Here is a 72,089-nt window from a genome sequence, read left to right as displayed (position 1 = left end):
TCTTGGTTAGTTCATAGGCTGCCATAGGGTACGCATATGTGATCAAAGGCCCGGCAGCGCAGTTTCCTATTTCTAAGCACAGCACTCCAAATCTAATTCCTATTATACTCAAGTATACCTGGCAATATAAAGCAATATTATTTATATACACCGAACAGATAGCTGTCAGTTCACCAACAGTACCGGTTTTGCTCACCCTTAGTGTATTATGTTAAAGGAAAATATGTGACAGTGATTATTTTTATTTATTAATTTATTTATTAACAGCTATTATGTAGCGCACTTAACCCACGGCGCTTTGCGGGGAGTGGTGTAGCATTCACACCAGCCCTGAGCCAGTGTAGCTTGCAATCTACACACACACATTCATTCTAGGGTTAATATTGTTGGCATCGATTTTGCCTAATGTGTAGTTTTGCAGTGTGGGTGGAGTACCTGATTGCAAGGAGGTGGTACAGGCTTTGTACATTGGAGCATTGTTTGTGGTCGGGCCCGTGATCTCAGTGCAATCAGTGTGATCTCAGAGCTCGGTTCCCTCTCTATATCTGCCATTCCTTTGTTCTGGGAACAGTAATCCATATTTATTTACTAGGGTACGCAATTATACCTGACAATTTGTAGCTGATTCTTATTGGTATTCATTTATATTTACTGTACAGTTATGTTTCAATAGAACAACAGTGCCTATTTTGCCCACTATTAGTACAGTTAGTGTTGGGTGACCAATTTCTATTAGTTAATTTCTTAGCAAATCTTAGAGCGCACTTTACTCACAACTTTACTTTGCAAGGATGCTTGTAACATTCACGCAGTCCCTGTGCAAAGGTAGCTGGCACTCTACACACATATATTAGATTTAGGGTTAATATTTTTGAGATTGAACATATTTTGTACCGTGGGTTTCGTCATATGTAATCATATGTAATGACATCTGTCTGGTTCAAAGGCCTCGCAGCGCATTTCCCTCTTTAGATCGGCCCAGTCCCTAGTTTTCTAAGCACAGCAATCCAAACCTTTTTCCAAGTATACACAGGTATACCCATTCGAATTAACTGATTTTTATTATTAGTATTTGTTGTCAGTTAATTTTATAGTGCACACATGGTCCGCGCACTTTGCATAGATATGTTTGGGCATTCTTGTTGGGCCCTGCCCCAGTGGGGCCTGTAGGCTGTGTTCTCTGCCGTATGTCTACGCACACGTATTTCATTTGGGGTTTAGATTTGTTGGAAGCCAATTAACCTATCAGTGTATTTTAAAGCTGCATATATTTGCAAGGCACTAAATCCTTTAATTATTGTTATGGCCTTTTCAGCTATTTAGTTTTATTTATAAATTATATAATTATTTATAAATTATTGTTATCAGACAGGATATTTAGTTAATCACAGGCATTTTACAACCGTGCTCTTGGGTTCTTCGATGTATAGGTGGGGCCACGCTGTATGCAATTCGTGGGCATAGCTTCGCCGCACGTCAGCATTTCATAGAAAGGGTTGTTGCCAGGACTGTTCATTTTTTGGAAGGAAGTGCCTGTTTTTGTGTCCCCTGTTTTTTTTTTCAGATGCTGTACACATGATGAAGAATAACAGACATTGGTGGTCGAGGTGATGGTCGCGGTCCGGATGGATGTATCAGCTTATGATCTCGATGGTTCTTCTCTTACTGCTAGGATGAAGGCAGAGTCCACGAATTGTAGATTCCCATTTGTTACCGATCCTGGTACCCAGTGAGGGGGAAATTTACACTGAGAATTTGTACGCTGTTTTGATTTATATTTCGGTTTTGGCACTCAAGGCGGCTAGTTACGTATAAGCATGTCAACTAATTATAATTTGTTTAATGAACAGGCTCAGTTACTTCTGCGGGCACAGAGTACGTAGCCCATAGTCGATAGAATGGCAGCGAGTCTTAAGCGGCTTCATTATAGTTGCCATATAGTCCTGGCAGATGTTTTCTTGGCATGCATGGTTGGGAGACATAACTCCTTCTTGGTCCTAATTTGAAACTATGTAGTTATGTCTGGCCTATATATATATATATATATATATATCTGCGGGTTAGGAGGCACTCGCTAATCCAATCCACTTTTGCTGGGGTGTACACTCAGAAATTCATTGATGGAAACTATTATATACATGAGTACCGTAAGAGGCCTCCAGCCTGAAGATAATAAATCTGGGCTTTATTCAATCACGCTGCCACATCATAGGTCAACATTTCGGCTAGTATCAGAGCCTTTATTAAGACTTTTAGACAGCCAAAAGCATGTACATTAGTGCCATAACACCTCATGATGTCCATATGAAGTGCACGCCATACTATATATATGTATTTCCGATCCTAAGTTTAATTAATAAGCTAAGACAAGTTGTCTAATAGGCTCGATTATCACTATCACCTTGTGAGCCGAGTGTGTGGCATTTGCATTTTAGCGCATATGATGTTTGCGCGATAGTCTGCCGATGTTCTTTGCATGCATGGTCAAGAGGCATACCCTAGCTACGCAGTTATCTCTGGATTGCATATTGCGAGACTCTGCATGTTCACCGCTGGCGTACTGCAGCAATTGCCCTTAATAGTATCTTTGGAAATTGTTAAATAGATGCACCCTCTCCAAAGGAGCAATACACGTGGCGGGTTTATCATCCGTGTATATATGTGGGCGCATAGGTACATAGAGCCTGCTAGTGGGGTAGCATTCGGTCTTGCAGGAATTTTAGGCTCAGTTTCCCATTTGGAAAAAGCAAGCAGAGATAGTGGTGAGACTTACTTAATTCTGCTCTTGGGTGATACCCTTAACCCCTTCCCGACATTTGACGTACATTTACGTCATGGTCGGGAAGTACTTCCCGACACATGGCATAAATGTACGTCATGGTTTCCCGACCGAAGACGTATATATACGTCATGGTTTTAAACTGTCACCGCGTCTATAGACGCGGTGACAGTTTGGAGATGTCTGCTGTCCCTGACAGCAGACATCCCCCCTCGCGGCGATCGCTGCGATTGGCTGTTCAAATGTGAACAGCCAATTGCAGCGTTTTCTGTGTTACCGGCGGCTAAGCCGCTCGGTAACACAGTGATCGGTGGTGATCGGTGCTGTTAAGTACAGCACCGATCACCACCGATCGCCAGCCCCCCCATCCCACCCGGCAGCCCCCCCTCCCTCCCACCCACCCGGCTGCCACAGCGCCAGCACCCCTCCCAACCCCCCACCAGCCGCAGCGCCAGCCCCCCTCCCAAAGCTGGTGACCAAAATGGGGTCACATGTGGGGGGGTTCCACTGTATTGGTGCTTCGGGGGTCTTGCTAATGCGACATAGCACCCACCATTCATTCCACCACCAAATATCACTCCTTCCCTTCTGAGTCCTGCCATGCACCCAACTGGTATTTTTTGGTCACATGTGAGGCATTGCCATACTCGGGAGAAATTGGGGCACAGATTTTGGGGTGCTTTGTCTCCTTCATTCCTTGTGAAAATGAAAAATTTTGAGCCAGATCTGCATTTTTGTGTAAAAAATTACATTTTTTTACACAAAAATGCAGATCTGGCTCAAAATTTTTCATTTTCACAAGGAATGAAGGAGACAAAGCACCCCAAAATCTGTGCCCCAATTTCTCCCGAGTACGGCAATGCCTCACATGTGACCAAAAAATACCATTTGGGTGCATGGCAGGACTCAGAAGGGAAGGAGTGATTTTTGGATTTTGCAGCACAGATTCTGGTTGAATGACCCCTGAAGCACCCATACAGTGGAACCCCCCCACAAGTGACCCCATTTTGAAAACTACACCCTTCAGGGAATTCATCAGGGGGTATAGTGTACATTTCAAACCCCCAGGGGTTTCACCAATTTTGATACAACTGAGCTGTGAAAATGAAAAATTAAATTTTTTCATTTTCACAGTCCAGTTGTATCAAAATTGGTGAAACCCCTGGGGGTTTGAAATGTACACTATACCCCTAAATGAATTCCCTGAAGGGTGTAGTTTGCAAAATGGGGTGACTTGTGGGGGAGGTTCCTAACTTTTAGCACTTATGGTGCCTAGAAACCTACATGGTGCCTAAAAAAAAATCTCATAAAAAGGAGGCTCCAAAATCAAGTAGGTGCTCCTTCTATTATGAAGCCTGTGGTTTGGTCACCGTGCACACTAGGGCCACATATAGGATATTTATGAAAACAAAAGAATTGGGGGAATCAATTTTTAGTCACATTTCTCTAGTAAAATCTACTGTATTCGTTAGAAAAATGTATTAAAATTGAAACTCTGCAAAAAAAAAGAAATTTAGAAATTTCACCGACACTTTGTTTTAATTCCTGTGAAACACATAAAGGGTTAACAAACTTCCAAAATGCTGTTTTGAATACTGTGAGGGGTGCAGTTTTTGAAATGGCATCATTTATGGGGGTGTCTCACATACAAGTCCCTCAAAGTCACATCAGAACTGAACTGGTCCCTAAAAAAATCAGTGTTTGAAATTTTCTTGAAAATTTGAGAATTTGCTATTCATATTTGAAGCCTCCTAGTGTCCAAAAAAATGAAAAGGAAGTTGAAATAATGATTGCAACATAAAGTAGACATATGGTCTTTGTTAGTTATTAACTATTTTGAGTGGTATGTTTATTTGTCTCACAAGCAGAAAATGTGACATTTTGCAAATTGCAAAATTTTCCATTTTTTCACGACATTTTGGTATTTTTCACAAAAAAACACAGACTGTATCGACCCAAATTTACCACTAATTTGAAGTACAATGTGTCACGAGAAAACAATCTCAAAATCACTGGGATAAGTAAAAGCAAAAAAAAGTTATCCCCACTTAAGTGAAACATGTCAGATTTGAAAAAAATGGCTCTGTCAGGAACGCAAAAACTGGCTCTGTCAGGAAGGGGTTAATGCTGCTGGGAAATAGCACTCCTGCTTCTGACAGCTGTGGGTGCGCTTATCCTGATTATCAGTATTCACATGACAAAGAGCATTACCATGTCTTTCTTTTTCAGGATATCTACAGGGCTCTCCAAGATAGCTCCATCTTGCCTGGAGTAGGACTACCTGATGTCAGCCTTGTTGCTAAAATATATATTCCAAGGAGCATTTACTTTTTAGCCAGGCGTAGTTCGTCTTTTTGAGTGAACTCCGTTTTGGCTTTATATGGTACACTCAGGATGGGTGAGCTGCTGTCTAATTCTAGTACAGCAGCGTTGCCCATGTGGGCGTGCTTTGTCGTCGTTTGCCCCGTCGAATTGTTATGATGTTGGATGCAGCGTCCCAGGACTGGCATAGTTGGCGGGGGGGCATTGGGTCTGGAGGGGTCCCTGTCATGGGCGCCGAGTTTGTCTGGTGGTGATGGCTGGGGCTCATTTGGATTTGGTGTCCTTGTTTGCCATGGTAAACTCATTTCTTTAAATGGTTCACGTTTTGGTTACTAGTTCAATCAGGTTGGTTTCGGAGCGCGGCATCCGGCATCTGGGTCTTATACCGGATGACTGCTGGGCACACCCGTTTGTATTGTTGCTGTCTAGGTGACCGTGGCACGGGTTGGCCTTAAGTCGTAATCCGGTCACTGAGTAGCCGGAGGTCTGGTGCGTTTCTACGTTTCAGCGGACCTCCGTCTGTTAGTGTACCCCCTTGAGGAGTTATCCGCTCGTCGCAAACGCCTTTTGCCTTTGCGGGGGCCTTGAGGAATTTTTGGGTTACCGTCAGTTTTAAGTTTGGCTGGCGGAGCCTTTTTTGCCTCAAGTCAAGCTGGGTGACCCCCCCCCCCTCATTCATCATGCAGGTTATAATTTTTACAATCCCCTTTTTATAAATGTTATCGTCAATACAAAATTCTAGCATGAGCGCGGTTATGGCCGCTAACATTTTTGGGCTCATAGACCATCTATACATTGGTTGTTTATGGCCCTGGTATGCTCAATGTAACATCCTTAACAGAATTATGGCTTTTACGTGGATGGGTTGGTAGACCCTTCGTTTGCAATGAACTGCGGAACATTATGTATGCTTTATGGGAAATTTGAGTTCCCGTATTTTTGAATTTTCAATTACTGGGCAACGATACTATTGTTCAAATATTAGTTTAGGAGCAGTGATAGGTGAGGACAATACGTTTGATGGCCTATCTTGCTTTTTGATTGTATTTTCAATAGCTACGTTTAGGAGTTGCTGTTCTTTTTAAGTTAAGGTTTGGTTGTGGTGGCGGTGCAGGTTTTGAGGAACCTGGCAGTTGGCCGGTTCAGAATGGTTATATGTTTTGCTTATATTTAAAATATTGGTTGAAGGACAGTTTAGTCATATAAGTGGCTAGGCATGTATATCAGCTCACGAAGGTGGGCATCACCGGTCCAGGTGGGTCCACGCACCACTTTATGATTGACTGTCGTAATTATATGAATAGGGCAGTTGGCCCAATTATTATTCCCGTAGGCGGCAGAGTAATCAGCTTTGCCATTTGTGCCGTGGTCAGGGATAGTGGCAGATGGTCGATCCCTGACCATTGACGGGTAGTTGGCCCAATTATTGGGGTGGAGTAATCAGCTCTGCCATTACCGATTGGGTCATGGTCAGGGATAGTGGCAGATGGTTGATCCCTGACCATTGTGGGGCAGTTGGCCCATTAGTAGATTGAATTTAATGTTGGTGTTATTTTCTCGTTTGAAAAGGATAGTGGCAGAAGGCCGATCCTTAATTTTAGGGTGGCCAAGGATAGTGGCAGATGGTCAATCCTTGGCCATCAGGGCAGTTGGCCCCCCTTTTTCTTATTTGAATTATATAATCTTTTGCATAAATTTTTGTCCATATTTTAACCATTCTTCTCACCGCCACCTTAGTTTAGAGGAAGGGACCTTTTATTAAGAGTTAGTTATAAATAGGCCTTCCTCTTCAAATAAATAAAAAGCTGACCCCTTTCATGCCAAATGCAGTTGTCCGAGTCTTTATTTTTAGATAAGTGGGTATGAATGACGCGTGCATGCATCTGACTGTGTAACGCTTAAGATTGCAGAGGATAACTAGTTTATCTGAAGCAACATAAGCTTACCAGCATGGGCATGTAACAAGGAATCATATACACTGGCATGTGGGGGTTGAGCTTTTAAGGGGAGGAACGTTGTGTGAAGGGAGTACTGATTTGATTGGTTGATGGAATATCAGGGGAGTGTCTCTACATCTGATATATGCCTATGATCTAGAAGGTTCCATCTCTTTTCAGTCAGATTCGTTGCCCACCCTCCCGCCCTAAGTGGTTGGGTTTTTTACATTGGAATCATTGTGTCGGCTTTATTGGTGGCCGGTTCAGAATGGTTATATGTTTTGCTTATATTTAAAATATTGGTTGAAGGACAGTTTAGTCATATAAGTGGCTAGGCATGTATATCAGCTCACGAAGGTGGGCATCACCGGTCCAGGTGGGTCCACGCACCACTTTATGATTGACTGTCGTAATTATATGAATAGGGCAGTTGGCCCAATTATTATTCCCGTAGGCGGCAGAGTAATCAGCTTTGCCATTTGTGCCGTGGTCAGGGATAGTGGCAGATGGTCGATCCCTGACCATTGACGGGTAGTTGGCCCAATTATTGGGGTGGAGTAATCAGCTCTGCCATTACCGATTGGGTCATGGTCAGGGATAGTGGCAGATGGTCGATCCCTGACCATTGTGGGGCAGTTGGCCCATTAGTAGATTGAATTTAATGTTGGTGTTATTTTCTCGTTTGAAAAGGATAGTGGCAGAAGGCCGATCCTTAATTTTAGGGTGGCCAAGGATAGTGGCAGATGGTCAATCCTTGGCCATCAGGGCAGTTGGCCCCCCTTTTTCTTATTTGAATTATATAATCTTTTGCATAAATTTTTGTCCATATTTTAACCATTCTTCTCACCGCCACCTTAGTTTAGAGGAAGGGACCTTTTATTAAGAGTTAGTTATAAATAGGCCTTCCTCTTCAAATAAATAAAAAGCTGACCCCTTTCATGCCAAATGCAGTTGTCCGAGTCTTTATTTTTAGATAAGTGGGTATGAATGACGCGTGCATGCATCTGACTGTGTAACGCTTATTAGCCCTTTTATTTGCAGCCCTGTGGTACTCCTGTATTGAGTGCTATAGGAGCAGAACCGGTCTGCCCTAACCTAACGTTCTGAGGTCTATTAGTTAAAAAGTCCATAATCCAATTGCAGATGCGGCCAAGTCCCTTACTTTGATGATTAGTTTGGCAGGATTACGGTTGTTTTTATCCAGATGCATAGGCACAGAGTGCAACATCATAGAAATTGCATCTTCTGTGTTTCTTTTGCTATCATGGTCATAACTAGGTGTGTGCCAATGGTACCTTGCCCACAGCGCATCTATGTGGTGGGCACACTGCTGGCACAAACCTAGTTTGCAGAGCAGGGAAGCACCGGGCAGGAGAGGCACGCTCCTTGCTGTGCATTATGCTGCTGCAGGGAACTCGGCAGGGGGGTGGAGCATCACGGGACTCGTGTGGGCAGAGCTACATTGGACCTGATGGGGGCAGAGCTACGGGGACTCTCCGAAGTGGAGCTAATGGGCCTCAGGCTGCTGCTGCAGTTCCAAGACTGCCCAGACTGCGAGACTGCTGTTGTTTGTAAGGTAAGAGGAGTGGTGCATGTCAAGAGATCTCAGGGTATGGTTAGAGTTAGGCTTTTGGGTGGTAGGTTAGGGTTAGAATGCGGGTTTAGGCGACAGGGTAAGCGGGTTAGGCAATAGCGGTGATGATCAGGCTGTGGGGAGCGAGGGTCAAGGAGCACATCAGTATGAAAGAACACAGGCCTCGGGGTGAGGGAGCTCGTCAGTGTGATAAAGCATAGGCCGCAAAGTTTGGGAACTCGTTGGTGTGATAGAATGCAGGCTGAGGGGTTAGGGAGAGCGCATCAGTGTGATCAGTGCTTAAAGTGGTCCTGGTGAGGTGGAGGAACTCACTTCTCCCACCCCCCCACCCCCCCTTCCCCATGTCACAGCCAGGGTTGGTGCTGGGCAGGGGCGGATTGGGTTGGAAATCCAGCCCGGGAAATTTTTGGAGCAGCCCTAATAGGGGGCGTGGTCTGCTGAGGGGCGGGGTCTGCTGATCCGGCCCCCACCCAAATATATATATATATATATATGAGCTGGGCAGCCATGAGGCTGGCAGTAGGCACCCGTGGACACCATGTCGATTGTCTGAAGGGTCCTCTGCTAGACAAGACTCAGTCAAATAGACATAAGAAAACAGGGGGGAGATCAAAGTGCGCTAATGAACAATGAATGTCACTTAGAAAATTGTATATTTAATATAAAATATAAAAAGTACACATATACATTATGTACAATAAAATAAACCTTCTTGGGGTATCACAAATACACAATTGGTGAACATCCGTGGAATTTGCTCAATTCAAAGATTTCTTGATCACAGATAGAAGGCCCAACGCGCTTCGTCAAATCATGACTTCATCAGGGGCAAAATATTGCAATCAGCAGTAACTATGAATGTTCTATGCAAAAAATACTTAGGAGTCAGGTGTCTCAGAAATAATCCGGTACGCAATCAGAAAAAAATAAGGGATATTCCTAGTTTGGCATAACCAATCAAAGATATTTGCCAGATTTAAAAGAGTCCTCAAAGTAAATTGGCAGAGATAAGAGCAGTCACATACAGCAGGGGTTCACCACTGGTGAACCCCTGCTGTATGTGACTGCTCTTATCTCTGCCAATTTACTTTGAAGACTCTATCGAATCTGGCAAATATCTTTGATTGGTTATGCCAAACTAGGAATATCCCTGTGATGTCCAGCCCCTGCAGACTATGGGCACCACTGCCGTCATTTCCTGCTAGTTGCACTGCAGACAGGAAAATACATACAGTACATGAATACATCCATCCACACTCTGCCTCCCTCATACATACACTGCCTCCCACACCTGCATACATACATACAGTGGTCGAAGTGAAAATTTTGAAGTGGGGGTATGGAAAAGGAATGGCCTTAATTATGCGCGCCTTAGGCGTGCATGCTCCAGAAAAGGGGTGTGGTCACTCAAAAAAGTGCGTGTTCTTAAGTGTAGTGTTCCACACCATATTCCCCTTATACACATTATGCACCACAATAGTTGGATCCCTTATACTATCTAGTTCTAATGGCCCTTACACATTATGCCACACTGAATGAGTAAAAATTCACAATATGCCACACGGTATAAGCAAAAATTCACATTATGCTACACAGAACGATGCAAAATTCCCATGTAATGAGCCAAAAATAACATTATGCCACACTATGGGGTAGATGTATGAAGCAGTGATACGGGAGGAGAAGTGATAAAGTGCCTGGTACTTTATCACCGGCCAATCGGCTGCTAACTGTCCCTTTTTAAACCCAGCAACATAGTGCTTGTACCCCCCTATGTTGTTCAAGGCTCTGTTTATATCAACCCCCCCACAAACACACACAATGTCGGGGGAGAGAAAGAATAAGGGATAGTGATAGGTAGAAAGAGAGTGAGGGGCAGCAATGGCAAGAGAGGGTGAGAGCATAGGTGTGCGCACATTGAGGGTTAGGGGTGCACAGGCACCCCTTAATGCTGTGCCCACCCTTTTGAACACCTCCCTACCAGCAATACCTTTTACCAAAGATTTTTGCTTTTTAGAACTCTATTCCAGTGAAAGAAGCGCCCATCAATCATTTATGTGTGTTTGCATTGTTACTTGTACCAGAACATTGTCATATCACTACATATCATCCATATGTTTTTTACTTTATTTGCATGTATTATTATACTGAGAGCCATTTTATATTGTAGCGAGTACCAATAGATGATGGTAGACACGCCTGATTGGCGCTGTTAGACACACCCAATGGGCGGTGTTATACATGCCCAATATGTGGTGCTAGGCACACCCCTTTCACAGTGCACCCCCTAATAAAATGTGCTGCGCACGCCTATGGGTGAGAGCAATGGGGAGAGATATTACTAAATGATATAAAAACGGCAGACAGATTTGAGTAAAAAAAAAAAAACCCTGTTTGCTTTAATATCAATGCAGCAGCAGCATGGACAGGACTTCAGCGCTCAGTGTTAGGCCCCTTTCAAACGCTCCGGTTCCTGCCGGGCAGCGAAACCCAGCATGGCCAAGAAGCCGTGCCGCACTCAGGAGTTTACAATGGTGGGGATGGCCACAGCCCAGCAGTATTCCTTTCCAGTGGTGGGATCCGGCTGTAACCAGGCGCCCGGGCGGTGGCCATCTCGTGTGAATGGACACAATCATGTCCTTTATTAACTACTGTGTGCGGCACGGCTTTTGCCCATGCGGGGTTTCGTCGGCCGGTGGGAGCCGGAGCATGTGAAATAGCCCTTAGAGGCCCTGTCCACTGACTGCAGGTCCTGTGGTGTGGTCAATGGACGGGGCCTCTAAATCTGAGCACTAAAGTCCCGTCCGCGCTGCTGCTGCACTAACTGCTCCAGGCTTCATCTCCTCCTGCTCGCCTGCCCCACTCCTCTGACCCATATATCTTGTGGCTGTGGGGGAGAATGCGGCGCAGCCTATGCGCCGCTCATTGTAATATACCCTGGCTGCAGGGAGTGAGCAGCGGTGGTGCGCGGGGGGCATACGGCACAGCCTATGTGCCACTCGTTATCTTCCAATAGCTCAATATTTCTTTAACAGCTGCAACCTGGGAATGAGTGGAGGGGGGAGTGGAGAGGGGGTGGGGGAGCCACCGGACAGCTCATCATTTCTTAATGGAGGGGGTTGCGGCTGCTACGGCTCCGGACATGGAGGAGCTGTGCTGTTGTTGGTGGGTGGGTTGGCAGTGGGCGGATGGAGGCGGATGGAGGCGGAACCGTTCCACCTCAGATTTGAACTGACGGAACGCAGTACCGCCCCGTTCCAGCCCACTTTAACGCATCAGTGTACCTAAGGGGCTCTACCTGGTACAATGTGTATAAGTGCACTACTGTGTGATGTAACGTTAATTGGTACTATTATGTGACCATGCCCCTTCCCCATCAAGCCAGACCCCTAATTTTGGGGGCACACCTTCGTCGTGCATTGAGCTTGTTTTAAGTATGGGGGGGGTCACGCAAATTCCCTTTCTGGTAGAGGGCACCAAAATGTCTAGTTATGGCATTGATTGCTACAGTAAGCAAACTTATATGGATCCAGATTGGACGGAAGACTTTTTCAAGTTTACCAATGCCAGCCGTTCAAAACATTTCATGACAATGACGATAAAAATTCAGGCCAGATGGACTAGATATTTTTGGCACAGGATCAGTGGCGGGGTGAGCCTGGTGGCAGGGTGCCATTGCCCCCTGGGCTAGTACAGTTATGTAGCACTAGGGCCACTGCATATACCTGACAGCCAGGAAGTACACTCTGCCTGCCTCCCAGCTGTCAGGGTCAGGCTGCAGCTGCTGCACGGGGCTGATTGCACTGTCCAACAGTTAGGCTTTATGAGGGCTGATGTCATGTGACGTTAAAAATACCACTTGGAGGTGATTGATAGCATAATAGTGGCACCAGTGGCGTAGCTACGTTTTGGGCACCCCCCCGCCGTTAGGGGGGCCGCCCCCCCACCCCCGTCGCCGCCCCACCAAGCACCCATACCCCGCCGCCCATGCAAACCACCCCTCAATCCCCCACAGCCTTACCTATCGCGCTGGTCCCGGCGGCTCCGTTCTTCTGCTGAGGACCACCAGAAAATGGCCGCCCCCATACAGCAGACAGTTTCAGAGAACTGTGTGCTATATGGGGGCGGCCATTTTTTGGTGGTCCTCAGCAGAAGAACGGAGCCGCCGGGAACCAGCGCGATAGGTAAGTCTGCGGGGGAATGAGGGGGGGTTTAACTATAGCACCGCAGCCCCTGGCGCCCCCACATGCACAGCGCCCCCCCCCCCCCGCGGTGGCGGGGGCTGCGGTGCTATAGTTACGCCGCTGAGTGGCACCTTTATTTAAACTCATCTCGTCCCCAGTGTCCATGGTGGCCATTAGACTCCTCTTCAGTGGCATGCTCTGTCCCAAGGATGCATTACGTGGGTGCGACGGTGACGTCATCGGCGCACCCACGTAATCCTTGGGACCAGGGATGGAGCTGAAGAGAAATCCAATGGACACCAGGGAACACCGTGGACATTGGGAGACTGTTGGCGGACCACCAGGGTACCAGGTGAGTATGTTAAAAAAAAATCCAAAATCTGGAATAATGCCTTATCCAAAATGCTTGTGGTACCAAGCATTTCGGATAAGGGATAATCAATCTGTAGTTTATTTTTATCAATTAACAAAATACAAAGTGAATAAACAAGAAAAATCTACCTTAAATAAATATTTGGTGTGACCACCATTTGCCTTCAAAATAGCAATAATTTGTCTAGGTACACTTGCACACGGTTTTTGAAGGAACGTAAAGGAGGGGGTGTTCCAAATGGGATGCAGTCAGCATCCCAGCAGTGTTCAGTATACAGGAGTCGGCATCCCGACTGCTGTCACAAGACCAGTGCCGGGCATCTAAACCAGGGGCAGAGCTGCAAGTTTGGCGGTACGGGGTGGTACGGCGTACCGTTAAAAGAAATACTGCCGGTACCCCGTACCGCCATAACAAATCTGCCCCCAAAGTGTTTATTGCGCATGCGCACATATGTAAGTGGCGGGGGGCATGGTTTTCGCCGCCCCGCCACAGCTGATTGCTAGCGGAGGGGAGCGCATTGCGATTCTCTCCCTCCCCTCAGTGTGTCACTCAGACTAGGCTGTCAGGCGACAGCCAATCAGAGCTCGCGGGCTGGCAGCCAATCAGGAGCCAGCCCGCGAGATAGAGAGAGCCAGGCAGAAGGGACGGGAGATGCGCTCCCTCCCCCTCCCCTCCCCAGGGAAGCAGAACAGCGGGGGACTGTAGGGGGGAGAGGACCTGACTGGACCGGACACAGCCAGCACTGGTGAGTTGTGCTGCTGTGGGGACATTTATGTGTGGCACTGTGGGGGCATATTATATCTGGCACTGGGGGCATATGTGTGGCACTATATCTGGCACTGGGGGCATATGTGTGGCACTGTGGGGGCATATGTGTGGCACTGGGGGCATATGTGTGGCACTGGGGGCATATGTGTGGCACTGTGGGGGCATATCTGGCACTGGGGGCATATGTGTGGCACTGTGGGGTCATATCTGGCACTGGGGGCATATGTGTGGCACTGTGGGGGCATATCTGGCACTGGGGGCATATGTGTGGCACTGTGGGGGCATCTGGCACTGGGGGCATAGGTGTGGCACTGTGGGGGCATATCTGGCACTGGAGGCAAATGTGTGGCATTGTGGGGGCATATGTGTGGCACTGGGGGCATATCTGGCACTGGAGGCATATGTGTGGCACTGTGGGGGCATATCTGGCACTGGAGGCATATGTGTGGCACTGTGGGGGCATATCTGGCACTGGAGGCATATGTGTGGCACTGTGGGCATATGTGTGGCACTGTGGGGGCATATCTGGCACTGGGGGCATATGTGTGGCATTGTGGGGGCATATATATGGCACTGGGTCACTGTGGGGGCATATCTGGCACTGTGTGGGCATATTAGTAATGGGCATCAGTTGTGCGGTGTAATGAGCATTATGGTGTGGGGAATAATGTGTAACGGGCATTATGGCATGGGTCATATGTATTGGGTGTGTGACGCGTAACAGGCATTACTGTGTAAACTTTGGCCAAGTGCCTTCGGCATGCAATATTCCAGCCACTCCCCCTAGTGTCATATGACCACGCCCCTGGTCACACCCCCTGACCACGCCCACGCGGCACAGTACCACTAAGAACTTTTTCCTACTTGCACCACTGACCAGGGGTGGCCAAACCCCTGCAATTAGATGTTGCCATGGTTTATGACCTGTGACATGAAATTGTCTTCCACAGCATCGCCTTTGTAGGAGAGTTTGGCTGTTCCTCATGCAGCTTTAAGCCTCCTACACAGATGTTCTGGTTTCAGTTAATAACTGTGTTTCAACCTACATATAAAAATGATTATCATTATCACCTGTTTGGTATGATTGATTAATCATACACCTGACTAAAAGACTAAAAACCTACAAAATCCCTGACTTTGTCCAAGTTTACCTAGAAGAATTGATGCTGTTTTGAAGGGAGGTTGCACCAAATATTGATTTGATTTAGATTTCTTCTCTGTTCACTCATTTTGTTTAAAAAATTAAAATAAACTACTAACACTTCTATTTGTGGAAGCATTCTTACTTCTTTGCAGCACATTTTCCACACCTGTCTAAAACTTTTGCCAATTATTGTATAAGAGAAGGCGTTTTCTCCCTGTTTATCAGACTTGGACAATTGTCAGGTATAAAATAGTGCTGTACAGTGACATATTTTTCTACTTAATTCAAACTGCAGTTTAATTCCCTTCTATACACTACAGATAATGATTTTTTTCATTTTGTAGCATCACCAGTGACTAGAAGGTTCTTTTGGGTTGTAGATAAGTTAAAATCTGCAAGGTACGTGCCCAAGCAGTGCAATTTATTTTGCAGAAAAGCACTGATTTATCAGCCTCACACATACATCGGTGTATGCCCACATTCAGCTTATGAGTGCCAGGGCTTTCCAGGTCTAGTAGCACCACATGCCAAAATCCTATTTTTATATTTATATTTATATTTCACATAATATTACTCCATCATCCATATTTTTATTTTTTATGTTGGCCATATTATACTGAACAGGTTAGTTTGTGTCATCACATGATAACTTGTATGGTTAGATCCAGAAAGTCCATATAATCAAACTGATGTGGTTTTACTTTGATGTAATTAGTAGAATTGCAACATGCAAAAGGTGTTATCAGCATACCATCAGAGTGAGTTATATAAGTTGCCTTGCCAGACAGATTTTGATACTCTGCACTGAGGAATCTTCAGTAATCAGGAGAAATGGAGATAATTACGTCCAGATTGCTTAGCGCTGGTCTTTCTTTCGCATACCATATACCTTTGGAGACGTATGCGATGCGACGCGATATCGTACGATAGTGCACGATGGCATACAATTTTCAAATTGTATGCCATTGTACATGGCATACAATGCCATACGATGCGATGCGATTAAACATTGTATAAGCACCCTAATGGGTGCTTATACAATGTTAAGCACCCTAATGGGTGCTTACAATGTTAAATGCACCCCCACGCCACCCCCCCACTATAAACGTGAACCTGAAGCGTGGCAAGGGGCGGCGGTACACGTCCTTCGACCTTTTCATACCCCCACTATCCACGTCGGCGTGGAGATGAGAATAGAATAGTGTGGCGAGCGCAGCTAGCCACCGAGCCCGAAGCGTGGCGAGCGCAGCGCACCCCGCGAGGGGACGCGGATACCTGTGAAGCCCGCGAAGGGACGCGTTTACATGTGAAGGTATCCGTGTCCCCTCGCGGGGCTCGCTGCGCTCTTCATGCTTCGGGCTCGGTGGCTTGCTGCGCTCGCCACACTATTCTATTCTCAACTCCACGCCGACGTGGATAGTGGGGGTATGAAAAGGTCGTAGGACGCGTACCGCCGCCCCTCGCGGGCTCGCTGCGCTCGCCATGCTTCGGGTTCACGTTTATAGTGGGGGGGTGGCGTGGGGGTGCATTTAACATTGTAAGCACCCATTAGGGTGCTCAAAAGCACCCTTTAGGGTGCTTATACGATTTTTCATAGTATAGGGGGTCAAAATCGCGTCGCATCGCATCGCATGCCATCGGGTACATGGCATGCGATGCGATGCGATACGTTCATCGTACGATGGGATTTGGGGGCGCCGCTATAATACACAAGTACCTTATTATCATCAGTGGTGCTGAGGGGAGGGCACAATGGTGTAACTACCATACGTGAAGAAGGTCCAGAGCTGAGAGGGGCCCACTTTGCCTGTCAAAGTATCATGTGCTGTATACATTTTTCAGCATTAGGCGATAAATAGGGGCCCTTGAAAACTTTTGCTATGGGGCCCCCATGTATCTAGTTACGCCACTGGGGGACCCCACTTCAGCTAGCTAGGCAGTATGAGTAGAGAGGACAGGCTGCTGCTGCACAGCCTCTATTCCTAGACCAGCACATGCAGCTCAGTGCCGTGTGTTGAGCGGGGGCAATGAGCAGCTTGTCCTCTCTCTCCCTGAGCTGGTTTCCCACCCACCGGTTGGCCGGCCACCCATCCGCACCCCATATAAGGTTTTTTTTTATTTTAGAACAGGTATGTGGCCATACCCCCTACCATATGCCACACCCCCTTTTACACCGGGGCCTGGACGACCAGCCCAGTTTACAGCCTGCAGCTTTCACATTTAGACCTTGCTATTCCATCGATGTGACCGATGTTGGTGCCCAGTGGCGTAACTAGATATCCATAGGCCCCATAGCAAAAGTTTGTAAGGGCCCCCTATTTAGCAACTGATTGTGACAAATGTATGTAAATCATATTGCTTAGACAGTAAAGATGGGCCCCCTTCAGCTCTGGGCCCCATAGCAGCTGCACCCCTTGCACCTATGGTAGTTATGCCCTTGTTTGTGCCTAATGATGCACCAATGGATGATTTCAGCGTGTACCGATGAGTCAGTCCTTACACATTCACAAGGGAAGAACTTTTTATTGATGTTTGCATAAAGCTGAACACAGGCGACCGCCAGTAAATGCAGCTGCAGGAGCTTCTGCATCCTCCACCATTTCAACCCACTTTTTATAAAATCTGGCTTGATTTGCTATAATTTGACATGGGTGCATTCCTTCATGGAGCTCCCTTTAATTGTATAGCAGTAGGGAAGTGCTATTCATCCCACTAAAATGAATACAATATACAATGGGGTCGATCCTATTAACTACGAAGGGTGCAAAGTGCCGTTCCCATGGCGTTTAAACGCTGCCATCCCTATTTTGCACCCTTCGCAGGCTATTATTCGCTCAAATTTGCTTGCTATCCTATGGGGATGGAAAATAAGTAAGGCCATAACATCCTGCGGTAAATAAAGTAAGATCTCACTGGTCAACCTCTGGTTTAATGTTCCTTGTATGTTATCTGGCCATCTTTTTCTCCCAATCTGTGTATGGCACCTGCTGCCAATAGCCACGAGTTTAAAGCTGGGTACACACATCGCCTAGTGTGTGTACCTGGCGATATTGGTGGTGAGAGTGGAATCAGAAAGGGGATTATGGCACCAGAGCAATGGAAGATGGGCTACATTGTCATTCCCCCACTTGGTGCTTATTCCAAAAAAATTATATTTATTGCATGCAGCAGGGGAAATACCTCCTACATATCAGCATAAATAGCATTTCAAGGATCAAAACAGGACTGTCTAAAATAAATCAGTTGGAAGGTATAATAATAACATGTATGGAATCCCTTCAATTGACTTTGTGGTCAGGCTGATTTGCTGGTTCCCATCATAGAAGCCCATGTTAAACTCTTAACATGAGCATCTATGGTGAGAAACTCCAAAGGAGCCCATGTTAATACATACCTCCCAACTTTAGTAGCCTAGCAGGCGGGACGCTGCTGCTGCGCGCCGGAGGCGTGTCAAAATTCTTGGGGGACGTGGCCTATACTCGCGGCTCCCCCCCCCCGCGAGGCCACGCCCCCATTTTGCCACTATGGGGGCATGACCCAGAGGCTCTGTGAGCCTCTAGCCATGCCCCCAGCCCCCTGGCTGCGGGAATAGACGCACAGCGTTTATTCCCCGCTGCTTGGCAGCTGACAGGGGGGACTCCCAACAGCCCCCCCACACCGCGGGACACTGCCGCCCGCGGGTGGGACAGCGGGACAGGCCCTGACAATCGGGACTGTCCCGATAAAATCGGGACTGTTGGGAGGTATGTTAATATCCTTATAGAGGCATCTATGGGACGCGAACAGCCTGTGGATCTTGGCCCTTATAGGCTGAGGGGAGTCCCACTGACTAACGTCATTGCGATTCCCTTTATTCTCGGGGAGGAGCTGCATGTGTAAATCACACATGCGGCTCCTTAGGCCCACTAGTTCAGGTGAAGGGTATGTTTTTTTTAACCCCTGGATGCCTACATAGACCCAAAAGGAGGTGATCTACACTGGGAGGACGGGAGTACCACATAAATTCTATTGGACAAGGGGACCAGCCTACACATCAAGATAGGTAAGTATGTATGTATGTACAGTATGTATAGTTTCTCTGTGTATTGTGCCTATGTGCATTTATTTTAGTATTGTTCCTGCTGTAGAACTACAAGTCCCAGCAGGCCCTTTAATGTCCTACATGCAGGTAATTTGGTTCTCCAAGTACCTGCACGCGGGGGAGGCTCGCTGGGACTTATTCCCCAGGCTTCAGCCTTGGTCGAGGTTGACCTGGGGGGGGGGGGTGCTTAATTGGGGTTCCCATTCCCCCAGGGACCCCATACAGGGCTGACCAGTGGGATAATGCTTTAGCCGGGGGACCCCTGGCTGTGGCATTACCCTGCTGGCTGTTGGAGCCCAGTGCTGGTTACAACAATACTGTAGACCCGTTTTTTTTTGTCCCCGAAATTTTTTGAAGCAGGACTGGTCCAAGAGCCCAGTGTTGGTTTTTTAAATATGGGGAACCCCTATTTATTCCCCCCCCCATACCTCCGGAACCAGGACTGTCTCAAAGAGCATGGGCTGGTCATGCTTGTGGGTGGGGGACCCCACACCTTATTTTCTACATTTTACAGTTTTCTAAAAAAATTTACACAGAGAAGCATGGCAAGGATGCATGCTTCATCAAATACGCATGGAAAATGATTTGTATTTTCCATTATTATTTTCAGCTGAATTCGCTGACAAATTTTATCAATCGATTGTAAATTAGACAATCTGATAGAACTCTATGGCCAAACAACAACTCGGCTGAATTCGGCACTTTGTAAAGTGCTCGCTGCACTCGCCATGCTTCGGGCTGACGTGGATAGTGGGGTGTGCTAAATCCCATCGTGGATCGAATCGTATGCAAACCGTATGCAAACTGTATGCAAATTGCATGCAATATTTGCATACGATGCAATCCGCAGGGAAATGCCGCCGTGAAACTACACAAGTACCAGGGATTTTTTCGAATTTTGGAATATATATATTTTCCCATACTTACCTGGTCCCCTGGTGGTTCCCCCGATGGTCCATCTATGTCCACAGTGTCCCCCGATGTCCACGGTGGCCTTCAGAATCCTCTTCAGCTGCATTTCTGGTCCCAGGGTTGCATTGCGCTCTGGTGACATCACCGACATGCCCGTGCAATGCACCCCTGGGCCCGGAAATTCCGCTGAAGACGATTCCAGAGGCCATCGGGAACATATGGGGAATGAGGTAAGTATGAAAAAAAGGGCAGAGGGAAAAAAAAAATTCTGAAAAACCATGGATTTCCGAAAATTTTCGTTTTTGGAATACACTGAGAAGGGAGACCCGACCGTACTGACTTCAGGGTTAATTGGATAGCCGTAAGTATTTAGCCATGGCAATTTAATGCAGCTAAAAGGATACCACCCTATGTGTTACAATATGATGCCCCAAAGCAGCCCAGCCACGTAATAATCAATGTATGCCTAGGAGGTACAGTACTTAATTTAGCGGTGGCTTTCCAAAGCTTGAATATTTCTGCAGTTCAAGCCATAGGATTTTAAAGAGCAATTATATTAAATTAGTAATTTATTATTTAAAATCTGTGGGCAGAATTGCAGAAAAAAATCATGGTGTGTGTTCAACAGACCAATTACTCATAAAGCGCTTGAGATCACGTCACAGTGTTCACTTTCTTGAGTCTTTAAAACGCTGAAGACCATATAGTGAGGTCTTAGAGTCTTCATATGAGGTGATGGCACTTGTGAAATAATATGTTTACCTAATGCAACACTGGCTGCCAGTATGTCTGCACTGTATGTAAGACCAGTCTGTGCTGAGCCAGCAAGAGTCACAGTTCATACTTTCAAAGCAGTAGTTGCAGCAGCTGATTGATGGAGGCTGAATCACTACAAAAGTATTTCTACATGCTTGCAAAAGCTTTCAGATATGAACAAATATGCAAAAATGCCCTGGCGTCAGTGCATCACAGCAAACACAGTTTTTTTTTTCAAGCCTGTGCTCAAGGGCATAGAGGGTTGAAAGGTGTGTACACACGATACGCTTACACATTCGCTCGCATGCGCTCGAACAGAGGAGAAAGGTTTCGATGGTTTCTCACCATCAAATGATTTTTCCTCTGTTCACTCTAAAATGTAAGCCAGGGCTTCCTTTTTAGATGAACGAATTCTGACGATTACAGGTTGGGCGTCATCCGTCTGCCCTGAGCAGGCATGGTAATGCCTGCGTTCCGACGTACCCACCCAGCGTTTCTGTGGGTGTGCCCATCATTTTTATGGGCTTGCTCATGAAACACTGGGTGCCCACCCTGGAACGCCCTCTATCTGTTAATCAGGCAACGAGCGCCCCGGCAAATGTAAAATAAGCCGATGCGGGAGTTTGCACATGCGCATTACAGGTCTGAATTGACCCCTATGTTAGAAATAGACTGTGCAGCAGTCTATTTCTACTAGAACAAAAGAAGGGCCATGCTGCTAAATGCAGCATGGGCCCTGCTCTTCCCCACAGCACCATCCCTCCCTCCATGCCAGCACACTGCTAAGTCCTGTGTGTACACATTCTAAGAAAGGGCACCTGAAATCAAAACAATACTTTACAATGTTAAAGAAAAAAATACACATCACCTATACAACAGGTAAAATTTAGCTCCAAAAAACATAAAATAGCCAACATGCCATACCGCACACGCAGTGGCAATAAAAGGCTCAGGGTTCTGCCTTTATTTGAAATTGGTAGTTCTAGAACAGCCATCTTCTGTAACATCACATGGTTTAAGGTGTATTAAGCCCTGAAAAGTGATCAAGTGGAAAGTTAAAATCCTCAAACCAACCAGCTGCTGTCATTTTTCAAACCCAGACTTTGACATGGCAGGTAGTGGGCGGGTGCTGATTGGCTTGTACATTACTTTATCACTCTCAATTTTAGCACTGTTCAAACTAGAGAGCTGATTTATTAACATTATTTTTCCTATATTTATTTTTAGTATCCTCTGAATGCACTAAAGGTGAAGTTTAAAAAAAAAAAAAAAAACTGTTCCTAACACCTTTAATTCAATTTTTTTTTTAGTAACCATAAATTATAATGGGACATGCGATCTGGGCAACTTTATAACAAAACAAAAAAATGTAAAAAAAAACCCCATGGTGAGCCCTGAGATAATAAAGCCAGCTTCAGTTGGTTTATATCACAGGGCTCCCTGCGATTCCCTTCCTGAACACAGCTTTTATTCTGTGTAAAAAATATACAATACAAAACTTATGCACAATGATATGAATAATACCAAGGTATTGGACTCGAAGAACACAAGAAATCATTATGTTATTCAACGGTGAGAGACTGGAGGTGGGGTAGTAATACTCTAAAGGCCCATACACACTTGACGATTTTCAGCTGAAAATCGGTCAAAACAGACGTTTTGATCGATTTTCGTGTGAAAATCGCCCAGTGTGTATGCCCAATAGATTGCCGACTAGCGATGATGCGTGCTCCCGCATCATCACTAGGAAAGTTTTACCAGCAGATGTGGCGATGATGGATGGTTTTTCATCCATCATCGCCGTGTGTGTACGCCTGCCGGGCTGAAAGATTAACCACTTTCAGACCGGCGGACCACCCCGCATGTGCCAGCAATGTATATATTAATGGCACCACTGGGCACCAATGACATTCTTAAGCCAGTAATATATAGATTGCTGGTACATGCCAGCAATCGATATATTACTGGCATCACTGCCCACCAATGATTATTTACTGAGTTTATTAGGCAGTAATATATACCCGGCTGTCTCAGACCAATTCCATCCGTCCGTGGCACGGCTATTTCAAATGACGCACCGGCTCGCGACTCCTGAGCCAATCGGAGCTAGCGGCCCGGCAACCAATCAGGCGCTACCCGGCCGCAAGCTTCTATTGGCTTGCGAGTCACGAGCCGGCACATCATTTCAAATAGCCGCACCACGGACAGATAGACCTGTTCTGAGACATCTGGGTTTTCCACCACTCTGCCCCAGCTGTCTCCTTTAACACGGAGTGCAGTGCACAGCGTAACTTCCCCTGGCAAAGAGCATGAAGCCCCTGGCAAAGAGCATGTAACCCCTGGCAAAGATCAAGTAAGCCCTAGCTGGCAGCGTAGGGTGGGGTTTACCTTATTGCTGTAGTTCTGAATCAGGCCCCAAGAACAGAAATGCACTAAATACAATGGCCTCTGCTCCCACCCTTGGAATTGAAACCCTGCCCATTATGTAAATAACCTTTTAATGAAAGATTTTCAGCAAAGTCCTCAAAATCTTTTGCTCTTTTGGGAAAGTAGCTCAGTGTGTACGCACTACTTTGGTGAAAGATATATCTATCAAAGATTTTGCCAAAGTCTTTTGAACTGAAAATCTTCTAGTGTGTATGGGCCAAAAGGAGAAATAATGGGCTTTGTTTTGAACATGTTGATCTTTAGGTAGCATAAGGACATCTAGATGGACATGGCAGAGCAGCATTTGTACACACAGGATATAATAAGTTAGAGCAGAAGAGAGTAATCTGCATAGAGTTAATAATGGAAGAAATATTAGGTCACTGAAGGTAGGTTCAATAATACTATGCATTAATGCAGAAACATTCCAGGGTCTCTTCTCTCTTCTTTGGTAGAGCTGTGAACCACTTTCAATGTTGTGTGTATACTTTCCATTCATTTCCATACTTTTAACACATAAAGTAAATTATGTGTAGTTTGCTTCAGAGCTATTTACTCCACCCGAAGTATCATATTACTGTGGGCTTGTCTGGAATATAATTATTGAGGTTTTCCAAAGGTAGTAATTTTATAATTATTTTTTTTATAATTTATGCATTTATTTATTTATTTATTTACAGTTTCTTATATAGCGCAGCAGATTCTGTTGCACTTTACAATGTAAACAGAGATAAAACAAACTGGGTAACAACAGACAGAATTGGAGGTAAGAGGGCCCTGCTGCAAGCTTACAATCTATAGGGACATAGGAGTGAAACACAAGGACAGGCACCAGTAATAGCATAGCTTGTAGGTCCAGAAGGGAAGCTATATAATACATAAGTGCCTTAGAGGGTTATGCATATGGAACATAAATATGATAGGCTTGCCTGAAGAGGTGAGTTTTCAGGGAACGCTTGAAAGTTTGTAGGCTAGTGGAGAGTCTTATTTTGCATGGAAGGGCATTCCATAGGGTGGGAGCAGCCTGATAAAAGTCCTGTAATAGTTAATGGGAGCTGGTGATCCATGCAAAAGAGAGAGAGACGCAGATCTTGTGCAGAGCAGAGTGGTCGAGATGGGAGATATTTTGTGATAAGTAAAGAGATATAAGCTGGTGCAGTATGGTTAATTGCTTTATATGCGAGCAGAAGGGTTTTATATTGAATACAGTAAAACACAGGTAACCAATGAAGGGACTGGCAGAGCGGATCAGCAGAAAATGAGCGTCTTGCTAGGAAGATCCACCTAGCAGCAGTATTTAGAATGGATTGCAGTGGCGAGAGTCTGTTCTTAGGAAGACCAGTTAGGAGACTATTGCAATAATCAATGCGGGATAAAATGAGTGCATGGATTTAGTAGTGTCTTGTGTGAAATAGGGTCATATTTTGGATATTTTTTTAGATGCATGTAACATAATTTGGAAACAGATTGAATGTGGGGAACAAAGGACAGTTCAGAGTCGAGGATGTCCCCTAGGCAACGAGTGTCACAACTGAAGGGCTGGATGAAGTCGTGTGGTGTTTAGCAACCGGAGGTGGACCAGAGGAAGAAGGATTAAATCGTGCAGGTTTAATAATAGATTTCATAAATGGAAAACAATACACACTCAAATACGTTATTTAAGTGGCAGTTAGTGGTAAATAATATTTGGGCCAGCACGGCACTTTGGAAGAAGAAAGTCAGTTTTGGGATAATGTCAGTTCAATGGGGCTGAGGACGGCAGGCTGGGATTGAAGAATAAGAGGATCCGGAAAGAGAATGCACTTGATGGTAGATGAACTGGATCCTTGAAGACAGGAAGATGATGAATGATAAATGATGAATGATGAATGGCTGGAAGAAGAAGACTTGTGAAGGGCAATGCCAGGAAGCTCAGGGATACAGGCAGAGGCCAGAATGCAGGCAGGACTGGCAGCGATGGGGTCCAGCAGTAACCTTAGACCTGCAACAGGGCACAGAGAGCAAGGCACCAAAGTCAGGATAGGTGATTAAGAGAGCAGGAGTCAGCTGGGAGCTGTGAACGCCTCTGGAGACTCTTTGTACTGACCACTGAACAGCCCTAGGCAGATCCCCTATATCCCCAGAGGGCGGCTGCCATTGGCTGTCAGGACAGTATAGGCGGAAACCTCAGACCTGGGCCAATCTGCTATTTTGCCCTTAACCAAGATGGCGGCGCCGGCCTCCCGGTGCCACTAATGGCACACACTGCTACACCTCCCGGCGTCCCACGCTGCCCGCTGCTCAACAGACTGCCGCTGCCGCTGCCCCGGAGACCACTACACGCTAGCCGACGGCGGGCGCGAACGGGTGAGTAATATGCCCGCCCCGCCGCGGCTGCGTGTGACAACGAGCTTGTGGGGTAGGGTAGATTATCAAGTTGTCAACAGTGATGGTAATGTCAGGATGGTAACTGTTCTTAGCTGGTGGGAATATAAGTAATTCCGTTTTGGAAATATTGAGTTTGAGGTGGCGAGAAGACATCCAAGATGAGATGGCAGAACGGCATTCAGAGACTCAGGCCAAAACCACTGGTGACAACTCTGGGGTTGATAGATAGCATTGAGTATCATCTGCATATAATTTAGATTGAGAAAAGCAGAGGACCTAAGACTGAGCCTTGCGGAACTCCGACTGACAGAGGTAGTGAAGAGGAGGTAGAGTCAGAGAAGCGAACACTCAAAGAGCGATCAGATAGGTAACGTGAACCAGGAAAGGGTTGTATCATTAAGACCTAGGGAGTGCAGTGTTTGTATGAGAAGAGTATGATCAACAGTGTCAAATGCAGCAGACAGATCTAGAAGAATAAGTAGTGAGTAATGGCCTTTAGACTTGGCAGTTACCATATCATTCACCACTTTAGTCGGTGCTGTCTCAGTGGAGTGTTGGGAACAAAAGCCTAATTGAAGCGGGTCTAATAGGGTGTGAGAGTTGAGAAAGTGTGTGAGGCAAGAGTAGGCAAGTCTCTCCAGTAGCTTGGAGAGGCATGGGAGCTGAGAGATAGGATGATAGTTCCAGAGAGATTTAGGGTCAGAATTGTGTTTTTTCAGAATGGGAGTAATCACTGCATGTTTGTGCAAAGAAGGGAAAGTACCAGTAGCAAGAGAGTGATTGCAGATTTTAGTTAAGGTTGGGACAAGCACAGGAGACAGAGTTGTAATGACTTGTGTATAGGATCAAGAGGAGGGGTAGTAGAGTAGGAGGATAAGAAGAGTGTGGAAACTTACTTTTCATTTGTGGGCTCAAATGAAGAGAAAGTGCCAGAGGCTTCAGGTGGAGAAGAAAGAGGGTTAGAGGTTGTGGAAGAGCATACCATTTCATCTCGGATGTTAACTATCTTGTCATTAAAGTAGGAGGCAAGTTCTTGTTCACTGATGGTAGCCGGTGGGGGAAGAGAGGGAGGTTACAGAAGAGACTTAAATGTGTTAAAAAGTCGCTTAGGGTTGGTGGAATGAGAAGAAATGAGAGATTGGAAGTACAGTATGCTTGTTTGGCAGTGTCCAAAGCATTGCAGTAGGAGTGGTAGATAGACTTATGTGTAAGGAAATCAGTCAGATTACGAGATTTATGCCATTGGCGTTCTACTTTATGTGACTGAGTTCGTAGTTGTCTTGTTATTTTGGTGTGCCACGGCTATATGCATAATATATTATAGTTCTAGACATATTCTACTATATACTCTTACTAGCTTACAGCTTTGTAATTAATGTGCAATGAATCTCTGGTTGTTTTCTTTGCTTCCAAATCCTCCCACTCTTGATAAATCCAAAGGTCAGGTGTTAAGTATCCAAGGTCCATTGCACAAGAACCATTGCATAATTATACACATGGAACAAGAAAAGACCTTGTAGCTGGAACATAGACATGATCAAGTGAAAATCACTGGATACATTACATGTCATGCTAGAGGACGGTGTGTTGCAGTCAGGGTAATTTTGTGATGGTTACTTATGAGGGAAACAATGACTCATTCAGGATAGCCGCAAATATTTGTAATGTTTCCCAAAGGCCTTCAGAAGTGTATGAACTAGATACAATAACTAGGACAGTTTGGAATTAGATACCTTTTCAGGGTTTTCAAATGAAAGATAAAAATTTCAACAGCATCCAAGACACATGTAGAATAGAATGACCCTTATGGGGCATACAGACAGTGTGAGCGCCACAAAGACTGTGCAGGTCGGCGAATGTGCCTGCATAGAAGCCCTGCACATGCACATATGAGAATATGGGCATGCGCAGTACTTCACCATCGGTCCCCAGTGCAAGCACACCGGGGATCAAAGGAATTAGAATAAGGGCCTGTGTGTATACCTCCCGGCGATAGGGATGCGCAGTCCTTATTTGGGTGTTTTATTGTTCCTGTGCAGAGTAAATACTGGCTGTTTTATTTTTACACTGCAATATATATTTTGAAGTAAAACCCCACCCAAACTCTGCACATGTTACATCAGCCCCACCTGCAGTGCATATGGTTTTGTCCATTAGAGAGTGATTGTGCCTTTCCGAGTGAATCAGAATAACCCCCATAGTGGAGATGAGCATACAGTAGGTGCCGATTCTGTGGGTGCTCAAGGGCCCGAGCACTCACGGAAATTGATGAGCACCCACGGGTCTGAGTCCTGCTGCTGGGCCACCGTATTAACTTGCTAATTTGCGGCTGCAGTACCCGCATCGCCGGACCCACCACCTGGCAAATAGTATGCCAGGAAGTATGTATTCCGTCTGCGGAGTAATATGCGGACGTGGGCCGGCCAGCATGCGCGTGCTCAGGGCGTGCTGTGCGACTGAGTAGCATTTATGTACATGCACTGAGGGGGGCATTTATGTACTTGGCATTGTGGGGGCATTTATGTACTTGCCACTGTGGGGGCATTTATGTATTTGGCCGTAATGTGTAAAAAGGGGGACTCTGCCGCTGTAATGTGTAAAAAAGGGAACTCTGCTGCCGTAATTTGAATATTGGAGACAACTGTGCTGTGTAATATAAATTGGTATTATTTTGAAGTCACGCCCCTTCCCCATGAAGCCACTCCCCTATATTTTTGGCTTGAGCACCCACCAGCAAAAACATAAATCGGCACCAATGGAGATGAGTATGGTTAAAACCCCTTAGGAAGTACTTCCTCTTTGAGTCTGGTTCCCCACCCTCCCTATCCCCTTTCAATCTCTTGTGCTGCCTGGCCTTCAGGCCATCACCCAATTCGGCTTCTATAACTTTAAAATCAGCGAGAAGGCGCTCTCGACCAGCAGTCAAGTGAGGTGGCAGGTGGTCGCTGTGCGGTACTGCCCCCCTTTGCCAGGATGGCTGGTGAGTCCCGGGGGGACGTTGGACACTTCCTGGAAGTGTCCTCGTCATGCCATAGAAGGGGCGGTAAGTCCGTCACAGCGCGGGCTGTACCTTACGGTAGGGGGTGTTATCGGATTGGGGCGTTTCCAGTCGCTCCCATGATTGACACCCCTGACTGGGGCTGGTCTCAAGTGCTTTCTTTGCCATCCCATAGACAAAGAAGGGTCATACCATTTTCAATAAATATATATGACCAGTTTAAACTTACGCAGTTGTTGTCCGTGTTGTTATTTATAGAATAAGTTGTCTGTGTGAGTTATTTCTAGGCAATTACAGGTTAAGTAAAGGTATAAGCCAAGCAGCATAATTCATTAGGCGCCTTACAGTATGTCATAAATCATTTACTGCATTTGTGAGGTGAACATTCAGTCTAGACTCCGAGCTTGATTCAGAGATGTACGCTTATTCAACTGCAGCTGCAGATTTGTACACAGCAGCTGTGCAAAAATATGCAAATATCGCTGATGTTTGACTGATGCCTACTAGCATCAATCTCCCGAGTAAAATATTGGCCCATATCATAGCCAATGGCAGTAAGATGCCGTACCCATTGTAACTGTGTATGGGATCGCAGTTGCACGCTGTGACACCCACCCACACCCCCCCCCCCCCCCCATAAAAGAAAAAACATGATACGCAGGTGAATCTTAAGTGAGGAGGGACCAGGCCCCTTCTTCAACAGCTGGCAATGCTGTAGAGTCTGAGCACTAGGTGCTCTGACTCTAATACGCATGCACAGATCTCTGGAAAAATTGTGGGGCAGCCATTTTCCTATAGATTTATCTAATGCACATGAGCAAAACACTCAGAAAATGGCCACCATGCATTTTTCATTTCGACAATTTGTGCTCTTTCTGCTGCTGACGAGGACTATGAAGAGGTGAGTGCACCATGTACAGTGTGTACCACACACACTGCTCCCATTATAAATATGCCAGTGACAAAATGCTTGCATTTAAGTCCCTACTCCCCGACCACCTCTCACAAACAGCCTCTTACTGTCGATCACCCACTGAGACCGCCATCGCAAGACCAATGTGGCACATGCATATGCAATGGAGTGCTAAGGGGTTGTGTTCACCAAATAGCGCTATTTAGGGATGTTTCCCAATAACTGACAATCACACCAATGAGTTATAAATCATAAATAACATAACTTTCCTGGAGATAATTCCCAGCAGATTGTTCACTCTGAAATGAAAATACCCCTAGTGTGTCCAGCCATGAAAATGGGGACTTGCATAAGGGGTAGAAATCAGAAAAACATCATTGTGTAGTGTTAACAACAAATGAAAGTTTTAATAGAATGAAACACTCACAAAGGTAGACGATATAAAAGCAAGATATGGTAACCCAAGGCTAACATCCCTAAATAGCGCTATTTGGTGAACACAACCCCTTAGCACTCCATTGTCTAAATTCTGTGTTTCGACAAAAAACACAGTTCACCAATTGCTGCATGTTTTTGCTTGGTGCGCTATATTTCAAACCACCCTGTCTCTCTTGTACATGCAATGGCAACAAATCACTCCACAGCGTGTAACAGTGCATCCATCTCTGAATCAGGCCTTCTATTCCTGCTTGTATTTGACTGGAGCAAGTGGTTCAGTGCTTGTTGTCTGTGAAATGACTCACACATGTCATTTGGAATTGCCAAACAACCAGGGCCGGCGCCACCACTAGGCAGTGCTAGGCAGTGCTAGGGCGCCGGCCACTTGGGGGCAGGAGTTGGGAGCAGGGACCCCCGGAAGGTAGTTGGGAGCAGCCACCCTCCCCCCCTGGATCAGCGCGCCGGCCGGGATTGGGAGGCACATGTTAATGCTGGGCAGCGCTGAGCACTTGGCTCACCCTCAGACGCTGCCCGGCTGTACGCGGAAGATATCTGCGCTGGGAGTGAACACACAGTGCAGCAAGCCCTCCCTCCTGCCCGGTAAGCGAGACCTCCTCACTCCCGCCCGCTGAGCCAGCTCGCCCTGCACTCTGAGCTAGCCAGCTCGCCCGCAGAGCCCCCCCCACCCGTGGTGCCTGGGGCGCTCCGGTGCCTGGCACCGGCACTGCAAACAACAATATATATATTGCTAGTGTTCAGAAAACATTAGCTACACTTGAATGGCTCCTTTTAGATGCATGCAGTGACTGCTGCACACACACTGCATGCGTAATACAGTACATCCAGCACATACTGTATATCACATTCAACATTACACAACAATTAATCCTACTCCACAAGCTCGCTGCCTAGGGGTCATCCTCGACTCTGAACTGTCCTTCATTCCTCACATTCAATCTGTCTCTAAGGGGCAGATTTATTAAGCTTGGGGAAGTGATAAACTGGAGATAAAGCGGAGAAAGGGTAAAAGGAGATAAAGCACCAGCCAATCAACTCAAAACTGTCTTTTTTAAACACAGCAGATTGACTGGTGCTTTATCTCCTTTTACCTTTTCTCCACTTTATCTCCAGTTTATCTCTTCTCCAAGCTTAATAAATCTGCCCCTAAATCATGTTACATGCATCTAAAAAACGTATCTAAAATCCGTCCGTATCTTACACAAGACACTGCAAAAACTTTAATCCATGCACTCATTATATCACGCATTGACTATTACAATGGCCTTCTTACTTCCTAAGAACGGACTCTCACCACTGCAATCCATTGTGAATGCAGCTGCGAGGCTGATCTTCCTGGCTAGATGTTCATTATCTGCTGATCCACTCTGCCAGTCTCTCCATTGGTTGCCTGTATATTACCGCATTCAATATAAATTACTACTACTTACATACAAAGCCATCACTCTGACTACACCGACTTATATCACTTTGCTTATCTCAAAATATATCCCCACCGACCTCTCCGCTCTGCACAAGATCTGCGTCTCTCATCCTCACTCATTACTTGCTCCCACTGACACTTGCAGGACTTTTGTCAGGCAGCACCCACCTTATGGAATGCCCTTCCACGCACAATAAGACTCTCCTTTAGTCTCCAAACTTTCAAGCGTTCCCTGAAAACTCACCTCTTCAGGCTAGCTTATCATATTCAGGAACCCCCACACAACCACCAATAGCATTCAGATCTAATTGCATCCCATCAGGACTGTCTAGTAATCTGGTAGGACTGCCATGCTATGGAATTCTATCCTTATGTATCCCTCCTATTATCCCTATAGATTGTAAACTTGCGAGCAGGGCCCTCCTCCTACCTCTATGTCAGTTTGTATCTACCCAGTTTGTTCAATCACTGTTGTTTCCAATTGTAAAGCGCAACGGAATATGCTGTGCTATATAAGAAATTGGGTGTAACTACCATAGTTGCAATGGGTGCAGCTGCTATGGGGCTCAGAGCTGCAGGGGGCCCATCTTTGCTGTTTAAGTAATATGTTTTACATACATTTATCACCATCAGTTGCTAAATAGGGGGCCCTTACAAACGTTTGCTATGGGGCCTATGAATAGCTAGTTACGCCCCTGACTGCAGACCATGGGCAACAGCCATCATTGGATAGCACTTTTTAATCTAGAAGGAATTGTTTTTTTGACAACAGTTCACAATTGTCCGTTTGCCCATTACCTATGCCAAATTAATTTCCAAAGAGAGAGCTTTGTTATGGCTTATCTATTTTTTAATATATACCCAATCCAACCTCTAACCGTGCTCATGGAACCAAAGTTCACATTAGCATTACCTTAGTGTGATTACGCTGCAATGTGAAAACGCTAGAATTAAATATTAATGCCACATATTAAAGATTTACAGCAAAATAACAATTATAAAGTAGACATTTGAATAATAATTACAGGACATTCACCGCCGAACAAAGGAGTTTTATTCTTGCACTTAACATATTGTATTTGTAGGTCAAAAATGTGTTACAGTCAAGGGTTATTTAAACACATTTACATGGTAACTGTTTATTCCTCAATCACTACTGAAAGCTGTTCTCGAAAAAACATCACTTTGATTGGGTACGCGAAACAACAGTGTCCAAGTGTTCCACAAACGATCCCCCATAAAGGACAAATAACCTTATTTGACATCAGCTACTGAATGAGTTCAGTGGCGGAACACGTGGGTGTAGACTGTTGAGCCAGGTTCAAAAATATAATTTGGGCTCCTCCATCCCAACCCAGTGGGTGACAGGGAGAGGCAGAGGGTGGCAGAGTGTGACAGGGAAAAACAATGTGTGAGAAGAAGAGGATGACAGGGGCAGCAGTGGGCCCCTTAGTCATCAGTGGCCCCGATGCCCCAGTGCAGCAGCAAGTAGCTGGCAGGGTCTGATTAAGGGTTCTGGGTAGGGATGCCAATCCCGGGGCATTTTTTCAATCCCGAGATTCGGGATTGAAAAATGCTCAATCCCGGGATTCCCGGGATTGGCCTCCCTATTAAAAAAAAAACGGCCCCTCCCCCTGATGTCATTATAAATTACTTCTAAGCCTGCACCTCCGCACATCCTCTCTGCCTGTCACTTAAGGCGGCGGTGACAAGTTACAGGCAGCAGCAGAACCGTCTATCTCTGCCGGGTGGGCAGGAGGCTGGGGGCATAACAGTGGGCATCTGTCCGGGTTTGGGACAGTGTGTGCTGTGTCGACAGGCATAGCAGCATCTGGGCTGCGCAGCGTGACGTGATGTCAGGGGTCACGCTGCGCAGACTGGGCGCCGCCATGCTTGTCAGCACAGCACACTGTCCCGACTCCCGAACAGCAGCACCTGGGGGTATGGAGCAGTCATCCGGGCAGCGTCTGAGCCATATTCTAAGGTGCTCAGCGCTGCCCGGCTATAAACAAAAAGTACATTTTTGCATGGGAATCCCAGGATTGGAAGCTTCAATCCCAGGATTCAAATCCCGACGATTTTAGGCCAAAATCCTGGGATCCTGCCGATCCCGATCCTGGGATTGGCCTCCCTAGTTCTGGGTGTGCAATTATCTTTAGACTCTTCCTTGCTCTCCCCAGAAGCCAAAGTCTACACTCCACAAACATCATTAGATATGAACCACACATCCCAGCAACAGTTTTAGCATGGCCAAATAGCAAAACTGTTGTAGGGCATGCTGGGATGTGTAGTTCAACAACAGCAGGTTCTCCATCACTGCCCTAGGCTAATACACATGTAGCACCCCCTGTAATGATGAAAAATGCTGCAACAAATATGATATTGTACAGCTGACATATCTGACCTTGGTGTCTTATGATCTAATGATGTTTGTGGAGTGTAGGCTTCTGGGGAGAGCGAGGAAGATAATTGCATGCAGCTCATCAGGCTAACCAGATGGTGCTGAAGCACAATGAATCATGCACATCAAGAAAAGGTTCTAGCAGTAAGTTACATGGTCGCGTTGCTACAGCCATCTGCTAGTCATTTTCGGAACATCCCGCAGAATGGCTGGATAACTTACAAGCTTCTTTTTAAACTGTTCTGCCGCCATCATGGAATGGATTAGGTCTTCACTTTATATCCCAGATGCCAACTGTGTGCCCCCCCCCCCCACCCAATCTGTTTGTAGCTTCCTTGCATCCATAAATGACAGCAGCAGATTTATGAAAGTAAGGGATAAAGAAGGAAGGGAGGGGGACAGAGGAGCAGAAAATAACAGAGGAGCCTAGGTACAATAAAAAGAAAAGAGCAAACAGTGAGGTGACGATGGAAAAAGGGTGAGGAAAAAAGAAAAGCTATACAGAGTGGAGATCATCAATAACTTTGCCAATAGAGGAAGTTTGAGCGGGATAATTGCTGGACATACTGTATCTCCACATTTACTGTACATCGTATGGAGCAGAAATAGGTGACTTTCTGTCCCTCACTAAATAACCCACCTCCTCGGAAATGTGGGGGAGCCGATTGGGGTTTCAAAAGGAAAGTGGAGGCTCATCCATGTGTAACCAGAATATTCCAACATCAGAACATGATACTTATATACATGATATACTGACCACGCAGTGCTAGAAGCACTACAGTAGACAGTGACACCCCAGGCAGGGAGGAGGACCTGCATGGGTTTTCAAAGATAGCGGGTGCTAGAATGAACACTATATTTACCCTATAGTGTCTGAAACCGGTGGCAATTGTGATGTCCTGTTTTGCGCACCTGTCCATAAATGAAGAACAAAGCGGTGCGTGCATCCCTATTGGCTGCAACTGAATTCTCATAATACAGAGGTCCTTTTTTTAGGTCAAAGAACAAGACCGCAGCATAGCCAACCAACTTACTGGGATGGACTGTAAAAGGAACAAATATGCTCAGACAACCCTGCTTTCCATCCAACTTATTTCCAAAATCTGTTTGCGAAGTCAAAAGAATAGCATATAAAAACTTTGCCCAACATTTGCATCACACAACACCCCCTATCTCACCTAAATTATTAGAAGTTACCAAAGGCAATGCAAAACCACTAGCACAATATTCGCTGCTAATATTCCATCACTTATAAGCTGAAAAATAAGTTCTAAGATCGTTACCAATTACAAAAATGATTGCCATACCTTGTGCACATAGGGGGGAATCACGGTTGCTAGAAGCTAAGGAAGAGGCGGTGGAGTCTGATCCAACATCTGTAAAGGCATCACTGTCTCCTATGGGAGAAACACCCAAGACCAAACAAACCGTATCGCAGTTCCAAAAATAAAATGTAATTTTACTTTAATTGTACATCTGGCATTGTTGTTCTTGCTGATGCACATTAATCATTCTGGGACTAAAGCTGCACCTGGTGACAGCCGTCGTTGTGCAAAGAAGAGGTTCTCAATCATCGTCACTGAATGTTTATAAAAATTCCTCAATAAAATGTCAAAAAAGCCAATGACAACTATAAATATTCGCCAGAAGGATAATGCACAGCGGAGGACAGCAGGACGCATTCTACAGCAGCCCCACTAAACATGCCTTTATCAAACATACGTGTTGTCTTGCACAAGTCTATCTCCGCTGTATCCAGTACTGGCAATCTTGACCTCCACATGTTTCTACACCCACTTCCCCCACTGGGGGTTGAGAACACACCTACTTCAGATTCACATCATCCCCTCTGCAACTGGGAATGCAGCAATGTTCCCAAACAGACACCTGCAACTCCCATAATACGCCCTCTTTTTGCAAAGAGGTAGAATCTGATTAGTTCCTTAGAGCAACATTCCTTCTTCAATAGAACTCCCATCTTAGTAAATTTACCCCTGCCTTAATCTTGTGTGTGCGCATAGGAAATTGCAACACTGTAAATATATATACCCCTTTCACATCGCTCAAATTACCGGGTTCCTGCCTGTTCGACCTGGTAATTGGTGCAATGTGAAAGGGGTTTGTTGTCGTGTTGCTGTGCAGTGTGAACGGGTTAATGGGGTCGAGCGACCCGTTTCCCGTTCACACTATGGAGGAGGCAGCGCCAGCTCTAAGCGCTACTTCCTCTCACATCCCCGATGACGCTCCGACGCTCCACCCCGCCCCCACATGACGTAAGAGAATCTGCAATATTGATGGTTCGCTTATGCGATCTGAACAGACTGCAGGGTCACACCGGGACTAAACCGTTTCAAAGTCCCGGTGCGACCCCGCATTTGCGGTCTTAAAGTGGTATCAGCTCGGAAGTAGGCAACTGGATTGTGGTTCTCTTTGCATTCTCACCATGCCTTAGGCTTATACACATTCCCAACTGTGCTAGAAGTCAACTACCAGACTTCTCTTAATATTATCCATCGCCAATATCCAGTATCATGCCAGTACCCAGTTCTATGAGACTACACTGCTACATTTGGCTGTATGCAAATAATTTCTATCCATGTCATTTTGTGATCCATTATTAACAGTATCAATGAAAAGAAACCATTGCACTGGTTTGTTATAGATGGACCAACAGGAAAGAGCGGTTATCTTGGCTAAGTGAAAGCATTAATCAGTTATTCATTGTTCTGTGTTAAAGCTACAAACTTGGCTGTTATCTGAGTATCTGGGGAGGAACAAACACCCATTGATTCTTTCATGTTGAAGACTAAAATTTATGTCTCAATGTAGGGCTGCTTTGTATAGGGAAACGTGATTGCTAGAGACATATCCCATTTCTAAGTCCTCCCCCTCAGTTATCTATAGTACTGCCTTTAGTCAAGTCACCTCCAGGCTAAGAAATAATGAACGGAATGTCATCTTTTATAACACAGATAAATTGCTGTTACATTGGCCTTGCTATTGCTTCCTTATGCAGTGCTACACAGGAATATCCATACAGTTATGGAATAAAGGTGTCAATGTATCCAGTCAGTCCCAATGAGTTATACACAGGGCCGGAACACCCCAGGCGAGTCGGGGTGGGGGTTCCCCGGTGCCGGGGGGGGGGCGGTGGTGGTGGTGCCTGTGTAAAAAACTTGCGGCGCCGGCGTCCCTGTAGTGCTGGAGCGGGCAGGGGTGTCTGTGCCGCGGGGGAACCTGCGGCGCTGTCATTGTGTATAAAGCTGTCGGTGGCCGGCGGGGTCTCTGCAGTGAATAGAAAATAACTAGCGCTTCCCGAGCTGCCAAGCGCATAGTGCTAATCATTTTCTATTCACTGCAGGGACCCCGCCGGCTGCCGCCAGCTTTATACACAATGGGGCAGATGTATGACTAGGCGTTATGGGGGAGAAGGGGTATCAGCGCACGGTATGTGCACTGATACCGCTTCTCCCCCATGTATGAAGGAGCTGAGATGCGGTAAAGGACAAGGGCGCCCCTGTCCATATCGGCGCTGCTATCTAAATGATAGCAGGCCGAATGTATGAACGGTCAGCATCGCTGACCGTTCCGCCCGCTGCTGGTTTTGTCTTCGCCAGCATCGGGCTGGCGAAGCCCTATCTAAACAGCAGGGACAACGCTGTCCCTGCTGTTAGGTCTGGGCTGCGCTGGGGATCTCGCGTGAGTAGCGAGATCCCGCGCATGCCCAGTGCAGCCGGCCAGGGGACAGGAGACGGTGCATCAGTGTAAACTGATGCGCTATCTACAGGAGGGTACATCGCCGAAGGGGGGAGTTAGCGCTCCTCCGCTTCGGCAGACAAGATGTTAATACAACTTGTTGATGTCCCTTCCTGCTTCGCCTCGTTAATGAGGCGAAGCAGGAAGTATTATAGCGGCGCGATAAGCGCTGCTATAATACATCTGCCCCAATGACAGCGCCGCAGGTTCCCCCGCGGCATGGACACCCCTGCCCACTCCAGCACTGCAGGGACGCCGGCATTTTTTACACAGTTCGCTAACCCTCCATGCTGGGGGTGAGGGGCGAACTGCCGCCCTCCAGGTGCCGGCGCCCTAGGCAAATGCCTAGAGCTGGGATATAGATACAGTGGCGCAAATATAGGAATACTTGAAAGGAATACTTTCGGGCTCCTCTTTTCGTGAGATGAGGTAGATCTCAGATGGATGTGGATTACCAAGCCATATAGGTATGTGAAAAAAACAAGAAAAAATAAACAATAATTCAAATCCGTGTGTGTATTTTATTATAAACACTCTAATGAGTGATATCATGAATGCTGAGGTGAGCTGAGTTCCACAAGGCATACCAAGACTCACGTAGGTTTTAGATGTAGTCCCTCTTATAAAGGTTTCTTTAGGCCCAATCTTGGGGAGCTCAGCTTCTCATCATCAATGGGTTTATTTTCGTTTGTGATGAAAATACACAGGTGCTCGAAAGAGAGAAAGATATAGTGTCTCAGCAACAAAGTGATTCTTTGAGTAAGTGGGGGGCTGTACAAAAATGATGTGTTTTGACAGCGTACCTCACTCACATTTTAATCAGGTGAAATACACATCAAAAGGTATCTTTAATTCTGAATTACGTGAAAAGCGTACCCCTACTCACGGTGTATTAAGTGATTTTCAAACCTATAAAGGTTTCTTTTTATACTGATGTGACGAGTGAAGAACTTGTGAAAGACCAGGTGAGTGTCTGGTTGGCTCGGTGGCTCCGATATTTCAGGATATATAAAACATAAAAAGGGGGGATTTTACCAATGTAATTGGATATCATACGGGGTATGTTTTATATCATAGGTCTATTCGCTGACCAATGATAGCGTACCTTACTCACCCCTTATAGAGGGGGGCAAAAGCCCATAATGGTTTCTTTTTCCTATTGGTAATTGACGATTTGGATTTCAACAGGAATAGAGCCAAGGATTCAATTCGATAAAAAATTCCACAAAGTTTAATCCATATAAAAAAAAATTCCACATATGTCCCATGAACAAACCATGCGGACTTGAGGCGAAAAAAACAAAAAAGCACAAAAACCAAAAAATGTCCAATAGAATCCAAAAAATTAAAACATAATTAAAAGCATACATACATCTGGGAGTGTGGCTGCTCACTTTCCTCTGACAGAATCTACGCGTTTCGGTCTTGCTGACCTTTATCAAGAATTAAAGAAACCTTTTGATGTGTATTTCACCTGATTAAAATGTGAGTGAGGTACGCTGTCAAAACACATCATTTTTGTACAGCCCCCCACTTACTCAAAGAATCACTTTGTTGCTGAGACACTATATCTCTCTCTCTTTCGAGCACCTGTGTAATTTCATCACAAACTAAAATAAACCCATTGATGATGAGAAGCTGAGCTCCCCAAGATTGGGCCTAAAGAAACCTTTATAATAGGGACTACATCTAAAACCTACGTGAGTCTTGGTACGCCTTGTGGAACTCAGCTCACCTCAGCATTCATGATATCACTCATTAGAGTGTTTATAATAAAATACACACACGGATTTAAATTATTGTTTATTTTCTCTTGTTTTTTTCACGTACCTATATGGCTTGGTAATCCACATCCATCTGAGATCTACCTCATCTCACGAAAAGAGGAGCCCGAAAGTATTCCTTTCAAGTATTCCTATATTTGCGCCATTGTATCTATATCCCACCTCTTTTTCCATATTTGTATCTTTGAAGTAAATGTGTATCTTCAGGGGTTGTGATCTAAGGCAGCACTGCGCCACGTATCCACTGTCACTTGTTTTGTATAAATGCCTAGAGCTGCCTAGTGGTGGCGCCGGCCCTGGTTATACATAGGCTTACCCTACTATTCCTTAAAAGTGAGACATTAGTGAATTGCTCAGGTTCTGAGGCTGGCTGACTTCAAGCCTCTATTTCACCTGGTTTTATTTAGCCACATAATCTGTGTAATCCATAAACATCCCTGTTTAAATAGCATGGTAAGCCTAGTTATACACAACTTGGATTCAAGATATAGGGCGAGATGTATCAAAATGAAAATGCGGTAAAACCCCTGTTTTACCGCATTTTCATATGTACTATTACCCGGCTGCACCGATTTTGCTGACCAGGGTATCGCACCCTTTGGGTGGCGATACCCTATAGAAGCCTATGGGCTTCTTTTCGCCGCCCGCCGTGTAGGACCCTGCTTTTTACCATTTAGAAATACCGGTTTTCTGGAAAAGGTAAATTCACTCTGGACCTTTCAATCTGCACACATTACCATTTTGAAACAGTAAAAAAAACAGTAAAAAAAACTGCAAAATATCTGGTAATAAGTGCGGTCTGATAGGGGCATTGATCATCAGTGGCAAGGAGATTTCTCTGCTAACTCATCACTTCTTTAGATTTATTTAAGGCCATTGGAGTGCATAAAAGAACAAATTCTATAACCATGTTGTGTGTATGTTTTAGGTTTAGGAGAGTGCAACAGTAACCATTCCAGGAGGGACAAAATGTTCTGCACCTGGACTTCCCTCTCACATACCTCCCATCAGTTGAAAGCCAGCAGCCACAATAAAATGCACTCCTGAAAAAATGTGGACCTGGCAAAGGAGGTGTGGTTTAGGGGAATTCCACAAGCATGAGCCACACTGCCCATTTCTGTCACTGTGGGGACATGCTCAGCTCCATAAAACCCCACAATTTTTTTATTTTTCCTGCTACCCTGGTCCCCGGACACTGTATATATAATAAAAGGGCTGGGCCGGCTGCTAGTCAGCCTGTAAGTCCGCCCTTGGTCGCTTGTGTGTGAGATGATTGGCCTGCCCTGCACACATGATCTGTGCAGGTCAGAGGAGCCAATCCGTGGATGCCGTCTTCCCGCCAGACCTGCCGAAGCGCCAGCACAGTGAAAACAGCCGCTCTCACTTTGTTCCCCGACCCTTCCCATTCGGCTTCTGTAGGTGTACCTACCAACCCCGGCCCTCCACTGTGTTAGGGGGGAGGGGGAGGGAGTGGTGCACTGCTCACTTTAGTGTTGTCTGCTGGGCTGGCTGTTGCGGATCCATAATGTGTGTGGCCTGGTGTGATGGGCCTGGCCCTGGGGGACAGTGTGGCCTGGTGTTATGGGGGACAATGTGGGCTGGTGTGATGGGGGCAGTGTGGCCTGGTGTGATGGGTCTGGGGGACAGTGTGGGGCAGGTGCAATGGGGGCAGTCTAGGGCAGGTGCAATGGAGGCAGTGTGGGGCAGGTGCAATGAGGACAGTGTGGGGCAGGTGCAATGGGGACAGTGTGGGGCAGGAGCAATGGGGACAGGCCAGGCATGCTGGTGTGATGAGGACAGTGTGGGGCAGGTGCAATGGAGACAGGACAGGCATGCTGGTGTGATTGGGACAGTGTGGGGCAGATGGAATGGGGACAGGACAGGCATGCTTATGATGGTGACAGTGTGGGGCAGGTACAATGGTGACAGTGTGGGCAGGTGCAATGGTGACAGTGTGGGGCAGATGCAATGGGGACAGTGTGGGGCAGGTGCAATAGGGACAGGACAGGCATGCTGGTGTGATGGGGACACTACAGTATAGGGCTGGTGTGATGGGGACAGTACAGTGTAGGGCTGGTGTGATGGGGACAAAACAGTGTAGGGCTGGTGTCATGGAGACACTACAGTGTGGGGCTGGTGTGATGGGGACAGTGTGGGGCTGGTGTGATGGGAGACAGTGTGGGGCTGGTGTGATGGGGACACTACAGTGTGGAATGGGGTTAGGGTTTTGTTTTCCCCTTGAGCTGCCGCCCGCCACCGCCGGGAAGAAAGAAAAATCCATGTAGCATTATGTGAGTTTTGGCTCAATCCGTGTGGTATTATGTGAATTTTCGCTCAATCCAAGTGGCATTAGGTAAATTTTGGCTCAATCTGTGTAGCATTATGTGAACTTTGGCTCAATCCGTGTGGCATCATGTGTAAGGGGCAAGTATAATGGGGTCTACTATTTTGTTGCATAATGTGGAGAAGTGGTATATGCTGTGGTACACTACACTCAAGGCCACGCCCCATTTTGAGTGGCCCCACCCCCTTTTCCGGAGCAGGCAGAAATACATTCTCCACTATTGACGCCAAGGTGGGCCTGTGTACTGTGAGCTTTAAATGCCAGGACCTATTTTCAATCCCATTCCCGCCCTTTCTCTGCTCTCCTCCTCTCTCTCTACGCTCTCTGAGCATGCATACTGGCACCACGAACACCCCCCCCCCCCCCCTATCTTGGTGCTCTCCCTGTCATTTTCTCCTGGATCCGCCCTTGCCTACTAGTATATATTTGGTTTGTCTGAGGAAACATGTGGGAGAATATGCAAACAGTTGGGGCCATGATGGGAACTGAACCCATGACCTCAGGGTTGTGAAGCAAAAATGCCAACCATTATGCCATCCGTACGGAGGGCCTAATTTAGACCTGATCGATGGGCTGATCATTTTTGGAGCCTTGCATTCAGGTATACGCTGCCCCGCCATCGCCATAGCATAGCTTGCAAAATTAACTGGATCGGCAAATAGCTGGAAACCGATCAAAATTAAATAATTTTTCCAATGTGTGCAGTCTGTGCGTAGGCCAGGATTTACATGGCGGCTGCTGCAATAGAAACAGGCATATCAAGGCCGGAGTTAACGTCACAAACCTTTCCCTCAAACGCCAGGGCATGCTTGCATTTTCACTGACACTCCCAGAAAACGGCCATTTCATCTTTAGTACATTCTTTTGGTCTTCCATGGCTACAGCATCATTTTCAATTCCTTGATTGGTACACTGCGCATGTACTCACTTGGCTCCCTAATTGTCAATTCTAGTGTGGTCAAATAGTTCATTCTCCATTTTGTCTCCCATTTCTGCTCCAGATCCCTCCTCAATACTCTGCTTTCAATGATGTATGTATTTTGTATATTCACACAAGCTTGTCATACATTTTGTATTGGAAATAGGGATGCCAATCCCGGGGCATTTTTTTCAATCCCAGGAATTGGGATTGAAAAATGCTGAGACTCCTGGGATCCCGGAATTGGCAGCTCTAAAAGAAAAACGCCCCGTCCCCCACATTTACTTACATGTGGGAGTGGGGTAGGTGGCAGCATTGCGGTGGAGCCACCTGGAGGAGGCAGTCGTGGGTGTTATGGCCATCAGGATCGGTCATCGGGAGGCAGTTGGCAGGTGTTGTGTGCCTCCAGAAGCTCTGGTCGGGAGGCGGACGGTTCCGGCTGTGGAGATGCTGTCTGCGCATCGTGATCTATAACCAATTCACGATGCGCAGGCAACATGCCGGGGTTAGGAACAGCCGGGCAGCGTCTGAGCGAGTGCTTAGATGCTGCACGGCATGTCCTGAAATCCTGGGATAGGAGATTGAAATGGCAAAAATTTTGAGGACAAATTCCAGGATCCTGCCGATCCCGATCCTGGGATTGGCCACCCTAATTGGAAATAAATGAAGGTGATCTTTTTGTATCCAGGTGATATCACAGGTGAACCATGCTACTTTTTTCAAACCAGTGGGTATGACTATACGAATAGAATAGAAGACTAACCTTGTCTTTAATTATCTATTTATTGATAGGCTGAATTCATATTGTGTGTACTCAAATATGTGTACAAACATGGCATAGCACTTTGCCTATTTAATTTAGCGGGATTCAGTCAAAATCCCGACGGTCAAAATCCCGACAGGGTCAAAATCCTGAATGGGTCATAATACCGACAAGGACAAAATCCCGACAAGGACAAAATCCCGTCATTTAAAATCCCGACAAGGTCAAAATACCGACATATAGATTGTACAGGTGAAACAGTCAACATGACTTTGTCGACATGGTTTTTTTTCACTGTTTTTTTACCCGACATGTGCCGACAGGTGGTATTTAATGCCCTATCATCCACTAGGGCGTGGTGGGAAATTAAAATAGTATGCCGAGCGCAGCGAGGCACCATGCCCAAAGCATTGCGAGTGAAGCGAGCGATGCGAGGGGCTGCGGTTCACTTCCAACTGTGTCCATGTCGACCATGTCGACAGTCGGGTCAAAAAACAGTGAAAAAAACCATGTCGACCTCGCGACCTGTCGACACAAAGTCATGTGGACTGTTTCACCTGTACATTCTATATGTCGGTATTTTGACCATGTCGGGATTTTAAATGTCGGGATTTTGTCCTTGTCGGGATTTTGTCCTTGACGGTATTATGACCCATTCGGGATTTTGACCCTGTCGGGATTTTGACCGTCGGGATTTCATACCGAATCCAATTTAGCTATATCACCACTTTAAAAGGAACTGCATGTATGTTGTGTGTAAAAGGCTGAAAAGGGGCAGAATAGATGGGCCAAGTGGTTCTAATCTGCTGTCAAATTCTATGTTTCTATGTACTCATTACCTTTTGGAATACCTCTTTTTTTTGTCTTGCTTCTTCCAAAAGATCCTTTATAAAAATTGTATTTAGCATGCTTTGTGTACCTTTGCAGCAGTCAATACTTCCCCTGGCCCAAGTACTAAAATCATCGGATGAGTGCAATCTTGATTGGCCAGAGACACTAGTGCTTAGGTTTTTGGGAAGTTCTAGGCCATGATGTCACTGCGGAATGTTTAGGGTTCTTGGCTTTTGCCAAATTTGGACAGAATTCTTAACACATTTAACAATGCTGAAGGCAGTAAGCGTGTTTAAGAAGCCCCAATATAAATAGAGATTTGACAACCAGATAGCATGGATGCAATGTAAACTGAGCTTCCTTTCACTTTTGACTATAAGAAAATTATCAAAGGTCACATATGGAAAATTCCATTTACATGACAGCCCTTTGAGTCAGTGTTTTATCCACTTCTAGGAAGTGTTATACTGGTGTCCCAAGAGAGACAGAGCAATCTCATGTCATAAAACATACAACACATTATACTGATATGTATGCTACAAGTGATCAGATAGCTAATGCTGCTGCCATAATAACCAATAGAAACCACCATTTCTAGCTGCAGAATTGGGTCCACTGATTTTACAGGGATATCCAGCACATTTTCTATAATAAATATGTCCATTACTGTTTATTTTAGCCAGGGGTAAAAGGGAGGAACCAATGTGCAGGTTATGTGCTGGGCCCTCTCCTCTCTGCAATGCAGTAGACTTTGGCATTGTTCCCCCTGTACTAGTCTCAGGGAACCTGGCATCTGCTGCATAGCTATATATATAAAATACTAAATACTCACCTCTGAGGTGAAGTACCAACATTGACCACTAGAGGTCACTTGAAAAACCAAATTATTTAACAGAGAGTGAAACCAAAATTATCTATTTCAAACTTCATGGATATGGACACAGGGAACTGTGAAGAGAGAGGGGGAGATTCTCTAAGCTAAAAATGTGGTAAAAACCCAGTTATCGGGGTTTTTACCGCATTTTGGGATGCTGTAAGCATCCCCTGCCGGGTTAACGCGGCGGGGGGCATCGCCAGAAAAATCTGGCAATGCCCCATAGAAGCCAATGGGCTTCTACTGCATCCCACCGCAGCCCCGCAACGACCCCCCGCTGCCCCGCACGGACCCCCGCCGCCCCGTATAGCCCCCTCACCTGTGTCCGGGCAGCACAGAGCTGTGCTGCCCGGACCTGTGACCTCCTCCCTGCACTGATCCTCTTCCGGGTGCAGGGAGGAGGAGAGCCCGTCGCAGCAGCAGCGCCGGGTGTGGGAGGGAGGGGGGAGCCGCCGGGACCTGCTGGGACCCGGCGACTCTCACCGCAAAGGACAGCTCTTAACGCAAGAGTTGTCCTTTGCTATAATTATCGCATATGTTAGAACATATGCGATAATTATAATTGCGATGGGAGGCGAAGGGGGCGCGGAGATTCTTAGAGAATCTCCCCCAAAGATTGGAGGGGTATGTGTCCTAGGGTCGACCACTGAAGGTCGACATGAGCCAAGGTCGACACATGGGAAGGTCGACATGGGCTTAGGTCAACGTGTCATTAGGTTGACACAAGCATTAGGTCGACATGAGCTAGGTCGACATGAGCTAGGTCGACAGTCAAAAGGTTGACATGGGGTTTTTCACTTTTTTAAGCTAACATGCCCTACTGTCTACAAGGGCAGTGATTCTCAACCTCGGTCCTCAGGACCCCCCAACAGTGCATGTTTTCCAGGTCTCCACACAGAATCACAAGTGAAATAATTAGCTCCACCTGTGATCTTTTAAAATGTGTCAGTGAATAATGAGTGCACCTGTGCACCTGCCGTGTGACCTGGAAAACGTGCACTGTTGGGGGTCCTGAGGACCGAGGTTGAGAATCACTGCCCTTGTAGACAGTAGGGCATGTTAGCTTAAAAAAGTGAAAAACCCCATGTCAACCTTTTGACTGTCGACCTAGCTCATGTCGACCTAATGCTTGTGTCGACCTAGTAACATGTCAACCTAAGCCCATGTTGACCTTCCCATGTGTCGACCCTGGTTCATGTTGGCCTTCACTGGTCAACCCGATGTATGTCGACCTTTGTGCTAACAACCGTATACCAGATTGGAGGTAGGAGCAGATAGGTACTAAGCCACCATTTTGACGGGCTTTTAACTAGGGATGAGCAGGTTCGGATCCTAGAGATCCGAAGACACCCCCCTGTGCCGCAGTGTGCAGTCACAATGTCCTGCCGTGGCCTGCAATGAAGTCGGAGCCGGGCAGGCTCACTGCCGGGCCTGGCTGCATAGTAAACGGCCGCTGGGCGGCGGAAGAATGTGGGTAGCGTGAGGCGGCAGGCAGTGTACGAGGAAACTGAAGGGACGGGCGTGCTGCTGGGGATAGAGCTGCCCGGGGCCCTACCCTCTACAAGAGCGGTGGGGTCCAGGACTCAAGTACCCCCAGACCCCCCCCTGTTGGCGGCCCTGATGGTGGTAGCCCATTGTAGCCTAAAGGCTACTTACCACATCGCTGGCGAGGCAGTGCGGTAAGCGCTAATGGCACAAGCATGGACTCCCTGGCACCTGGCTGAGCAGTTTGCAGGGGTGGCTACTTTTTGGAGCATTTGTCCCTGCCTCTGCTAGTTACTGTATACCACTGATAGATCCCATATTGCTGGATGGTAATACCAGACCATATTGTATATCCTTAGTAAATGGACCCCTATGCATTAAAGCATCAGTCACCTCTGGGGCTCAGTGTAGCTCAAACTTGCCTACTGTCCTGGAATGGCCAGAAGGCTCCTGAACATCCCCTGCAATGCCGTCAGTCTCCCGCAAGCCCCCTCCCCCCCTCCATGGCTCCATGTTATGCAAATTGCATCATCATAGCCCCGCCCCCCACCGCTGTGCAATGCCTATTTATATTGGCATTGCATGGCAAGGAGCATGGCCACGCCCCCCCATACAGAACATTACCATAAGCCCCACCCCCATCACAACACCTTTACATCCAGATGGTGAAGTACCACCCCCACCTTTTTTTTCTGAAAAATAGACAAGCTTGTGATCAAGAGGTGGGGAAACTTATTTTCTATGTCACCTAATTACCCCCTCCCCCCCTTTAGACAGAGACTGGGACAGCGGTTATTGGCATCCCCCTAGAATGCTTTTCTGTGAGAATTACTGTGCAGGGCCAATGTGATAATCCGATAATCTGAGATAATCCGACATGATATCTCCTCCCATACCCCCTCTGCTGCCCACCCACCCCAATCATCCTCCCCTCCCAACTACCCCACTCTGTCATCCTTCTGCCCTACTACAGCTGAGGAAGTCCGCTCCCTCATCTCATCCTCTCCCCCCTCTACCTGTCCCTTGGACCCTCTCCCCTCACGTCTCCTCAGTTCCCTCTCCCCCACTGGCTGCTCCCACCTTGCTCACCTCTTCAACCTATCTCTTTCTCTACTGGCATCTTTCCCTCACCCTTCAAACATGCTCTGGTCTTGCCTATTCTTAAAAACCAAACCTGGACCCTTTTTCTCCAACAAGCTACCGCCCTATCTCTCTTCTCCCATTTGCCTCTAAAATACTAGAACGGCTGGTTTACAGGTGTCTCACCAGCTACCTGTCTGACCACTCCATCCTTGATCCCCTTCAATCTGGCTTTTGCCCACTTCATTCCACTGAGACTGTCCTAGTGAAAGTCACCAATGACCTGCTGTCAGCCAAATCCAAGGGTCACTTCTCCCTGCTTATCCTTTTGGACCTATCTGCTGCCTTTGACACTGTGGATCACCCTCTCCTCCTCCACACACTCCAAAACATTGGCCTCTCTGGCACAGTCTTCAACTGGTTTTCCTCTTACCTCTTCAACCGTTCCTTCTCAGTCTCTGCCTCTGGCTCCACCTCACCACCTTCCATCCTTCCTGGCGGGGTCCCTCAGGGTTCCGTCCTTGGCCCCCTTCTGTTCTCTCTGTACACCTCCTCTCTGGGTGCACTCATTAACTCCTTTGGTTTCCAATATCACCTCTATGCGGATGACACCCAAATATACCTTTTCTCTCCTGATCTGTCCCCCACTGTTTTCTCTCAAGTTTCCAACTGCCTCTCTGCCATCTCCACCTTGTTGTCTGAGTGATTTCTGAAGCTGAATATGGACAAAACCGAACTTATTATCTTTCCCCCACCCAGAGCTATGCCCCCTACTAATATCTCTATCACTGTTATCAACACCATCATCTCCCCCGTTCCCCAACTCCACTGCCTGGGTGTCACTCTTGACTCCTACCTCTCCTTTGCACCCCACATCCAAGCCCTGGCCCATTCTTGCCGGTTCCAGTTACGCAACATTGCTCGCATCAGGCCCTTTCTCTCACAGAGTGCAATTAAGCTGATCATCCACTCATTGGTCTTCTCACGGCTTGACTACCGTAATGCTTTCCTCACCGGCCTCGCTCGATCCCAACTGGCTCCGCTCCAATCTGTCCTCAACACTGCAGCTAGGCTTATCTTCCTCTCCCGCCGCTCTAATTCTGCCACTCCCCTTCAACAAAATCTGCACTGGCTCCCATTCTCCTACAGAATCCTCTTCAAACACCTCACACTCACATACAGGGCCATCTCTAATTCCATTGCTCCACATATCTCTAACCTCATCTCCATTCATACACCCTCCCATCCTCTACGGTCGGCTGATGACTGTCGTCTCTCCTCCACCCTGATCACTGCTTCCCATGCTAGAGTACAGGACTTTGCCCATGCTGCACCCCTTCAGTGGAACGCACTCCCTCGCTCCATTAGACTCTCCCCGACCTTGCAAAGCTTCAAACGGGCACTGAAAACTCACCTATCATCAAAGCGTACCCTTCCACTGCATAAACCAGCTGGTTCTACGACCCCTTGCCTGTTTACATCCTACTATCTAACCACCACCCACTTGCTTGCACCTCTTGTAATCTGTCTCCCCTTACTACTAGAATGTAAGCTCCTCCGACTAGGGCCCTCTTCCCTCCTGTTGTCAAAGCCCACTTCTCTTCACATGTCACTCACAGCTCTTCTATACTCCAACACTCAGTGACCATCTTCGTCTGCATACTCATCTCCATCATTGGCCTCAAGCATGGGTCCTCAAACTGCGGCCCTCCAGATGTTGTGAAACTACAAATCCCAGCATGCCTTGCCACATATTTGCTATAAGGGAGTGTTAAAACTGTGGCAAGGCATGCTGGGATTTGTAGTTTCACAACATCTGGAGGGCCGCAGTTTGAGCACCCATGCTCTAGTTGTATGTTGATTGAGTCCTCACTACTTACATTTAAGCTGTAATGAGTATTGTACTGTATTTTTGTTATTTATTCAATGTTATGCCAAGCTTTTTCTCCCTGTATTGTTCCTTTGTACGGCGTTGCGAAACACTTGTGACGCCTTATAAATAAAATTATAATAATAAGAATAATGTGGAGGTTACAATGTTCCACCTCACCATTAGAGGTGGTGGAACTCAGTTCCACCCAGTTCCACCTCCCTTTAACCCCTGCTTATAGCCCACAGTACTGTACAAACCTACCATATTCTTCTTATTGCAAATTACAATATCACAACTATTTAACCCTTTGAGTGCCAAAATCTCGGTAAAAGATTGGCTTAAAAAAATATCAGCGTCACTCACACTTGTTATATAGATTCAAAGAAAAGATGTTGAGTAAAAAAAGATGATATGTCCTATAAACATTACAGGTCATTATGATGAATACAAATGTTTGCTTGGTAATTTTACATCTATTTTGACAAATTCACTTGGCACTCACAGGGTTAACACGAGTAAGGGTCAGACTAATACAGTAAGGGTCAGACTAACACGAGTTAGGGTCAAACTAACACGAGTAAGGGTCAGACTAACACGAGTAAGGGTCAGACTAACACGAGTAAGGGTCAGACTAACACGAGTAAGGGTCAGACTAACACGAGTAAGGGTCAGACTAATACAGTAAGGGTCAGACTAACACGAGTAAGGGTCAGACTAACACGAGTAAGGGTCAGACTAACACGAGTAAGGGTCAGACTAATACAGTAATGGTCAGACTAACACGAGTAAGGGTCAGACTAACACGAGTAAGGGTCAGACTAACACGAGTAAGGGTCAGACTAACACGAGTAAGGGTCAGACTAATACAGTAATGGTCAGACTAATACAGTAAGGGTCAGACTAACACGAGTAAGGGTCAGACTAATACAGTAGTACAATGGGAAACATGCTCAATAGTAAGTGGAAAATAACACATCAGACACTGATTGATTTGTCTTACTTTTTATTGTTAAAACAGCAGATAGATACATATACTGTATACATTCATCTGTATGTGAGTGTATATTACACATAATAGGCCACTCAACGGACCAAATGACTCCTCAGAAAGTGTAAGCAAAATGATATGTTTCAAACTTGCTGGATATGGAGAGAGGGAGTTGTGAAGACAGAGATTGGGGGTAGGGGGTTACCCGTCAACGGGACAGGCTTGGGTAGGGGGATAAGCTGTCAACAGGACAGCAGGACATGTCAACAGGACATGCTTTTTAACATTAATTATAAAAGTTGCATAAACTACAATGATTCAAGTTGTATGCATATAACAATCAATATAAACTTTAAAGCTGCAAGTTCCCAAATTCTGGGACATGCAGCACAAGATAGAAATGACTCAGTGAGTCCGATGTCCAGGTTCTGGTCTTATATATCCACCTTGGGCATCCCATCCTCCTCGTCCTGGCACAGGAAGCCCACAGAGGCAGGCTTGTAGTAGATGTCATTCCTATAAATAAAAACCTTGATCAGTGACTGTTATTGTGAAGACACAAACGTTTCCCATGTACAAGTCATGTCATTATTCCCTGCCCTGCTGCTACCAGTGCCTGCACCATGTTAGTGGCCCTTACGGACTACATTTATCTGTACCTACCAGGGGGAGGAGTCTCTGCTCGTACAAGAGCCTCTGTTGTTATCTGATGGGGTTTCCACCAGGTCCAAGAGCTCTGAACAATCACTGCTGCCGCTAACAGAGGAATCCAGAGACGTTGTATCATCTGAAAATGAAAGCCAGAATCCAATTGGTTGCTATGGGCAACATCACCTCTTTTCATTGTAGTAAATGTACATATATACTAGTTACCTGTCTGTCACAGAACTCCCAGCTTATTACATATATACTAGTTACCTGTCTGTCACAGAACTCCCAGCCTATTACATATATACTAGTTACCTGCCTGTCACAGAACTCCCAGCCTATTACATATATACTAGTTACCTGTCTGTCACAGAACTCCCAGCCTATTACATATATACTAGTTACCTGCCTGTCACAGAACTCCCAGCTTATTACATATATACTAGTTACCTGCCTGTCACAGAACTATCATCTTATTACATATACTGTATACTTGTTACCAGCCTGTCACAGAACTCCCAGCCTATTACATATATACTAGTTACCTGCCTGTCACAGAACTCCCAGCCTATTACATATATACTAGTTACCTGCCTGTCACAGAACTCCCAGCCTATTACATATATACTAGTTACCAGCCTGTCACAGAACTCCCAGCCTATTACATATATACTAGTTACCTGCCTGTCACAGAACTCCCAGCCTATTACATATATACTAGTTACCAGCCTGTCACAGAACTCCCAGCTTATTACATATATACTGTATACTAGTTACCTGCCTGTCACAGAACTCCCAGCCTATTACATATATACTAGTTACCTGCCTGTCACAGAACTCCCAGCCTATTGCATATATACTAGTTACCAGCCTGTCACAGAACTCCCAGCCTATTACATATATACTAGTTACCTGCCTGTCACAGAACTCCCAGCCTATTACATATATACTAGTTACCTGCCTGTCACAGAACTCCCAGCCTATTACATATATACTAGTTACCAGCCTGTCACAGAACTCCCAGCCTATTACATATATACTAGTTACCTGCCTGTCATAGAACTCCCAGCCTATTACATATATACTAGTTACCTGCCTGTCACAGAACTCCCAGCCTATTACATATATATACTAGTTACCAGCCTGTCACAGAACTCCCAGCTTATTACATATATACTGTATACTAATTACCTGCCTGTCACAGAACTCCCAGCCTATTACATATATACTAGTTACCAGCCTGTCACAGAACTCCCAGCCTATTGCATATATACTAGTTACCAGCCTGTCACAGAACTCCCAGCCTATTACATATATACTAGTTACCAGCCTGTCACAGAACTCCCAGCCTATTACATATATACTAGTTACCAGCCTGTCACAGAACTCCCAGCCTATTACATATATACTAGTTACCAGCCTGTCACAGAACTCCCAGCTTATTACATATATACTAGTTACCTGCCTGTCACAGATCTCCATACCTCCCAACCTTATGAATGTCAGAATAGGACACTCGCCTCAAAAGGGGACATGGCATATGCAAAAGGGCGTGGCATATGCTAATTAGGCTGTGCTCCATTTTCGGTCATGACTAGCCGCTGTGTGCATGCGCACAGCGTCTATTCTGTCAGACTGGGGGAGACTCCCAACTGCCCCCCCCTCCTGCAGCGGGACACTGCCGGCCACGGGAGGGACACGGGAACATCACCAAAAACCACGGGACAGTTGGGAGGTATGGATCTCACAGCCTATTACATGAATACTAGTTACCGGCCTGTCACAGAACTCCCAGCGTATTGCATATGTACTAGTTACCTGCCTGTCACAGAACTCCCAGCTTATTACATACATACTAGTTACCTGCCTGTCACAGAACTCCCAGCTTAGTACATACATACTAGTTACCGGCCTGTCACAGAAATCCCAGCTTAGTACATACATACTAGTTACCTGCCTGTCACAGAACTCCCAGCCTATTACATATATACTAGTTACCTGCCTGTCACAGAACTCCCAGCCTATTACATACATACTAGTTACCGGCCTGTCACAGAACTCCCAGCCTATTACATATATACTAGTTACCTGCCTGTCACAGAACTCCCAGCTTATTACATACATACTAGTTACCTGCCTGTCACAGAACTCCCAGCTTAGTACATATATACTAGTTACCTGCCTGTCACAGAACTCCCAGCTTATTACATATATACTAGTTACCGGCCTGTCACAGAAATCCCAGCTTAGTACATACATACTAGTTACCAGCCTGTCACAGAAATCCCAGCTTAGTTCATACATACTAGTTACCTGCCTGTCACAGAACTCCCAGCTTATTACATATATACTAGTTACCAGCCTGTCACAGAACTCCCAGCCTATTACATATATACTAGTTACCTGCCTGTCACAGAAATCCCAGCCTATTACATATATACTAGTTACCTGCCTGTCACAGAAATCCCAGCTTAGTACATATATACTAGTTACCAGCCTGTCACACTGACGGAACATAACAGTAATGTCAGCACCACCTGTGCATGTGCCCGAACAAAGCAACACTACAATTAGACAAGTGATCAGAAACAAGCAGCCTATGCATAACACATGGGGACTCTTTAAAAAAAGCCCTCTGATAGGGCGAAACGCGTTAGAGGTCTACTCAGCTAAAAGCCTTTTTGGAATTATTTGCCCAGACACCATTAATTCTGGATCTACAAGCCTCCTATGCATAATCTACATTGGCACCACTACATCTGGGGAGAGAGCGGAACAGATCTGATGTCACCACGCACCTGAAAGCCGCTAGGAGAACTCCGGTGAGACTGGGGAGAAACGGCAGTGCAGGTGAGAGCAGCGCTAGCCGCCCGGACCAACCACGTGGGTGAGTGACACGCCAGCTCTAACATCTCCACGGTGTCCCCCCCACAACCCGCTCACCGGAGGGACACTCCGTATCGGGTGGGACCAAAGCGCACAGTGTGCCCAGGTGAGAGACGCGCCACTGTGCGCTACTACCAGTTACTAAATATTTCTCACAAACTTACCACAGACGTTGTAGGTCCTGCATTATATTTCAACTAAAGGGACTGTATCTGGAGGCAAGGGCTATTAGTGCCCTGCACACGCAAACATTCTTGCAAAAGAACTAAGGGCCTTATTTTGGTTCATTCTTTCTGACAAAATCCTTCTTAGATGGACAAAACCATGTGCACTGCAGGTGGGGCAGGTGTTACTTGTGCAGAGAGAATTAGATTTGGGTGGGGTTTTACTTCAAAGTGAGATCTATATTGCAGTGTAAAAATAAAGCAGTCAGTATTTTCCCTGCACAGAAACAAAATTACTCACCCAAATCTAATTCTCTCTGCACATGTTACATCTGCCCCCCCTGCAGTGCACATGGTTTTGTCCATCTAAGAAGGATTTTGTCAGAAAGAATGAACCAAAATAAGGCCCTTAGTGTTTCCATTCCATAGACAAATGGACTGAGTATCTTCATATATTTCAAGACTCAAAATCGTTTTACTGCATAATTTTTTTATTGCATGATTTTTTTTATAAATAACAGGAATATTTATTTGCTGTTTGATTGTACTATATTGTGAAGTTGTAGGTGGCCGCCTATAAAATTGTATTGTCTTTATATATGTTCTTTTTTAAGAAATTAAATATACATAAAATTACCAACTAAAATGAATGAAAATGTGTGTGTGAAGTGACTTCATCCATGGTGCATTTTTGAACAAAAGAATAGCGCAGAGACTCCATTTTTTATGTTTTCAATTGTATCTGTTTGTGACCTGCACCTTCATTGGTTCAGGTGATAGACCGTTGTAGGGTACCTGCACTGGTACACACAGGAGGACTGCAGCTGAATTATAAATTCATTTATATTCTTTAAAAAAAAAAAACTTTTCTTTTATATATAATAATTCTGTTATTTCTCAAACTAGCGCCCAATTTACCACTAAAATCGAGTGGTTTCTGTTGCATAACACATGGGGAACCCTACATCCAGCCCGTACATAACACCTGGGGAATCTTGCATCCGGCCCGTACATAACACCTGGGGAATCTTACATCCAGCCCGTACATAACACCTGGGGAATCTTTCATCTGGCCTGTACATAACACCTGGGGAATCTTGCATCCTGCCCCTTTTTTGACACCTGGGGAATCTTACATCTGGCCCGTACATAACACCTGCGGAAGCTTACCTGCACCGAACAGGAAAAAGGCGACTCTCTCCGATATAACTGCATTCACTGCTGCTACCACCGCAGGATCTGGTGGTGGAGGTGATGCTTCTGTGAGGTGCCCTGTGGTGTAGCTGCTGCTGGAGTCAGAGTCACTGCTGCTGGATTCAGAAGCACAGCTGCTGCTGTCTGAGGAATCAGTACACATTTCTAGAAAGTGATAGATAGAATCAGATTGCTTGTTATAGGCAACATCCTGGGGAATCTCACATCCAGCCCGTACTTAACACCTGGGGAAGCTTACATCCAGCCCATACATAATACCTGGGGAAGCTTACATCCAGCCTGTACATAACACCTGTGGAAGCTTACATCCAGCCCATACATAACACCTGAGGAAGCTTACCCTCACTGGGCAGGTAGATGTCCTCCTGCGCCAGAGGTGTGCCCACCTTCACAGTAATGGGCTGGACCATGTCCTCCTGCTCCAGAAGTTTGCCCACCACACGTAGAGGAGTGGAGCAACGGCTGGTGGAGGGACTCACAGCACTAATGGGCTGGACCATGATCCTCCTCACTTTGGCGGACTTGCCTGTCTATAAGGAGCAGAGGAAGAGACACCATGAGCTGTGACTACATAACTCTACATAACAGTTTAGTCACTTTTTACCATGGAAGCAATAGCACAGATCAGGGCAGTGGAATCAGCTGGAGCGTCACCATTGTGGCTTATAAGTTATTGCTATAACTATTAGTGCCAATGTTAGCAGTTATAATAAGATTATAGCAATGGATAATGATAGAGATTAGATGCGCTTATTTTTTTTTTTTTTGGTTTGCTGTATTTTCACAAAATTTCTTATACTGTCAGTAACATATAACCATTGTTAGTGTAACACTCACTGGAGAGTACAAAGTGACCATGTCCCTGGGCACCAGGGGGTATGCACTATAGCACAAAGGCGGGTACCCAGTAACTTCAAACACCCCCCCCCCCACACACACACACACCCCCGGCTTTTCTTTTAAACACCTGCACTCAGACAAGCAAAGCCCCGCCCCTTACAGCATAATTTCATGAGAAGCGGGGCTATGGTAAGAGGGAGGGTATAATATGACATAATTCAAAAGAATCACATCAATTTTGCCCCACCCCTTCACACAGACCTGGGAATTGTGGCATTATGCTATGAAGGGGTGGAGCCTAACAATGCAAACTGTCTGGGCTTGACCTCATCCTCACCTGATCTACAGTGAGTGTGTTATTGTGCCCCTCCTCAGGGCACAATTACACAGGAGAGAAACGTTTCTCTCCCATGTTATTGAGCACTGAGGACAGGGGTAACCTCAAAAGTGCTTGGCACTTCAATACACACTTCTTATTGGCCACATGTACTTTTAGTGATTTCTTCTGTGCCTCCCACCGCTGGATTGTGTACATTACTTTGAGGGATGGCACCTTCTGTGGCTTTATTTTGGCGAGTGCCGGCATACTGTGGATGTGTATGTAGGGCCCTGGGTGTGCCGCCATCGCTCTTTCGTATGTATTTGGTATGACCTAGAAAGGCACCCAGGCACCTACATCTATACACCACAGGAGTGCCGAATCATTGGATTGTATATATATATATATATTGCCATCAATGGGGGAGAATCAGATGTTTGCCTTCATCGATGGTGCAATATAATTCCTGTTATGTCCTGTCCCTGGAACTGATTGGCCAACGAGCTAGTCTGTCTGGAGAACTTTAATACTTTGGTATTAAAGTTCTCCTTCTGCAAAACCCTTGGAGTGCCGTGTTGTGGACCTCATCCAGACCCAACCTGCCATTTGTACTTTTTTATCAAGAGAACTCAGGTATCTGCCTTATAAACTAGAGTGCCAGCTCGCAGCACCAAAATATCTATCTCTTATATATTTAGCCAAAACTGTCACTCATCCCCTCTGTGTATAACGTTCCCACCCAGCGTTCTACACAAACCCACCCCCCCTAGGGAAAAGACCAGTGTTATACACACCACTACCCCCTTGACATCACCTCCCCCCGCCCATCCTGTACCGCCACAAGCAGGTGCCGCCCTTAGGTGGGAAATCTGGCCCTGGCTGCCGCGCTGCAGATTCCCCCACTGCCAGAAGTGTCCCCACAGTCCTCTGCACCAGCACCACAACTTTTATCAATGTCTTGCCCACATACCACTATTATACAGCCTCCTGCTCTCATGCACCTTCACTCCCTCGCAGTGGGAGGAGACGCTCACCCACTGCCGGGAGCTGCATACTGTCCTCCACCCTCCTTCTAGGAGGGTGGAGGACAGTTCTAGGGATGCCCATCGACCATCAATGATTTCAAATCATCGATGTTTATGACCGATGTTGAATACTTTTGCCATCGATGTGGGAGGACCAGATGGTTTCCCTACATCGATGGCAAAGGAGAACCGATCAAGTTTCCAATTTTTTTAAGGAGCCGGGACACGGAGCATAGCTCCACCCCCCAAACCCAGAAGTCCCGCCACCGAGTTCTGATTGACCCACGGCCTATTCAGTCAGATATAATGGATGACCATCGATAGCTACAACAATCGATGGTTATCCAAGTAATATTTTACTATTACTGATGGCAGGGTGCAAAATCGTCATCAATGCCAACCATCGATGGTGTCTGCACCAATGGCCATCCCTACCTCCTGTTCTCATGCCCCGTAACTTCCGCCAGTGGGGACCCGCTCACCCTGTGTTGCCCACATTCCCCTATCATGCTTTACCACCCAGCATCCTGCTCTCATGCACCCTTACGGCCTCACAGTGGGAGAACACACTGACTCAGGGGCACCGTCCTGTACTCCTGCGCTGCCACGCTGGATGCTCACCCACTGGCTGGAGCTGCACAGTGTACCCCACCCTCCTCTGCACCAGCACAAAAGCTTTAGTCCCCCTCATACCCACACACCCCTATCACTGCGATGCCTCCTGTTCTCATGTCCCGTAACTTCTGCCAGTGGGGACCCGCTCACTCTGTGTTGTCCACATTCCCCTATCATGCTTCATAGCCCAGCCTCCTGCTCTCATGCACCCTAACTCCCACCCAGTAGGAGGAGACCCTGACTCAGGGCCACTGTCCTGTACTCCTGTGCTGCCATGCTGGACCCTCACCCACTGGCAGAAGCTGCACAGTGTCCCCCACCCTCCTCTTTGGTCACCCTCATACCCACACATCCCTATCACTACCCAGCTTCCTGCTCTCCTGAACTGTAACTTCCACCACTGGGGAGTCGCTGACGCTGTGTTGCCCACATACCCCTATCATGACTCATAGCCCAGCCTCCTGCTCTCATGCACCCTAACTCCCACCCAGTAGGAGGAGACGCTGACTCAGGGCCACTATCCTGTACTCCTGTGCTGCCATGCTGGACCCTCACCCACTGGCAGAAGCTGCACAGTATCTCCCACCCTCCTCTTTAGTCCCCCTTAGCCCACACACCCCTATCACTACCCAGCCTCCTGTTTTCCTGTGTCGTGACCTCCGCCAGTGGGGAGCCGCTGACTCAAAAACACCCTACTATACTATTGCACACACACACACACACCTAAACAACACGCACGCACACCCCCACCCCCACCCCCCACACACCCACAAAAGTCACTGTACCCTCCACACTATCAATGTATGGTGTGTACACACTTGTACAATCTGCATGAGATCCAGATGAGATTTTGACTATATAGTCAAAATCTCATCTGGATCTCATGCAGAAAGTCTTGGCTGCATAGACTATATAGTGCAGATAGTCTAAATTGTATACATAGTCTAAATTGTATACATAGTCAAAATCTCATCTGGATCTCATGCAGATTGTACAAGTGTGTACACAGCATTACTCTGTAACCGCTTTTTAATTAAACAAAACAATGCACACCCCCTTCCAAATCATATGCTCTCTATTTAACACATTTCACCTATAACTCAAGTTGCAATACAGGCATCTTTCATACAATTCTAACCATATGTCTCACAATACAAACGTTCACAAATTATATATATATATACTTCATATGACTGGCAATACTGATACATTATTTACTGCTGTGTATTGGCTCTTAACTTGAGACACAGTAATCACAATGCAGCCAGTACTTCTGAGTCATGTCTACTATAAATAGAGAGGCAATGCCATCCACATGTTATCTTGACAAAGGTCCTGGAGGAGGACCGAAACGTAGATGCCCTGCACCCTCTGCCATGCTGCCTGAATAAACTCTGTTGACTGAGAAAAACAGACTGGTGAGTGACGCCATTTATTTGGGAGATATATATATATATATATATATATATATATATATATATACTTCCATCAATGGGGGGGGGGGGGATCAGATGTTTGCTTTCATCGATGGTGCAACATAACACGTGTCATGCCCTGTCCCTGGATCTGATTGGCCCACGAGCTAGTCTGTCTGGAGAACTTTAACTGGTGTCTGCCTTATCGACTAGAGTGCCAGCTCGCAGCACCGAAACATCCACATATATATAATATTACATACCTTCCAACTTGACTTACTCCACAATGGACAAAATGCTCTTTTCTAAGACTTCTCTCTTAATTAGGGATGACCATCGGTGTGGTTGCCATCGATGGTGATATTGCATGTAGTCATCGATGGTAGCCATCTACAGAGTGTAATTGTGGCTTCACCAACCGATGGTCATCCCTTTTATGGGCCAATCAGTTCCAGGGGCAGGGCATCACAGGTGTTATGTTGCACCATCGATGAAGGCAAACATCTGATTCTCCCCCATTGATGGCAAAAAAGTTTTATTCAACATCAGCCAGAAACCATCAATGACTATGAATCATCGATGGTTGTTGGCCATGCCTACTTATTTTAGGATTGCTATCACCTTAACAAGTAACTAGTTCAACACAGGTGGCAGCAATTATAATATCAGAGGGAAGCCAAGGAGCAGAGCATTGTGTCCCTCCTGGAATGGGTCATGTTGGGAGAAACCCCCATCTTACATCCTGCGTTTCCCCTGGTATGAGGGTCACCAGCAGGGGTGCCAGATCATCTCTTTGATAAGCGCACAAATGAATTACACAGGTCCCAGGGGTTAGAGTTCATACCAACTGTCATTACATCCAATGAGCAATCAATATATTTTTAACACAGGTTCTGGGGCTATACTTGACTACTCATCGGACATAGTGATAGTTGGCAAGAGCTCTGACACCTGGGACCTGTGTAATTAATATATGCTCTTATTAAAATGATGATCTGGCAACACTGGTCACCAGGAGGCATGGGCAGTTAATGGCAGTTATAGTCTGGCAGGAGGCAGCTACTAGCAGGAGAAAAGCGCACACTGCAGGGAGACACTTCAGTACTGATAATGTGATTCTTATGGTGAAATGTGAGTATTACTACACAACATGCCCACATTATGAGACACTGCTGCCTAGGAATTGTGCCGGGGAGGGTATAGGAGATGTACATAATGGTGTAAGTATTACATCTCAGGCCCTGTGCTGGGGAGGACCTGGGGGAGCGTAATAAATCCCCACTGAGTCTGTGCCCATGTTACTGAGACACCCGTATGCACTGTACCCCCATACCACTATGTGTCCCTATATGATTGTTACTAGAAGACCCACATGAGCAGGACCCTGGGTCACCTATACAGTGCAAAGGAGAAGGTGCATCCCCCTACCATGTACCCCTAATGCTACATACAGGGAGCACCACCTACCCATGTACCCCTAATACTACATACAGGAGCATCACCTACCCGTGTACCCCTAATGCTACATAACAATAATGAACCATAAATTGGTCATCGGCATTAAAACCACTTGAATTCCCCCCCATAGAGTTGAAGAGCAGCGTTACCGTTTTTGTTACATGGATGTTCAATACATGAAAAAAACAACTTAAGTTAAAGTGGAAATGTGTGAACAGTGAGAATAACAATACAATATACCTATCCCCCCATATTTAGGCTACAGATATGGAGAAATAACCACCATATCTGCCCAGAAACTCCCAATATCGGCTGGGCTCCCCGTATTGCGGCCTATGATAATTCTCTGTATGTACAAAGTACAATCCATACATATAACGGCACACTTACCTTCCTGCTGGGTGCAGGGATGCACAGTTTACTGCACATGCAGCCCATAATATCACTAGGTAACCTCCAAAAAGTTAGAGCTGAAGCACAAGAGATAAAATCAGCTTCCTCTCCTGATGCCGTTAGAATGTCCTCTGCCAGAGCATTTGTGATGTCATAATGATGTCATGATACAATATGGCCGCTATGCAGTCAGTTAGTTAGTGTTAGTGGGTATTACTGTATATATCTCAGTGTCTTCTAACTATAACATAACACCGTCATCCAGCTGCATCTTTATACTGATAAAACATTGGGATACTGTATTTGTAGCGGTTTTACAATTGGGAAAAGCAGCACAAAAGTAGGTACAATACATTTACTATGAGGGCGTAGACCCAAGTCTACCCCATGAGCCGTGAACCCGCCCTTATGAGCTGTGACCCCACCCCCTTTTTTTGCACAATTATATGCTGCTAAGGAAACAACAAACATTATTAGTTATGCCATGGGGGCAATATTATTTAATTCATATATTGGGGGGGGCGAAATAAATATATAAACAAAGGTAGCAATACTTTATTAGATTGTTGGGGCAATTTTTATTGATTACTAATGTGGGCAATCATTATTATATTACCAATATATAAATGACGGTCACATAATAAAATATTAAATGTTGCTCCCATCATAAAGACTTTTATTGCCCCATTAGCATAAAAGATAACATAGGGCCTTATTTTGGTTCGCTCTTTCTGACAAAATCCTTCTTAGATGGACAAAACCAGCATATGCAAAATGTGCAGAGAGAGTTAGATTTGGGTGGGGTTTTACTTCAAAGTGAGATCTATATTGAAGTGTAAAAATAAAGCAGCCAGTATTTTCCCTGCACAGAAACAAAATTACTCACCCAAATCTAATTCTCTCAGCACATATTACATCTGCCCCCCTGCGGTGCACATGGCTTTGTCCATCTAAGAAGTATTTTGTCAGAAAGAGTGAACCAAAATAAGGCCCATTGTCCATTAATCATTATTTAATAAATAATATTATTCTCTATAATTATACAACTAGGGGAAAGTTAACTAATTTTTGTAAGAAAGGTCCTGCCATTGCACAGTGCCACTTCTGTAATAATGTGCAATGGGTGTAATTCTCAGCATATGTCGCTTAAGGTGCCCATACACTAGTAAGATTTATCTTCAGATCTGGCTGGTTGGAACAAAAACATGGTTATGGATGAGTGACAGTTTTCCAGCATTTCAAAGCAAATGGTCAACTGTAATTTGCTCTCATCCATAACCATCTTTTTGTTTCAACCAACCAGATCTGAAGATAAATCTGCGTGTGTATGGCCACCTTTACAATTGCACAGTACTACTTCTTTAATAATGGGCAATGGGTGTAATTCTCAGCAAATGTCGCTTACAATTGAAGTACTACTTCTGTGATCATGTAAAATGGGTGTAATTCTCAGTATACAGTATATGTTACTGACAATTGCACAGTACCACTTCTCCAATCAAGTCCAGTAGGTGTAATTCTCAGTATCTGTCACTGACAATTGCTTACCTACATGCTTGTTGTTAGGGGTTATATGCTCCTTGCAGGGGTTACATGCTGGGGGGGGCATTTTATGCTGGTTGCCACAGGGGAGGGGGCGTTTTATGCTGGTTGCCATGAGGCGGGGGGGGGGGCACTTTAGGTTCGTTGCCACAGTGGAGTGGGGCATTTTTTGCTTGTTGCCACGGAGGGGGGTCCGTTGCCCAAGGGCTGGAAAAGCCGACATGCTGCTCAGCAGAGTAGGTGAGCGGGATATCAGCGCGGAGGGGGACTGGATGTGGCTGAAATAGCTGACACGCTGCTCTGAGTTGTTTTAGCCACATCCAGTCCCCCGCCACCCCTGACAGCCTGCTCACCTACTCTGCTGAGAGTGGCTGTTACTGGACTTACATGGCGGGGGGCTGCATTTAGGGCAATATCAGCCAATACACACTGCGGGCAATGCTGAGCAAACCTGGCTCTCACCTCTCCTGGGGGCGCCCTGCTGCTGCTGATGAACCGCTGTTGCTCTGCCTCCTGCTTTTCGTACAGGGTGACCGGGCCCCTCATGTGGGGGTGCACGGGGGACTGGACACACTCCGCGGCCAGCATGGAGTCCCGGTGAGACCTCGCCATGGTGTCCGGCGCCGGCTGGTAGCTACTGACGCTGCCTGGTTACCGCGGACGCTACAGGATGCGGAAAGAGATGTAGAAAACATGCACCTACCCCAGGGTGCGCAGCGGCAGCAACGCAACCTGTAAAACCTACAGTAATTGGCTGCCGGGCGGCCACTGTTCAATGATTTGGTCCCGGCAGCCGCTGCAGTGATTGGCTTGCCACGGCTCACAGGTTCAGCACAGCGCGTCCCCGGGGACCGGTTTCGGGTAAAATACACGCTATAGCGTGTTTTTGCGAACCCTGGTGGTGGATGCTGAAATATTCAAATATTTAAAAGTGATTATGTAAATGCATTTGGGGTGAAGGATGTCACATTACCTCTATTTCCAAACAAATTCCAAATGTTTCATTTTATTTTAAATTGGACAACTTGTGTACACATGGTCTTGTTTTTATTAATATATCATTAAGTATTTTACATAAATGTCCATTATAAAATATGTACAGTTGATATATACTATACATGTACATCAATCCACGTTCTGTATTTACAAAACCTATGTACATGCTGGGAGCAACATTTAAAATAATGATAGAAATAGATTAACTTCAGGCCCCTCTTAAACATAAGGGATCACATTTTAGTGTCCATGATGACATTTCCATCCTTGTCTTTAACCCTAACCCTTCCAGATGCATATTTGGTTTCCTGTTGGCCATTAGTATACACAGTTTTCACTGTTCCATCGGGGTATTCTCACCTCTTAAACTGCGCTGTGTGCAGTTCTCGCTGCCCATTATCAAACTGTATTACTTTGGTCCCATCGCTAAAGGAAGACAAAGAAACACTTACAGTATGTAATAAATCCTAAAATTACATTCATCATAATGTAGAATATACAAAGATATAGTAACTTACAGATGAGTTGTTATTATGGTCCCATCCGGGAAGATGCTCTCTTCCTTCCCATCGGGGTACGGATTCTTCATCATCTGGTCTGGGAACGTTATCTCTTTCTTTCAGTCGAAAAAATGCTTTTCTAAAATGGAAAATAATTGTTAGATAGGTACTTGTTTCCTAGCACGGCCACAACGATCATGATCGTGGACATTGTGAGGAAAAATAGGGGGCCATCGCATGCATTAAAAAAATCGGGTGCGATGGTACCGACGCGATGCCCGCGATTTCTCCATAGGGAACAATGTTAAATGCTTCAATTTACCCGCGATGCCCCCGATTTCCCAAAGGAATCAATGTTAAATGGCTCAATTTACACAAACCATCATAGGGAACAATGGTAAATGGGCCAGAAAACCCAAAAAACACCCCTGAACAGTGAAATGTCCCCCCAAAAGTAGTTGACGCCACCCCACGATCAACGCGAACCCGAAGCGTGGCGAGCGCTGCGAGCCCGCGAGGGGCGTCGGTACGCGTCCTCCGACCTTTTCATACCCCCACTATCCACGTCGGCGTGGAGTTGAGAACAGAATAGTGTGGCGAGCGCAGCGAGCCACCGAGCCCGAAGCGTGGCGAGCGCAGCGAGCCCCGCGAGGGGACGCGGATACCTGTGAAGCCCGCAAAGGGACGCGTTTACCTGTGAAGGTATCCGCGTCCCCTCGCTGCGCTCGCCACGCTTCGGGCTCGGTGGCTCGCTGCGCTCGCCACACTATTCTATTCTCAACTCAACGACGACGTGGATAGTGGGGGTATGAAAAGGTCGGAGGACGCGTACCGCTGCGCTCGCCACGCTTCGGGTTCGCATTGATCGTGGGGTGGCGTAAACTACTTTTGGGGGGACATTTCACTGTTCAGGGGTGCTTTTTTGGGTTTTCTGGCCCATTTACCATTGTTCCCTATGATGATTTGGGTAAATTGAGCCATTTAACATTGATTCCTATGGGAAATCGGGGGCATCGCGGCTAAATTGAGGCATTTAACATTGTTCCCTATGGGGAAATCGGGGGCATCGCGTCTGGACCATTTAAGCCATTTTTAGCCGCATACGACGCGACCGACGCGATTTTGACTTGATTTTTGACCACTAAAAATGACACCCGATGCCCGCCATTGTGGCCGTGCTAGGAAACAAGTACCGTTAGATGATTTATAATACATTTAAACATATTGCAAAAAACAATATGTTCAAACCCCCCTCAAACACTACTCATATAACATAAATCATTTAACTAACATAATGCCTTTAGGATAATTGCAGAACTGAAAAACTATCAAAATACAGGTTGAGTATCCCTTATCAAAATGCTCGGGACCAGAACCATATTAGATTACGGATTATTCCATATTTCGGAATATTTTTATAGTTCAGTGAGATATCTTGAGGTATCTTGCATTTATGTTGTATGAACACATCAAACACATGAAATACACACAAATATATTTTATTTGTGCATGAAAAAAAATGTGTACTATCTCAAGCACTGAATTTGAATGCCAAGCAATAATTTTCTTGCACATATTTAGTGCCAGTTACATATCATGTCGCTGGTAGTGTCAGTTACAGATGTCCCCAATAGCGCCAGTTACAAATCATGCCTCCAGTAGTGCGTTACAGATGTCCCCAATAGTGCCAGTTACATATGTCTCCAGTAGTGCCAGTTACAGATATCTCCAATAGTGCCAGTTACGTACAGTTTCATGTCTCCAGTAGTGCCAATCATGTCCCCAGTAGAGCTTTTAGCAAAATAAAAAAATATGGATAAGGGACACTCAACCTGTAATATGATTGCATACTGCACAAAGTGACACTTACTGACAACTGACTGATACGTGCAGGCTTCTGACAAATACGCCTGGAAAATGAAGTGTACTGTATTTTCCAGGCATATTTTATCGCCAATTTGCGACCGTATCCTGCTAATTATCAACCTCATATTATATATGGACGCTTAGTAAATTAAGAATCACTGTTCTTTTGAATGGTGATTCCTATTGGTATTCTTTCTATGGCGTATACATTCGTATGCGTAAATACGAATACGAATGTGCCATGAATACGAATTGTGGTATTTTCGGTATAGTAAATGCCGAGAATACAAATATGCATAAAATTGGCATATTTTTAAATACAAATACGCCTATTTTATGCGTATTTAGCTTAATACATTTTCCCCTAATATATTTTGAACCCGAAACAAGCTCTATTTTTTCTAGAATCTCATTTCAGAATGATAGCCGTCAACGTGTCTGTCCATAAAGTTACAGATGGGGGGAAATGGATCTCCCGCAAAATCAAAGTTTTTATTTAAATTAAAGTTCTTGCGGCAAAAGAGTAACCAGATAATAAAAGGAAAGGTAAGTCTTGTAAATACAAACCCCATCTGTCCGTTGGAAAACTGAAGTATCTCAAGTCCCTCTGGATAAGTTGTGTGTGTAGTCTGGGCATCAGCATAGTAATAAATCTAGAAATAAAATAATGGATTATTTATAAGGGAAGCGCAAAGCAATTCCCCCATGATGACCTCTATATCGCGGAGCTCAGACACCTACCACTCTCTGATCCACCATCACTTGTTTCACATCTCCGTTGAAGAATGTCACTGCTGTGGACTTGCCGTCAGCGCTCACTTCCTTGCGGGTGCCGGAAATAAGATGACGTGATTGCTATTTTGTAAAATCCGCTCTGTCTAAAATGAGAGAATTGAGATTTTTCAAGAATGTCAAAGAAACTACTTCTCTACCTATGATTTTATAGAATGTACTTGATAAATTAAAGCTAGAAGTTTATTGGTTGCTAGGGGTAATGTCTCAACTTGTCTTATTTGGAAACTTTGATTCATATTTTCTTAAGAAATTCTGAAAACTCTATACGGGCATGTGGCTAATATAACCAGTGTGCAGTTCTGGCAGGATATCCATTGTATCGTATATAGCTGTGACCCCATTTAGGAACTACATGGCATTTCCATACATATACTGTAACCAAAGGGCAGAGATGTTGGGTTCGAGTCAAACTCAGGAAGTGGGGTAGAATGCACATGGGATAGGTTAAAATAATACAGTCCGCTGGTCATCCGTATGTAACCCCTTGAGCTTTATAGCCCTTGAGCATATAAGAAATGAGGCAGTGAAGCAGACAGATTTGACCACGCGGGCAATGTTCCCTCTAATTTTACGAAGGCTGTGTGCGGCTAAAGATTTTGGCTGTGCAACTTTGGAATGAAATTTACATTTTTGTGCGACACTTATATATAACTGGAAAATGACGTTCAGCATTTGTGTTAACTTTACTTCAAAATAATATTAAACATTTAAACATTCAAAATACAGTACACAATGTGGGTGAAACACACATTAATTGAGTCCACAACTGCAAAAAAGGACCACTGCTGCTCTGTGCGCTCAGTTGTAATGTCTGTGCGCACGTTCGTCAAGGTGTGTGCGCGCGCACGTGCGTACAGCTTAGAGGGAACACTGCACGCATGTATAATACTTTAGCCAGTTTTCCATGTAAGAAAAGTAGAACTCCAAGCGCAAACAGTTATGCCTGATATTCAGATAGAGAACATGGATTTATTTTTAATACTGAAGCAAGAACAACCAAAGTTTTACAATTTATTTGAACAAACTCAAACTTTCTGACTTTAGCAGCAGCAGAGAAGCCCAAATCAAGCCACCCAATAAAATCACAATCATACTCCACACCCCAAAATCTGCCACGTTCCAATTCCATTAATCATGTTCTCTATTAACTGGCTCTCAGAATTGGTACAGTATGATAAAAATGTGTAAAACGTAAATGGAAGCCATTACTAGTACCTTACACATTGCATTACAAGTACATTACACATTGCATTACAAGTACATTACACATTGCATTACCAGTACCTTACACATTGCATTACCAGTACATTACACATTGCATTACCAGTACCTTACACATTGCATTACAAGTACCTTACACATTGCATTACAAGTACATTACACATTGCATTACCAGTACCTTACACATTGCATTACCAGTACATTACACATTGCATTACAAGTACCTTACACATTGCATTACCAGTACCTTACACATTGCATTACAAGTACATTACACATTGCATAACCAGTACCTTACACATTGCATTACCAGTACATTACACATTGCATTACCAGTACATTACACATTGCATTACAAGTACAATACACATTGCATTACCAGTACCTTACACATTGCATCACAAGTACATTACACATTGCATTACCAGTACCTTACACATTGCATTACAAGTACATTACACATTGCATTACCAGTACATTACACATTGCATTACAAGTACATTACACATTGCATTACAAGTACATTACACATTGCATTACAAGTACCTTACACATTACCTTACACATTGCATTACTATTACCTTACACATTGCATTACAAGTACATTACACATTGCACTACCAGTACCTTACACATTGCATTACCAGTACCTTACACATTGCATTACCAGTACCTTACACATTGCATTACAAGTACATTACACATTGCATTACAAGTACATTACACATTGCGTTACCAGTACCTTACACATTGCATTGCATTACAAGTACATTACACATTGCATTACAAGTACATTACACATTGCATTACCAGTACCTTACACATTGCATTACAAGTGTAACACCCCCTTCTGTAATATGCGGAGTGAGGGTATATATGTACCGAATGATGTAGGTGTATCTCACCTCGGAACTTTATTGGCAGTGCCTCCACCCGAATCAAAAATTTCCCTTCTGGGGAGTGTTCTGGAAGTACACCAGGGGGAGATTCGGGAAACCCCCTGCCCAGTACTAATACGCTGTGACACACTGTGTGCTGCAGAAGCCAACTTGGCACATTTATTTAACTGGGGCAACTAAATGCAGCTTTTGTAATTTTATATGAAAATCATACATTGGAATGACATGACAGAATGGGTGACATTCTATGGGTTGAGAATATTAGACTTTTGCGAGTTATTTTTCGCAAAAATGGCCGAAATCGCATTTTTTTCCATTTTTGCATATTTAATGAGCTGCGAAAATGTGAAAAAAGTGATTTTGGCCAACAAGTTGGACACACTGGAAATGCGATGGCTGCTTTTCGCAGCACATCGCATCCAGATGTTTTCACATGAAAAAGCATACAAATCGCATATTTAATGGTATTCGATTTGTATAAAGTGTGTCTATAATTTGCCCAAAAATCAGACCAGGTTCTGATGGGCGAATTAGCCAGAACCCTGCACAGATCGCAATGATCTGTGCAGGGTTCTGGTGTAAAAATAAGTTTAAACAGTTAAAATAAAAAATAAAAAACCAGCGCGGGGTCCCCCGCCAGAGCATAACCAGCCCCGGGCTCATTGAGCCGGTGCTGGTGACATAAAATCAGGGTCCCCGACAAATAGGGGTCCCCTTGATTTAATTAAACCAGCACCGACTTTCTCGGCTCCTGATTGACCGCTAGGCGGCCAATGGAATCATTCTGAGAAGAGGCACGGAAGATGAAACATCTCTGCGTCTCTTCAGTCCGAGAGCGGGTACCAGCCGGGAGCAGCGCGTCTGCCGGAGAGGATGCCGATGTCGTCGCCGGGGACCAGGTGAGTAGGATTTCCTTCCTTCGGAACCCCTTTTGGACTTCTTCAGATCCTGGACCCCGGAGACATCAGCCCTGGAGCCCAGGACCCCGGACCAGCCCCGGAACCAGGACCAAGGCCCCGGAACCGGACTCTTCTGTCCAGGAGCCCCGGACCCAGGATCCAGGGACCGACCTACGGGCTCAAGGTAGGTAAGTATCAGTGTGTGTGTTATGTGTGTATTAAACTTTTATTTTTCAGGGTGTCAGTGTGTTTTATTTAACTATTTTTTGTACTGTAGAACTACAAGTGCCAGCGGGCCCTTTAATGCCCCGCATGCTGGGACTTGTGGTTCTCCAAGTCCCAGCATGCGGGGTAGGCTTGCTGGGACTCATAGTTCTTCAGTAGAAAACAATAGTTTTTCTTCTATTTTTTACACTATCCATCAGCCCGATGCCCACCACCCAGGGGCATCGGGGACAGCCCCGGACTTTCAGCATGGGCTGGTAAGTCCTGGAGGGGGGGACCCCTTCATTGGGGGGGTCCCCACTTCCCCAGGACCCCTGCCCATGCTGACCAGCCACGGGGATAATGCTTTGGCCGCGGGACCTTATATAATAAGTGTCCCCCGGCTGTGGCATTACCCTGCTGGCTGGTTGGGTCTGGTGCTGGTTCTTAAAATATGGGGGACCCCTAGTCATTTTGTCCCCCGTATTTCGGGAACCAGCGCCGGACCTTGAGCCTGGTGCTGGTTTCATTAAATCAAGGGGACCCCTATTTGTCGGGGACCCTGATTTTATGTCACCAGCACCGGCTCAATGAGCCCGGGGCTGGTTATGCTCTGGCGGGGGACCCCGCACTGTTTTTTTATTTTAATTTGAGATTTCCTGCAAACGTGCGATTTTCAGACATGAAAATTGCACATTTTCAGGACTAAATACATCGCACCAACTCGCACCTATTCGCAGTATTTGGCCCGTTTTTCGCATCTCATTAAATATGCGAAACACGGGCCAATCTTGCGATTTTCAAAAGTGCAAAGTGGTGCGATAAAAAAAAATGCGGATTTATCACAATCCATAGAATGTCAACCAATGATGGGAACAATACAATAATAGGACATTGTGGATGAAAGCATAACACCAGCTCCTAGCTTATACTGTGAACAACCGGCTAGCACAATAACTCTAAATGATTCCAACTGTCTCTGACATAAACATCACTTGTCATACACTTTTACACTGACTCAGTATCTCAGAGACTAACTTTACAGGTGCTGGCTAATGGGAATAACCACATGTGCTGTATGTAGCATATTTACTTATAACTCTACAATACCTTCCATGCACAATGATACCACACACAACCACACAAATGGAGCAGTGCACTGCGAGTTGGGGCCCTTCTATATCATACCTCCCAACTGTCACGATTTTAGAGGGACAGTCCCGATTTTCGGGTCCTGTCCCGCTGTCCCACCCGCGGCAGGCATTGTCCCGCTGTGGGGGGTGGCAGTTGGGAGACCCCCCAACCTAGTAGAATAGACGCTGTGCGCATGCGCACAGCGTCTATTCTCGTATGAAAATGAGGTTGCGGCTAATTAGCATAAGCCGCAATCTCATTTGCATACGCCCCGCCCCCTTTTCGGGCGCTCGCACGGCTTCGCCGCGTGAGTGTCCCTATTTCTACAGGTCAGAAGTTGGGAGGTATGCTATATTGATGTCAGCATGGCTTGGAAGCACTCTGTCCAGTTTACAGCTTTGCAGGAGTTGTTAATCCTTTGCAGGAAAGTAGAACAATTCCAGTGTGTACACGTGTATGCAGCAACAAATAGTAATTCCTCAGCATGTATCCTTGCTTAAGTGTATCCTGAGACTTGCAGTTC

General features: G+C 45.8%; 1 protein-coding gene across 2 annotated transcripts; it reads right to left on the bottom strand.

Moving 5' to 3' along the window:
• Positions 1-50,530: 50,530 nt before the first annotated feature.
• On the bottom strand, positions 50,531-69,907 carry LOC146059703 (uncharacterized). Of its 2 annotated transcripts, XM_083172164.1 has the most exons (10): positions 67,156-69,907; positions 66,982-67,067; positions 64,567-64,687; positions 64,409-64,474; positions 63,798-63,960; positions 63,515-63,715; positions 55,786-55,975; positions 55,401-55,589; positions 51,196-51,319; positions 50,531-51,048 (listed from the first exon to the last, which is right to left on the bottom strand). In XM_083172164.1, exons 6-10 carry the CDS (start codon positions 63,662-63,664, stop codon positions 50,967-50,969), a joined length of 735 nt encoding a protein of 244 aa, XP_083028290.1. In that variant the 5' UTR covers positions 63,665-63,715; positions 63,798-63,960; positions 64,409-64,474; positions 64,567-64,687; positions 66,982-67,067; positions 67,156-69,907; the 3' UTR covers positions 50,531-50,966. The 2 variants fall into 2 exon arrangements, with proteins under 2 accessions (XP_083028290.1, XP_083028289.1); XM_083172163.1 differs by having other exon boundaries at positions 63,515-63,960.
• Between the last annotated feature and the right edge of the window lie 2,182 nt (positions 69,908-72,089).

Source organism: Crinia signifera, chromosome 2 (assembly GCF_055691185.1).
Source record: "Crinia signifera chromosome 2, ASM5569118v1, whole genome shotgun sequence".
NCBI lineage: Eukaryota > Metazoa > Chordata > Amphibia > Anura > Myobatrachidae > Crinia > Crinia signifera.
The sequence above is the reverse complement of the archived record's forward strand: the minus strand, read 5'-3'. Positions and strand labels throughout refer to the sequence as shown.

Excerpts from the sequence above, each read along its gene's own strand:
- LOC146059703 (XM_083172163.1), bottom strand. The coding sequence starts at position 63,664 with ATGGCGAGGTCTCACCGGGACTCCATGCTGGCCGCGGAGTGTGTCCAG. Across the intron at positions 51,320-55,400 it reads CTTTTTCCTGTTCGGTGCAG|ATGATACAACGTCTCTGGAT; the intron begins GTAAGCTTCCGC and ends TTTCATTTTCAG. Across the intron at positions 51,049-51,195 it reads AGCAGAGACTCCTCCCCCTG|GAATGACATCTACTACAAGC; the intron begins GTAGGTACAGAT and ends TTTTATTTATAG.